The sequence below is a fragment of the Primulina tabacum genome, chromosome 12 (assembly GCF_025594145.1).
Source record: "Primulina tabacum isolate GXHZ01 chromosome 12, ASM2559414v2, whole genome shotgun sequence".
NCBI classification, from domain to species: Eukaryota; Viridiplantae; Streptophyta; class Magnoliopsida; order Lamiales; family Gesneriaceae; genus Primulina; species Primulina tabacum.
The window spans coordinates 2,925,372-2,997,460 of NC_134561.1; the positions used below are offsets into that span (position 1 = coordinate 2,925,372).

Genomic DNA, 72,089 nt, shown 5'->3' on the forward strand with positions numbered 1-72,089 from the left:
GGTGAAACTAAAAGAGCAAGCTAAAGAAGGAAAATCACCAGATTTCGAGACGGATAACAAAGGAATCTTGTGGATGAAATGAAGATTATGCGTACCAGAAATCGATAACCTTCGACAAGAAATAATGTCTGAGGCACATAAGTCGAAATTTTCAATCCATCCTGGCAGTACCAAGATGTACAGAGATTTGAAGAAAAATTTCCGGTGGAGTGGAATGAAGAAGGACGTGGCAATGTTTGTTTCTAAATGTCACGTACGCCAACAAGTCAAAGCAGAGCACCAGAGACCTGATGGACTTTTTCAACCATTATAAATCCCGGAATGGAAATGAGAACATATTTCCATGGATTTTTTAGTTGATTTACCCAAGTCGAGACAAGCTCATGATGGAATATGGGTAATCGTAAATAGACTCACAAAGTTGCACATTTCTTACATGTCCGCATGAACTATAATTTGGACAAGCTAGCCACATTGTACATGAATGAGATCGTACGATTACATGGAGTTCCAGCTAGCATACTATCCGACCGAGATCCTAGATTTACATCTCGATTTTGGAAGAGCTTTCAACAAGCTATAGGGACAAAAGTTACCCTTAGTACGGCATATCACCCTCAGACTGATGGCCAAACGGAGAGGACAATTCAGACTCTAGAAGATATGCTGAGAGCATGTACTCTAGACTTCAGTGGTAATTGGAGCGAACATCTGCCCTTAATCGAGTTTGCTTACAATAATAGTTACCACAGCAGTATTGGAATGGCACCATACGAAGCTCTGTATGGACGAAAGTGTCGATCACCACTGTATTGGGATGAAGGAGGGGAAAAAGCCATCGTTGGACCCAAACTAATCCAAGAAACAGTGGATAAATTTGCTGTGATTAAGGAGAGATTGAAAACTTCACAAGATCGACAGAAAAACTGGGCTGACTTGAAAAGAAGACCCGTGGAATTTGAAGTTGGAGAAAAGGCATATGTGAAAGTGTCACCCATGAAGGGTGTAATCCGATTCAATAAGGCTGGGAAACTGAATCTCAGATACGTCGGACCATTTGAAATTCTTGAGAAAGTGGGAACACTTGCTTATAGATTAGCTCTTCCACCCGACATGTCAAGAATTCACAATGTATTCCACATCTTGCAGCTGAGGAGATATATTTCTGATCCAAGTCACATTCTGGAAGCTGGACCACTTCTGGTCGAGGGAAATCTAAATGAAGAATTGAAGTATGAAGAAATTCCGATTCGAATTGTGGATAACAAAGACCAAGTACTGAAGGCGACGAACTATCCCATATGTCAAAGTACAATGATCCAACCACATCGAAAGAGAAGCTACTTGGGAGTTGGAAGAAAGGATGCGAGCACAATACCCTTATATCTTTGAGAACCATGTATAACCAAGTTTCGAGGACAAAACTTTTCATAAGGAGGGAGGGATGTGAGAACCTGAATTTTAGCAGATGCTAATATTTCAGAAGCTGATATTTTTCCAGCAGACATATATTTTTCCAGCAGACATGTATTTTTCAGCATACAGAATCCAGTAGCAGAAGAGTTCAGTAGCGAGATTCCAGCAGATAGCTACTGATTCTGCTTATGACTTGTAACTGAAGCATTTATCATGGATTAAAGGCTGTAATGACACATAATGACAGATTATGGCCATTTATTTGCGAGGCTAACAGTCATAAATTTACCTATAAATAACACCCTCAAATCTCTGAATTGGTGTTACATAAATCTTGATTATCACTTGAAAATTCGAGTTAAGAGAGCACCTTTGTTCAAGCAGAAAAATCCAGTAGCAAGAGCAACCAGATTTAAGACTTCCACCGAAATTCCTAGCAAATTACAGTAAGTGAGCTTATGTATAAATATCTTGAATCTATTTTGATGATTTATGTTTTAAAGCAAAGTTTATGTATGTTCGATTTCTGATATCTGATTTTTGAAGCACTGAAACTTAGTGAACTAATAGTAGGAATATATATTCTGAACATTACTGATTACTGATTATTGATTACTGGCCTCACCCCTTAGAGGAGAGAACATATAGGGGACTGATATCAATTTAGCCATGAAATTCACGAACGTGCTCAGTGCTTACTTTTTAAATTTCTGATTACTGAATACTGATTACTGATTTCGGAATACTGATTTCTATTATGAAAATAAGAATTTTTGTATATTATTCATATTACTATTTTTGTATGAAAATGATTTCGAAATCTGGGAGTTATTCCCGCCCCCGCTTACTGAGTGACAACCATATCACTCACCCACCAAATCCATCTCAGATAAGAGCCAGGAAGAATTGTTAGAAGAAGAAGAACAGCATCAGTTTTGGGGCTGGTGAAGAATACTGTTATTTTTTTCAGTTCTGATTTATGTAATTAGATTCCGCTGCATCTGTTAAGACAGTATTATGTTCGATTTTACATTTCCGTTGTAAAACATTTGAGTTTGTATCAGACATTGAGTTATTAAATATTATGAATAAAAGACTGGTTTTTGAATTTTGTACTTCTGAGGCTTGTTGTTTTGGAATGTAAATTTGAGAGCAACGCCGGTGTCAACCAATCCTTGTCCCAGGGCGTGACATCAGCAACGATTCAATGTCTTTATTTGTGAAGAAATTTTCCAGATTCATGAAGAAGAATCATCGAGCTTACCAGGGTCCTAACTTTAAGAAGGATTCACCACCTGGTGACATAGCGTGTTTCAATTGTGGAAAAGTTTTGCATTTCATTGCTGATTGCCCGAAGCCAAAGAAAGATGATAAGAAGAAAAAGGAATACAAGAGGAACGACAAGAAATCCAGAAGAGATCGAAAAGCGATGATTGCTGAGGAAAGCAAATCTAAATGGGCGGATTCTAGTTCTGAGTCTTCTAACTCAGAAAGTCATTCCAATGATAGTGATGCAGAAGAGATCAAATGTCTCATGGCAGACACTGATTCAACCTCGACATCTGGAGAGGTATTTGACTTTGACTCTAATGAATTTACACGAACTGATTTGGTTAAAGCACTGCATGACATGGTGGAAGAATACTCAAGACTTTCTCAGTCATGCAAGGAAGTCAAAACTGAAAATCAAAACTTAAAGGATCACATCATTAAGTTCACTTGCTTGCAAGAGAACAACTTGAGCGATCTTGAAGTTAAGATGAGTAAATTAAGAACTGAGAATGATATGATGAATGCAGATTACCAGACAATGAAGTCTGAGAATCAGAAGCTATCGGCTCTGGTAAATGCATGGAACAAGTCTTCTGTTTCACTACAGAAGATGCAAGAATTGCAGAAATCATCTGGAGACAGGAGTGGTCTCGGATTCAGTAATAATGAAAGCACTTCTGAAACAAGTAATAAGCCAGAACTGGATACAAGCAAAGGGAAATATATTCAATTTGTTAAATCCAGTGTGGTATATGAACCAGTAGTACCAACTGTTCGAGTTGAAAGGATTGTAGATCAAACAAACAGAAAGAAGCATTATGGTCTGGGTTATGTTGAACCTAAGAGAAGAGTCCACCAGAGTTCTGGATCCAGTAAAGGATTCAACTCAGGAGGACACCCTCTATAAAGGTTAGAAACTACCAGTACTATGATTCTAGACATGTTCAGAAGAGATACAGGCCAGACAACAAAAACAGAAGGGAAGAACAACATTCTAAGATGCATTCTGTTAGAAATAACAGACCTTCTGTTGCACACACATTTATGGATACCCGAAGTACAAGGTCACATAGAATTGTAAAAATGTGGGTTCCTAAAGTACTGATAAGGCTCAGACCCAAATAGATTGGGTACCAGTTACTAAAACTTGTGCTTGCAGGAACAGGAGAAGAAAACTAAGATAAGCAGCTCCACATGGTATCTGGACAGTGGATGTTCCAGACATATGACTGGACAAAAGAGTCTACTCTCAGAAATAATGAGTTGTACTGGACCAAAGATAACTTTTGGGAACAAGTCAAAAGGTAAAACCGTGGGTAAGGGTAAGATTAACCATGGTAACATTACTATAAATGACGTGCTCTTGGTTGAAAATCTTTGTTATAATTTAATCAGTATTAGTCAACTGTGTGATAATGGTTATTCAGTAGCTTTTCAGAAGCACACATGCACAGTTAAAGATGCCGATGAGTCTACTGTATTAACTGAAAAAAGAGAAGGCAACACTTAAAAGTATCATGGAACTTAGATCATGTTAATGTTTCTACATGTTTAGTTGCCTCCCTTAGTGATAAACATTGGCTATGGCACAAGAGATTGAATCACCTGAACTTCAAGTCAATCAATTATCTCAAGAAGCAGAATATAGTTGATGGTTTACCTGATATTAATTTCGTTAAGAATCATGTATGTTCTGCATGTCAACTTGGCAAACAAGTAAGATCTAGCTTCAAGAATAAAGGTAGTAAATCAACTTCAAGGTGTTTAGAATTATTGCATATGGATTTATTTTGGTCCAATCCCTATCATGAGCTTAGGGGGAATGAAGTATACACTTGTTGTTGTTGGTGACTTTTCTAGATTTATTTGGGTGATTTTTCTTATTGGAAAAGATCAAACAAGTAGCTTCCTGATCAAGCTTCTGAAAAAAATTCAAAATGAAAAATCAATTTATGTCATTAAAATCAGAAGTGATCGGGGCACTGAGTTTACTAACAAGAGTCTTGAGTTATATTTGGATGAACAGGGTATTCATCATGAATATTCAGCTGCCAGAACGCCTCAACAAAATGGAGTAGCTGAGAGGAGAAACAGAACTCTTAAAAGAAGCTGCTAGAACAATGCTAGCAGATGCAGACATATCTCAGCGCTTCTGGGCAGAAGCAATCAATACAGCGTGTTTCACACAGAATAGAACCATGATCAACAAGAGACACAATCAGACCCCATATGAGATATGGAAAGCGAGTAAGCCTAATGTATATTATTTTCATGTTTTTGGTTGCAAATGTTTTGTATACAATAAAGGTAAAAATCATTTGTCTACATTTGATTCAAAATCAGATGTTGGATTATATCTTGGATATTTAGCAGTAAGCAAAGCATTCTGAATTTTCAATAATAGAACTCTTAATGTTGAAGAATCTATTCATATTGTTTTTTACGAGGATAGCAGTGCTCCTGAAATTTCTAACGTGTCAAATCTAAGTAACATATTAGACATGATTCATTGGAACTAGATAGTGAAAATGATGCAAAACCAAGTGTCAAAGATGCTCAAAATCCAGAACCAGACATTCCTCTGGTAGAAGCAGTTGTTCAGACACAGGACATAAAAGAACCAGAAGTTGACATTCCAGAACCTGCTACTGCTTTAGCTGAGCATGATCCTAATCCATCAAACCAGGAAGAAATTTCTTTAAACCCTTTTGTTTGGATAAAATCTCACCCTCCATCTTTGGTTATTGGTAATCCACCAGCTCCATTAAGAACCAGAAGGCAAATGATTAATGAATATATGCATGCTGCTTTTATCTCTCAGGATGAAACAAAGAAAATTGAAGAAGCTCTTCTGGATCCCAGTTGGATTGAAGCTATGCAAGAAGAGCTGAATCAATTTAAAAGAAATGAAATTTGGTTTCTTGTACCTAGACCATCTCATCAGGTTGTTCTTGGAACCCGGTGGGTATTTAGAAACAAGCTAAACGAAGAAGATACTGTTGTCAGAAATAAAGCAAGACTGGTGGCTCAAGGTTTCAGACAAGAAGAAGGAATAGACTATGATGAGACCTATGCATCAGTAGCAAGGCTTGAAGCTATCAGAATATTCTTAGCCTTTGCTGCTTTCAAGAACTTAAAATTTTATCAGATGTACGTAAAAAGCGCCTTCTTAAATGGTCTACTGCAAGAAGAGGTCTATGCTGAACAATCTCCAGGTTTTATTGATCATTTCTTTCCGCATCATGTATTTAAATTACACAAAGCCCTGTATGGTTTAAAGCAGGCACCTCGAGCTTGGTATGACTCGCTCTCACAATTTCTTGTCAACCATGATTTTACAATCGGCACATTAGACAAGACTTTGTTCACTTTAGTTAAGAATAATTACATTTTGTTAGTACATATTTATGTTGATGACAATATCTTTGGGTCAAATAACCCCAAATTGTGTGCAAAGTTTTCTAAATTAATGCAGGAACAATTTGAAATGAGCATGATGGGAGAATTGACATTCTTCTTAGGACTGCAGATCAAGCAACTTGATACTGGAATCTTTATAAATCAGGCTAAGTACACTAAGAAACTACTGAAAAAGTTTGGTATGAAAACATGCTCTGCTGCTTCAACTCCAATGAGCTCATCTACTAAACTTGATAATAATGAAAATGAAATTTCAGTAGAGGTAACTCAGTATCGTGGTCTAATTGGTTTATTGTTATATCTTACTACCAGTAGACCTGATATTATGTTTGTTGTTTGTATTTGTGCAAGATTTCAATCTAACCCTAAGCAATCACATTATATTGCTGCTAAACGTATTCTGAAATACTTAAAGGGTACTCAAAATGTCGACCTATGGTATCCCGTTGATTCTTCTTTCAATCTTATTGGATATTCAGATACTGACTATGCAGGTTGCAAACTGGATAGAAAAAGCACAAGTGGTTTTTGTCAATTTCTTGGTGATAGGTTGATCTCCTGGTTCAGTAAAAAGCAGACTTCCATAGCTACGTCTACTGTAGAAGTAGAATACCTTGCTGGTGGAAGCTGCTGCTCTCAAATACTGTGGATGCAACAACAACTTAAAGACTATGGAGTTCAAACCTCTGAATCACCTATATTCTGTGACAATACCAGTGCTATATCAATTACGCACAATCCAGTACTTCATTCCAGAACAAAACACATTGACATCAGACATCATTTTATTATAGATCATGTGCAGAAGAAGAACATTCGTCTGGAATATGTCCCTACTGATCAACAAGCAGCAGATATCTTTACTAAGCCTTTGCATGAGAATAAGTTTTCTTATTTTCGTAATATAGTTGGTTTAATTGATTTAACTTGATTTTATCTTTTTTTATTGTCATCTTATTGCTTATCATTTATAACTGATCAATTGATTTTTTTCCTTTGAAATAACTGTTCAGTCAGACAGTTGTTAATATTTCAGTTCGCTGTTATTTGTTAGTGATTCTCGATTAACATTAGTTTGTTTGCAGAAAAGTAAAGAAACAACAATAAATCGAAACTGAAATTTATTGGTGAAAGAATCGAAGAGCGGTTAAACGATCCATAGGTTCTGCAGTGGCATCTTGCCACACAGTCAACCAATTATTCAGATCATGAATTCTAGTATTCCTGAAGGTTTCGGTATTAGAAATACTTTCAAGCAAGTGTCATTCCTTCCACAGCATTATATGGATCAGCACATCATCCTTGACAAGCTCGGATATATGATCGACTTAAGCAAGTCTCTTAAATTTCCTTGCAAGTGATCTCTGCTTACCAGAAGCAGGAAATTCACCAGTGTTGATCGATTGAAGGTCATGGCTGTAGTCCAAATGGACATAACCTCTAAAAATATGTATTCTTCAACAACTCTTTTAAATCTTTGAATGCGATGAGGCGTCCATGAAGGATGAGGGACGTGCGTACTACTTTCACAATCCATATCCATCGAAGTTCAAAGTTTTATTCTCAAATAACAACAGTCTCATTTATAGACAGCTATTGAAGAGACAGAAGGAAGACGAAGAGTCATAAGTTATCAAATAGCCTTAACTGATCCAGACTAAGTTTTTATTTCCCTTACTTTTATTTTCTTGCATTTATACAGGGGGGAATAATTTTATTGTGTCTGGTATTTTCGAGCCCTGCCATAAGCAGAAGGAGATTTGCCTTTTTCGATAAAACAATGTGTCTACTGTTTTTATCAAATTGCTGGAGATATTTTAGAACTTTATGACTTCCAGTAGATATTATCATAAGACGACAAATCCTCTTCTGATTTTCTTTAATAACCGCTTGGACAGCCCGCCTTTTTAGTATATTTTAAAATTTTGGCGTACCTGGCACTCATCTTTTAACTTTTCATAAACTCAATCGCAAACATATTGACATGTATTCTTATGTTTTCACTGACGGCTGTACATTTTATTAACTGCATTTTCTCTCTCATTTCAACATTTACGATTCCATAATATTGCATACTAGCTAGTGCATTCTCTCGCATTCATCTCTACTACAAAATCTACTTCAAACTCATTTTATTTGCAGAAATGGCTGGAGCTTATACACTCAATGCTTATCAAGTCAACTTTGCATCAGTTCTGACCATCAAGGATGTGAACCTTGTTAAGATGTTCAAGGCCATCGAAAAATCTGGTCTCAGGAGATTTCTGGAGGCTCCAGAAATCATATAGCAGACTACCCTCCTGGACTTCTATGCGAAAGCGACCATTGAGGATGGGAAAATCATTTACTCCCAGGGAGATGAATTCATCTCCATCAATGCTGCACTGCTGGATCGACTTTCTTTCTTCCATTCTCAGGTACTTTAGATTTCTCAATTATTTCTAAGGAGGAGATGTCCACTGCCCTTACCTCCTTTTCAGCTTCTGGAGAAGAACTTTCTCCTTCTTGCTTCAAGAAGCTTCTGAAAATGGAATACAAAGTGCTTGCCGATATTGTGGCAAAGGCGCTTTTGGTCAAAGCTGGTACGTTTGATAAGCTGACCAAAGAAAATGTTCAAGTGATGGTAGCTATCACTTCTGATATTAAAGTGGACTGGAGTCGATTTTTGTTCAGAATAATGAAGGACATGATTGTAAGGAAGGGTACTGGTTTTTCTTTTCAGATCAGCATGATGTTGAAGGATGCTGGTTTTCCTCTTACTTCTGAACAGGATGGTACATCTGTTACTATGGCCGATGCTGATAATGTACTTGCTTTAAGGCCTAGGCCAACTGTGGCTGAATTTTTTGCCTTGAAAAAGGAGATCGGAGACACCCAGACTGAGGCTCAAGGACCTCAAAAGAAAATTAAGAGAAAAAGAGTGGTTGTTTATACTAATTCAGATAAAATAGTATCTGAGGAATCTGCTGTTCCAACCAAAGCCTCATTCCCAGCCACCCCAAACAAGAAGAAAGCCCGCACAACTCTCCGCCTCAAGAAAACAGCAGCTGTTGCTGATTTAAACAATGTCTCTTTGAGACAAGTGTTTCCAGAAGCCACCTCATCCAAACCAGAATCTATCCCCGTCTCCAAACCAGCAGGCATCTCTACTGAAACCACCTCAACTTCTGTTCCAACTTTCAGACCCACGTCTGGAGTCGTTATTAGATAATCTACTGCAGGGTCTTTTGCCTTTAAACCCGTGCTGCCTGCCTCTTTTTCAGATAAAGGCAAGGGAAAACTTGTTGCGGAATCGCAAACTCATGATGCCAAGTCATCCGTTATCACCGCTATTAAACTTCACATGGAGGTGATTGAAAAATCTGCCAGTGAAGACATGACTTTTTTTTTATGATTGGCTGAAAGTCAGAATTTTCTACCCAATCATTTATTTGAAAACATCAGGTGTTTATGCAAAAAAGGTGAAGAGTGAAAAGAAGGTCTTTGATTCTGCTAAGACCGTTAATGTGATTGAGGCTATGAACAGAAAAAGCTACATTCTCGAGCAGCTGAAGTGCCAGAAGCTGGAATCTGTATTAAAGACTCTTAAGTCTAATTTTGACTCTATGATTCTCACTGCTGCTCAGGATCAGAATGTGATTCAACTTTTGACTTACCAACTGCGATTGATGAATGAGCAACTTCTTGCTCAAGAACACGCCTTTGGAGAGCCTGTGCAGTATCAAGTAGGCTACATCCAAGACTTTCTTCAGAATAATCCAGTTGAGAAAAGGACCACAGCTCCATCAGAAGCTAAGGTCTCCAGTACTCCTGCATCCCTGACGATTCCTACTCAGTCATCATCTCTGATTTCTGTTTGTGAATTGGCTTCAGTTGATGAATTCATTCAATCTATTGTTCTTGCTGCTTCTACTGCACCAGAAATAGCTCAGGCTGATGATGTGGTCCAACCAGAAGCTCAACCAGCAGACCAACCAATGGCAGAATCAGATGTTGCTCCATCTCAATCACTACCAAATCTGGAGATATTTTCTGCTGAACATCAAGCGAAAATGGAAGCTATTTTGAATATTCTATCTGAATCCATTCCAGCCGCCGAGCAACTGGAAACCACTGAAGCTGCCCAACCAGAAGAGAGTGCAGCTCCAGAACAAAATACTGCTGTTTGAAGAACTTCTGCAGAACAGACTACTATTCTATCTATTGCTCCACCAGAAGATGCCTCTACTGCTTTGATTGTTCCTCTTGCTGATTTTCCTGCTCACATCGATCGTCTCTCAGAGATCAGACAGCGTATGCTCGAAAGAACACCGTCCCCAGCAGAAGCAACGTTTGATCTTGAATTCGAGATAGATTTTATGAGAAGAAATCTTGATAATCTGTCAGAGATTGTTAAACAATTGTCATTTGAACATGCTGGTGAAGTTAGTGTCACCAGATACTTCCGTGACCGCATCTCAAAAGAAGTCATTCGCACGGCAGAATTATTGGCCAAACTGCATGTCGAAACCAGCCTTTCCAGACAAAATATTTTCTCAAGTCAGGCCAACATCTTACTTGGTCAAGCTGACATCATTAAAACTGTCTCTGATCATGATTCACCTACTCACTCAGTCTCCACCAAAGTTGAAGCTATGGACTCGAAACTTGAAACTATTGATGCCAAGATTGAGTCCCAATCTCAATCTCTTCATGATCTAAATGAACGAGTTTCGAATCAAGCACCATTTCTGGAGATGCTGAATAATGGCATTCTTACTCTTACTGGCCGAGTGGATGACTTACTCAATCGAGTTCAAGCCAATGATGCCAAAAAGGGGGAAGCAGAAGGCAGGTTAGAAGAAGACAGAACTGGAGGACATCATGCAGAATCTTCCTACAGGAATCAAGATCCTCAGGATGAAGAAACAATGTTCAGAGACATCGGGACTGATGATTAAACTCTTTTTTACTGACTATTTACTTCATCGATGCCTATTGTTATAATTGCTGTTTACTAACTTCTAGATTTTGGCATCACCACAAAGGAAAAAATTGTTAGAGTTAATTCAATTGTGGTGATGAGAGTCAAAACCAGTAGGTCGCGATAGCTATAATCAGAAGACAGTATAAAAGCAGAAGCTCTCGTATCGCATTAATAAAAGCAGTACTCTTCGACTGCTTAAACGACTTAGAAAACCAGAAGCAGAACATAGCTTTAAAAGCAGAACTTAGCTTAAGCAGAAGTTAACTTAACTTATTTCGTTTGAATCGTTACAGTCTTAAAAGTTACTGTTACTTTACCTAGTACTAATATTAATCGCACCATTAATGCTGCACAAAGACATTTAACGCTCCTTACTAGGTTTGTTATGTAACAAGATCGATTACTCTGAAGTTTTCTGCATGACCTTTTTTTAAGTATTAAAGCTGATTTTACTCAGGAGCCTCAGAAGTTGTTTTTGATTATAGACGTTGGACTCAACATACAGAAAAACAGCACAAGTTTTATTATCTATATCCGATCTTCTGAGATCATATTGTGCAACTGTTTCGTAAATCTCTTAAAGCTAAACACTTTACTATATCTTATTGAAGAAGAGTTTGTCATCTAGGAAATAGTCTTCTCTAGAACTTTGTTGTATTCGTTTTACTAAGTTGTGTAACTAAGAGTTTCAGTAGGCTAAGGGTAAGCCCTACTGAAGTAGGTGTGTACAAGTGTTGTACTGTAATATCCAAAGTCTTTTAGTGATACCTTCTGACAACAGAAGAAGTGGAGACGTAGAAGATTTTATCTTTGAACTTCCAGAAACAACAACCGTTCAACTGTCTACTGTTTTATTGTTTCTCACCGTACTTCATCGGATCGTTTTCGCATTTATTATTGTGATCTGCTGGATTTACATTCGAACAAGATTAGTTATAATCTCTAACAGGATTTTAGCATCCTTTGCAAAATCGTCCAACAAATGATAGAGTTTATCCACCCCCCTAAACTCTTTATCGATCCCCAACAAAGGCTTTGCACAAATATTTTCTAACCATGTTGATGTGAATAAAAAAAATATGGAAGTACACATTCTTATTTTTCTAATTAATAATAAAAAATATATATTGCTCAATACATGAACAAAAAATATTGAGTAATATATCATGTCATTGTGAATAAATAAAATGAGCTCTAGGTTGAATAAATATATGTTATTTAAAAAAAAAAACCTTTTTATCATATAATATTTCAAAGTAAAATAAACTCCATAAATATAAATCACATTCTTTTATATTTCTATTTTTACTTCAAAACAAATTATGCTCATCGGATTTAAAATCTCTTTTTACGTTTCTGATTATGATTACTACTCCGATTAAAAAAGAGAAAATTGTCAAAAATTGATATTAAAATTTATTTTCGACAACATAAAGTATCAAAATTATAGAAAAATACAAACAAACACGAATGACGAAATTTACGTTTTTGTCGTAAAATGGATTTGACTTCAATCCAATAATTTTAACCACCGAATAATCGTGTTGCATACATTGTTAATTTGCCAAATGATTATTTGAACAGCTATATATACAAAATTTTAAAATTTTAATTATCCGTTGACATATATACATACATATATATATATATATATATATATATATATATATATATATTCATTCAAAGATTGAGATCACACGGTGCTTCACCAATTTAAATTCACGATAATATATAAAATTATTTCACCAAACTATTTATTTATTTATAATCCAATTATTGCCACCCCCTATTGGTGGAGTACGGAAAGGACAAAATTACAAAATATCGTACTAAATTTACCAAGGTTTTGATGAAAATTCATATAATTAAAATATATTTTGCTCGTTATTTAATTTTATTTTATTTTATAAATATAAATATTTCTATTTCAATGTATGCTACAAATCATACTACAACGTATAGTCACTTAACAAAATTAATATTTCGGTTCTTTATTTAATTATATATCATCTATAAAAAAAATTAAATTAAATTTTATAAATAAACATACTGTGATAAAGGGAAAGATTTGCTATTAGCTGTAAGAAAACCATTTTAAAGTGAGTAGGTATCTTGTGAGACGATCTCACGAATCTTTATCTGTGAGACGCTTCAACTCTACCGATATTCACAGTAAAAAATAATACTCTTAGCATAAAAAGTAACACTCTTTCATCAATTACCCAAATACTCTTAGTTTATATATATATATATATATATATATATATATATATATATATTATATATATATATATTTAATGACTAATAAGATATGGTTGACTTTTACAACAATAATTCAAAATATTTTTTATAAAACTCAATTTTTTCTGAAAGTACAATGCTTGTTTGATATAAAATTAAGAGCGGTGAAAACATATAAGCATAATATTGGAATTTTTTTAAAATTCCATTAAAAAAGGTCAAAATTTGATATGCCCAACAATTTTTCTCTATATTTTAATAGCATAAGAATATTCCATGGCCTTAATTTTGGATTTGGTATATATAAATCACATGGCATAAGAATATAAAAATAAGAAAAAACTTGTTTAGCCATCCTTAATAATTCAATTTCTCTCTTCCAACATTCTTTCCTCTTAATTAAAAAATACGGAACAAAAAGAGGGATTTATTCCAAAGTTTTATCCTATCATATCAATGATTTCAGGAGGCTTATGCATAGCGCTAGCCGTTTTATCGAAATTTATAATTGATGATAATAGTGCAACATTAATCTTCCAAAATGTAGATCGGGACAAACAAACGGTTTCATATTCCCTCTTTCCTAGCGAGGATAATTATTGCATCTCCATATCTTATAACTCCAAGTAAACATTAGGCCACACCACAGTTAAAAGATCAAGGTTCCGATTTCAGTTTTTAGCGATTCCGGTTCCGGTTCTGGTTTGGATCGAATTGGACTAAAATATAATATTTCAAATTTAGAGACAAAATGAAAAATAAAGAATATCTGATAGAGTAAAACTGATTTGTTCCTACAATCATGGTCATTAATTGGCTGCTTGTCATCCTTACCCCAGAGAGATACTGCCTTCAAGCCTTACTGTTATCTTCCAAAAAATACCTCAATATCCGAAACTTTGTTCCAAACTTAGGACCTTGGTTGTAAGGCTCATTTCTTGTCATGAATAAAATATTGCTTAAACATGGTTAAATTATCATTAATTGAGGAAATTCGAGTTATTAAGCATCGGCCCGTTCGGAACCATCGAATGTCAGTTCGGACCTTCTGAACTCATTCGTCTAGAAATGCATCATCGCGTTTGAAGACTCTCGAACTCCGGCTATAAATAGTTCATTCGAAATTCATTTCATTTGCACAGTTTGTATGTTCCCTCTATTGATTCTAGCAGTATTTCAGGCATTTCTAGTCCATTTCTATAAGCCAGTAAAGTGGTGAAACGCTACCAGAGTAGGCAATGTCTCGAGGGACAGTCAGCGAACGAAAAGACTAAGATAAATTTGTAATTCATAAGTTTTTGTGATAATAAATAATCGAGTGGTTTCAATGTTCAACTGCTATTTTATTGTATTTACGATTTTCGAGCTGGTTGTCATGAACTCAAGCTGGATTGCTTATTTCTCAAAATCCTAACTGGGTTCACATATTCCAAGACAGATCCTACCTACAACCCAGAAATTTGTCATATGATAGCATGTTTTATTGTGTTGTGTTGAGTTTGCTATCCTTGAAGATAAGCCGGGATTGGAAGGCAGCTCAACCCATTTTTCTTCGACGGCACGGGTCTCAGGAACCGTCAACTACTCGAAAGACCATCATGCTACGGTGACACAGGATATTGTAGGTACATATCCTAGTTGAGTGTAGGAGTCACCCACTGACTCAACGGACCAACGTGTTATAGACTCAAGCACCTTCGATTGAGCAAGATATTGAGTATTGATCCTCGACATAAAGTACATGTTCATGTATTTTGCGTATAGATTGCAGCTCTTATTTATGTATAAGGCGATTAGGTAGCTCTTGGGGGGTGGCCTTCCCACATAATGTACCTCCAATCAAATATTGATTAACTTCTAAACTTTGTATTGTTGACTTCTAGCAAAACGTTATGAAATAAGATAGTAAAAGAATAAACATATTTGATCATGACCAAATATGTTGATAATCGGATTTCTTTCAAGATATGTTCAGCCCAAGGCTAACAATTCTGATTGAGATTATACAACTGTTACGATCAATCACTTATCACTAAACTAAAAGATATAAATGTTAGCAGACACACGACTATACTTCATTATATATATTGTGCCAGTGCAGAGCGCCCATATTGAGTGACAACTTATGTTGTCGTAACACATAGTCCCATACTGAACTGACGTCGGGTAGACATGAAGAAGTGCACGATGTGGGCGCCAATGGTCCAGAAACCATTTGACAAAATCACAAGCTAGAAATATATGCAAGATCACCTATCTTTCGCCTACATGTTCAAGAAACCAATTGTCAAAATCACAAATACAAAAATCACAAGATTTTCTTTGGTAGTCACGTTAGGCATAAATAATGAACCTCTTGCAATGTAATTATGTACGTCACACATGATAATAATGGAGATATGTCAAATGTTAGCACATGCAAAACTCACATCAAGGGAATTAATAATACTTTTTTCCCAATATTCCTAAAATGAGAGATATAATTTAATTTAATTTTCTTTCATACAAGTTACAATCATAATTCCCTTTAAAATATATGAATTAATAAATCAATTAATAATGCAATAGTATATATTCAAATGGAGATCCATGTGGGGTTGAAATGATTGGAGAAAAGAGTATGAAATTATTAAATATTGGATTAAATTCAGGATTCTCTGAGATAATATTTCAATTTAAATTTTGTTTTTTTTTCTATTTTTTTATTCAACTCTAGCTAGGGATCTATCCTCTATAAATGAAGAACAAAATCTTTTTTCTATTACCAACTTTTCGTTTTCCTCCTACATTGATAGGCATTAGGAAAAAAACTTTTAAAAAATAAACTAAAAAAAAGGAGGAAAATGGCAAAAAGTGCCTTTCTAGGAGTAGCTCTTACGGTTCAGTTGTGTTATTTAACAGTGTATACAAATGCCCTAACAGAAGATTCCGGATGGACTCAAGCTCATGCGACTTTCTATGGTGGCAGCGACGCCTCTGGAACGATGGGTACATTTCTTTCGTTTATGTTTAGGAAAAATTATAATTTTTTTGATTTTTTTGTGATTTTGATCATCTATATTATCAAATCTTAGTTTTAATATCTTGTTTTTTGTTTTTCTCTCTCGGTATGAAATTTTTCTTGGCACAGAGTTGATGTGACATGTTTTTATGTCCTCGATTTATTTATTTTTTTGAGCTGGGGAGGGTTTTGTAAAAAATTACAACTGAGTAACAAAACCAAGACTTCGTTCCAAACTTGAAATCTTGGTGTTAAATAAACTACAAGTCATCGATTTTTTTTTCTAATATATTTATATATTATTGCCTTTTTCTCTAATATATATATGCTATATGTTGTTTTGGATGATAGGGGGTGCTTGTGGATATGGTAACTTGTATTCAGATGGCTATGGGACTAACACTGCAGCATTGAGCACTGCACTGTTTAATGACGGTGCATCTTGTGGGCAGTGCTACCGAGTCGCTTGCGATATAAAAAACGAGCCTCGGTGGTGCATCAAGGGGGCATCTGTGACCATTACGGCCACTAACTTCTGCCCTCCGAATAACAATCTTCCCAGTGACAACGGGGGGTGGTGCAACCCGCCCCGCCAACACTTTGACATGGCTCAGCCGGCTTTCGAACAAATCGGTATCTCTAAACGTGGCATTGTTCCTATACTCTACAAAAGGTATGTTATTTTCATTGTAGGGAAAATATTTATTTTGTCCACCAATCTAATTTGTCCAATTTTGAGTTTTGATCCATTAAGTTTAAGAGTTTGGTTTCCGTACACTAACTTTTAATTTTCGATTATTTTGGACAAGTTAGCAATTTCTGATGTTACATCAACATTTTTCAATGTCAAATAATACCATTAACGGAGAAAATGTCTCATTTCGATTTAAAATATAAAAATTTTATGTATGACTTCTAAAAAAACAATGTTATGTTTGATCCCTCTCTAAAATCATATAGGAAAAATATTTTTTTGGTCTATTAACTTGTCTAATTTTTTTGTTTTGGTCCACTATTTACAAATTTTTGTTTTGGTACACGAACTTTTAAATTTAAGATATTTTAGTCCAATTTTGGACTTGACATCGGGCACGCAATAAATTTCCGATGACATGCACATGAGATTTTTTCAATGTTACATCATCATTTTTAGGTGTCACGTTAATATTTTTCCGTGTATCACGTCAATTATTGAACCAAAATATGTGAAAATTAAAAGTTAGTCTACAAAACCAAAATTTGAAAATTTAATGGTCCAAAACAATTATTTTCCCAAAAAAGATATATATAAAATAGAGTTTACATCGGAACCCTAGAATATGACCTTAAAAGCCATTTTCTATCCGTTTAATTGAAAGAAACTGTTTTCTCAGAGTTCTTTCAAAGAATTTCTTTTATGTCAAATGCATAAAAAATATAAAAGTAGACAGTTTTTGGCACTAGTCAGATCATAAACTCACATCATGTGTCTTGACTCGATTAGCCATAGGACTACTCGAGTTTGGCTTAAATTCGATCATCGAGAGAGGTGCACACAACTCGATTGAGCTCGAATCAAGCTTCAACCGAGTCATCGATCTCACCATGATTCTCTATATTTGGATGCAGGGTCCGATGCATAAAGAGCGGGGGAGTTAGATTCACCATCAATGGGAGGGACTACTTTGAACTTGTGCTACTCACCAATATTGCCAATGCTGGATCCATTAAATCTATGCAAATAATGGGCTCAAAATCAAAGACTTGGATGTCTATGTCAAGAAATTGGGGGGCTAATTGGCAATCCAATGCATATCTCAATGGACAAACCCTATCTTTTAGGGTTACAACCACTGATAACTTGGTCAGGACTTTCTTGAACATCGCCCCCTCGAACTGGGCCTTCGGCCAGACTTTTTCGAGCTCGATCAACTTCTAGGCCCGGGTCCGAGGTTGTTTTGGGCTTTTATAGTAACAGGTCGCGGTGTGCTTTGTTGTTTTTTTAAATCGAGAAAGCTTCCAGCTAGGCCTTCGGCTCAAACCGCAAAATAATAGCATACGTAATAATATGTGTGCTTTCTATTATTGTTTTTTTTTTTTACCATTATATATTTTTAAATTTTGTTTCATCATAAAAATAGACACACACACACCAAATTGTAACAAGAGACAGCCTCTAGCTTTTGGCTGAAGTTGCATGTCGTGTCTCAAATTCTACATTTGTAATAAGAAAACATGTCTATTTGTGAGTTCATATTGTGAATTTTTCATTTTATTTTAGCAATTTTTTGTAATTGTAAAATCATCGTGTGTTCAGATCAAATCGATCTATCAAAATTGATATATCTAGCTATATACATCTTGTAATTTGGCCACTTTGTAACTAATAATTATATATAAAATAGGCTTCAAGTTTAATAACCTAGCTAGAACTTATTATTTCAATTGAATGAGATAAAAATAAGATATATTTTCATATTTTAGAAAACAATTTCGGTGTTATTCCATTATCTTCGTTTTTTCTTTTTTTTTGGCAATTTTTGTTATTTTTCCAACATGGTGTTAATATGAACATTATGAGACGTAAGATTAATGTCACGTCAGTATTCCCAAAGACTGACATAATCTATGGGCAAGATTATATTTTCTAGAAGTGCATTAATTTGCATTCTTTGACATGTTGTTTCAAGGTTTGTATCATGTTAATGTGAAATGAAAGTATACATTCTCATTCCCAATATATATAAAAAAAATTTGCTCAATAAATGAAAAATGTATTGGGTAATGTATCATGTCAATGTGAAGTAAGTAAAATCATCTCTAGGTTGAATTTTATATTAATTTTTCATAAAAGGAAAAAAAAATATCATAGAATATTTCAAAGTAAAGTAATATATTATGAAAGTTTGACTCAAAATTTTATGATATTTGTTATTACAGTTACATATTTAAAAAAGAATTTGTATTTTAAATTGATTGAGATCATCTAATTTATATATTGTATATCTCCCATCATTTTGTATACTAAGTGAATGAATTTATGCAAAATTTTAGAATAAGTCGCTACAAGAACGACACTCATAATAAATTGGAATGTCGTCTCCAGAAAACATAAGTAAACATTGTTGGATCTGGAAAGAGCGGCCAAAATTCTAGGGTTTATTTTATGCGGATAGCGTGCCGTCATAGAGGGGGTTTGATGTTATTATGGCGCAATAATTTTGATATCGATATTCAGTCTTATTCTGTGAGACATATTGATTGCATAGTGAAGCAAGATCAAAACCAATGGAGGTTTACTGCGTTTTATGGTAATCCGAAGGTCCATTGTTGTGACCTTAAATTAATCACACAAGCCAAGCCTTTAAACCATATTCAAGTCATGAATTCAAGGAGGAATTTGAAGAGCCATAACAACATGTTAATGGTGTTTAAGGCCATCAAGAAGGCCATAAACATGGATGTAATGGCCTTGAATGAGAGCCTTTTCACCTCCCCTCCATGAACCTATAAATACCCCCAAGAGCTAAAGGAAACCACACCAAAAACAAGACACAAGTTGTCCATATTTTCGAGCTCCATAGCGGTTATTCTCAAGCCTCGGTTTACCTCCGTCCTACCCACATTTTGTCCCAAGTTTTGAGCTAAGGTTGCTGCTCAAGTGCTGCCACTATTCAGAAGAGTTCGAGTGGAATTCCTCCCACAAGTTCTTCACATTTTATTCCGAAGATAATAATCAAGTAAGTGGATTTTTGCTATACTCTTATGTACACTTGCATTTCATAAGTGTACTACTTGATATATATATATCGACATGCTTGTTCTTTGTAAGTATGTCCACATTTGCTTAAAAATACGTTATGTATATTTCTTGAAATTCGATCGGCATGATATATTCGTTCCTATTTGTTATGAACATTCTTAAACAATTTGTTGTTGGATATTAATTATAATATTTGAAAGCATGTTTGAAATATTTGAAATGCACTGTAATGATTCGAATTAGAAATGACAAGGAAATTCCGATATTTGATATATTTTGTTTAAGGCCATGATACGGTGGGATATAATAATCGTTCTTTTGACCTCGCCCCTTAGAGGAGTAACATATAGGGGACTGATCAGTAAACCATGAAAAATGAGATGATTTTCAGTGCTATGTTTGTACTTGTTTATATTAGACTCAACATGCTTACTATTGAAATTATGATAATATATTTGTATAATTATCACCTTGATATTTGTTATGTCCGATCGGCCCCCATTTACTGAGTATTTCCCAAATACTCACCCCTTACATTCCCATCCCAGATAAGAACGATAAACAAATCGAAGATAAAGAACCAGAATACTTTTGGAGATGGTGATCCGATTCAAGACCAGTCTCGTTATTCTATCTTTTAGTAGATTATCGTATTTTACGCTTCCGCATTTCGTTTCAATCGCATTGTAAAGATGATTATTGAGTTATGTAATAGACTGACTTTTGGTTATTTGATGTACTACATGGCTTGTTATATGATTTTAAATTGTTAAACAACGCCGATGACACGTCTCGGTTTCGAGGCGTTACATTTAAGAGGTATCAGAGCCGCTAGGTTCATAATCCGGCTGGGAGTTTGATAGACAAAATTTGGCGAAGCCAAATTTTGGCAAAAGCCCAGGCCTTCCCATCCAAATCATTCTGATACATCACACTCATATCCATTTGTTTAAATCCTCAAATTCAAGCTATCGCCATAGTTGGATAACTTATTATTTCGCATACAATCTCGAAACTCAATGTCGTCAATTGCTTTCAATCTGTGCGAAATTACCCTTTCTTTCCACTTGTGAAAAATCCAACGAAAGATTTTGTTCGATCCAATTATTTTACTTGTCCGACGCGGTAATTTTGATTTTTGCCATTACTTTGATTTCTCTATGAAATGACTGCCTCTCGCACTCGTGATCAAGCCACTCTTCGCATGCGTCAACTTACCATCGACAACCAAACTCGTGAGATTGATACTCTAAAGGCTCAACTAGCTAGGGAGAAACAAGAACTCATGGAAGAAGAAAAAAACCTTACTTCAAACTGATATAGAGCGTTTCACCCATCACCTTGATCGAGCAGAGAGCCAGCTCGCCCTAACCCTATGTAATCCATCTCACGTGGTACGAATAGTTTCCCCTAACCGAAATTTGATAGCAAGGATTGAAACTGAGAAAGATCTTGCTAACCGCCTTCATCATCAACATGAAGACCTTGTTAGCAAGCAAGAACATTATATCGCCAAGTTTCATGGCGCTATGGATAGATTGAAAGAACAAAATAACCATATGCATCTTGTCATGAAAAACGTGAAAGAAGAAGAAAAAGTACCTATGGATGTAGTGGAAAAAGAGCAGTGATGATGAAGAGATGATAAGATAGGCTAGACTGATAATATGGTTATATGATACGAAAAGAAAGAAGTGTAACATTTTTTTGGAAATGTACAAAGATAAGTTGAATTATACTGGGAATGTACCTATCAGATATAAGTTGACTCATATTTTGGGTAATACACCTATCTGATATAAGTTGACTTACATTTTTGGGAATTTACCTATCGAAGAAAAGCTTCTGACTTAAGATGAAATGTTTGACTCGGAGATAATAAATTATTCATGAAAATATGAAATAAGAATTATATAAGCTTTGATATTCAGATGTAGAAGTTAATTTTTGTATCAATAATTAACGGTATGTACATTAAATTTGGGATGCTAAGTGCTAAATTTAAATATGTAGGATTTTTTAATATCTTATGAAGGTAAGAATAATATCTATTAAGAAATTTATTTTATTTTTAGGACATTTCCTTATGAAAATAAAATAAGATATTGATTGGCATCGAGGAAGTGTAGCATACATAATAAGTTCTGACTCTTCTTATAGTACAAAAAAAAAGGAGATTTGAGGAGAAAGACATCCAACGAAACTTGTTTGTGTTAAAGCATGCTAGGTCATAGTCTTGATTAAGGAAAGATTTAGTAAAAGAAGAATTATTTGAGGAATTATTTTTTCCGTACAAGGTTGAAAGAAATTTTAACTAGGTTATAATTATTTGGACTTTAGTCAATAAGCTGATAAGGAGTTATGTTCTAAGATTCTATAGTAATCGTGATAAATTTAAGATAGACTAAAATAAGTGTGGATACGCATATATTCAGTGCCGATTTTATTCAGTGTACTATGGGAATTGATTCATTGGAAAAGAATCATGCAATTGTAGATTGTTGGGGGTAAGAATGCCAAACACCAATCCAAGATTAAATCGTATTTTATGTCAAGGATAAGGAACAAAAATCCTTCCTTTCTGCTTCTCAGACCTAGAAAGCCATGGAGTATGGCGAAGAAGTCTAACTAGCAATGATCAGCGAGGTAAATGACAAAGTTACTCTGAAGATAGAGGATATTCCAGTTATTCAGGAATTTTCGGACGTCTTCCCTGAAGAATTGCTTGGCACGATTCCTGACCGTGAATTGAAGTTTTAGATCAACTTGATCCCTGGGGATACACTAATCTCAAAAGCCCCATACAGAATGGCCCCAGCATAGTTAAAGGAACTAAAGGATCAACTCCAAGAGTTGTTGGATAAAAAGCATATCCGACCCAGTGCATCTTCGTGGGGAGCCCCTGTACTATTTGTGAAAAAGAAAGATGAGAGTATGAGATTATGTATCGATTATAGAGAGTGGAACAAGATTACAAATAAAAATAAATACTTTCTCCCGAGGACAGATAACCTTTTCGACCAATTGAAAGGAGCCAAGGTCTTTTCAAAACTCGATCTGAGGTCAAGATACCATCAACTGAAGGTCAAAGCAGAAGATATTCTTAAAACAGCCTCCAGGACAAGATACAACCATTACGAGTTTACAGTAATGCCATTTGGACTGACCAATGCTCCAGCAGCATTCATGGACCTCATGAATAGAGTCTTCAAACCATAACTCGATAAGTTCATGGTCGTATTCATAGACAACATCCTGGTGTACTCATCAAGTAAGGAGGATCATGATAAACATCTTCGTCTCACCTTACAAATACTCAAAGAAAAAGAACCGTATGCAAAATTTAAGAAATATGAATTTTGACTAACAAGTTCGCCTTCTTGGGACACATAATCTCTGAAATAGGTGTCTCAGTGGACCCTAAGAAAGTAGAGGTAATTGTGGACTGGCCTCGACCAAAATCAGTAAATAAGATTCGAAGCTTTTTGGGTTTAGCTGGATATTATAGGAAATTCGTTGAAGGATTTTCTTCAATAGCCATACCCCTCACCAAAATCACACGGAAAAACTCTAGATTCATTTGGAACGAAGAATGCGAGAAGAGTTTTCAGATTCTTAAAAGAAAACTTGCATCTACACCAGTGCTAGTACTTCCCAAAGATGGCAAGAACTTCACCATATATAGTGATGCATCAAAGGGAGGATTAGGATGTGTACCTATGCAGGAAGGTCAGGTAATTGCCTACGCATCAAGGCAATTAAAACCTTATGAGCAAAATTACCCAACTCATGATCTTGAGTTAGCATCAATATTATTTGCACTAAAAATATGGAGACATTATCTATATGGTGCTAAATACGAGATATTCATCGATCATCAAAACCTTAAATACTTATTCACTCAAAAGGAATTAAACATGAGGCAGAGACGGTGGATTGAACTCTTGAAGTATTATGACTTAACAATCAACTACCATCAAGGTAAAGCCAACAAGGTAGCAGATGCCTTGAGCCGAAGAGACATAGGAAGAGAAAATTTATCAGCTCTTTCAGCTCAACCATGCCTTCAGGAAACCATCAAGCTGAAACGAAATTCCGATCCTTTCATAACAAAGATTAAGGAACAACTTCAAGAAGGAAAAAGCCAAGAATTCCAAACTGATAAGAAAAACGTCCTGTGGATGAAAGGACGTTTGTGTGTACCAGACCTCGATGAGATAAGACGAGAATTAATGTCTGAGGCACACAAGTCAAAGTTCTCAATGCACCCTAGGAGCACCAAAATGTATCGAGACTTGAAACAGAATTACTGGTGGAATGGAATGAAGAAGGACGTAGCTAACTTTGTCGCTAAATGCCAAATTTGTCAACAGGTCAAAGCCGAACATCAACGACCCGGAGGACTCCTACAACTGCTAGAGATCCCAACATGGAAGTGAGAGCACATTTCCATGGACTTTGTGGTAGGAATACCAAAGTCAAGACCAAACCATGATGGGATCTGGGTTATCATCGATCGACTGACCTAAATCGGCTCATTTTTTACCGGTGCGAATGAATTACAACCTAGATAAATTAACCACCTTGTACATGGACAACATAGTAAGATTACACGGAGTTCCAGCAAGTCTACTATCTGATAGGGATCCAAGGTTTGTGTCCCGATTCTGGAAAAGTTTCCAAGAAGCCATGAGAACCAAAGTCACTCTCAACACGGCCTATCACCCGCAAACAGATGGCCAAACCAAAAGAACAATTCAAACCTTAGAGGGCATGTTGAGGGCGTGTGCTCTATATTTCAAAGAAATTGGAGTGAGCATCTACCTCTAATAGAATCTGTATACAATAACAGCTACCACAGTAGCATATAGATGGCCCTTAGGAAGCGCTCTATGGAAGAAAATGTAGATCTCCTCTGTATTGGGACAAAATAGGGGAGAAAGTCATCACCGGCTAACTAGTGCATATCACGATTGAGAAGGTAGCTATCATTAGGGAGAAACTCAAAGCGGCTCAAGATCGACAGAAAAGCTGGGCTGACCTGAAAAGAAGACCCGTGGAATTTGAAGTGGGCGAAAAAACATATGTGAAAGTGTCACCCATGAAGGGTGTGATGCGGTTAATAAAACTGGGAAATTGAATCCTAGATATGTCGGACCTTTTGAAATCCTAGAGAAAGTGGGAACATTTGCTTATAGAATAGCACTTCCACCTGATATGTCAAGAATTCACAATGTTTTCCACGTTTCACAGCTAAGGAAATATATTTCCGGTCCAAGTCATATTCTGGAGGCTAGACCACTTCTGGTTGAGGGCAATCTAAATGAAGAACTGAAATACGAGGAAGTTCCAATCCGAATTGTGGATAACAAAGATCAAGCACTGAGGCGATGATCTATTCCATATGTCAAAGTATAATGGTCCAATCACACCGAAAAAGAAGCTACTTGGGTGTTGGAAGAAAAGATGCGAGAACAATACCCTTATCTCTTTGAGGATCGAGTATAGCCAAGTTTCGAGTACGAAACTTCTCATAAGGTGGGAAGGATGTTGTGACCTGAAATTAACCACACAAGCCAAGCCTTTAAACCACATTCAAGTCATGAATTCAAGGAGGAATTTGAAGAGCCATAACAACATGACATTCAAGCCATAAATTCAAGGAGGAATTTGAAGATCCATAACAACATGTTAATGGTGTTTAAGGCCATTAAGAAGGCCATAAACATGATGTAATGGCCTTGAATGAGAGCCTTTTCACCTCCCCTCCATGAACCTATAAATACCCCCAAGAGCTAAAGGAAACCACACCAAAAACAAGACACAAGTTGTCCATATTTTTGAGCTCCATAGCGGTTATTCTCAAGCCTCGGTTTACCTCCGTCCTACCCACATTTTGTCCCAAGTTTTGAGCTAAGGTTGCTGCTCAAGTGCTGCCACTATTCAGAAGAGTTCGAGTGGAATTCCTCCCACAAGTTCTTCACGTTTAATTCCGAAGATAATAATCAATTAAGTGGTTTTTTGCTATACTCTTATGTACACTTGCATTTCATAAGTGTACTACTTGATATATATATCGACATGCTTGTTCTTTGTAAGTATGTCCACATTTGCTTAAAAATACGTTATGTATATTTCTTGAAATTCGATCGGCATGATATATTCGTTCCTATTTGTTATGAACATTCTTGAACAATTTGTTGTTAAATATTAGTTATAATATTTGAAAGCATGTTTGAAATATTTGAAATGCACTGTAATGATTCGAATTAGAAATGGCAAGGAAATTCCGATATTTGATATGTTTTGTTTAAGGCCCTGATTCGGTGGGATATAATAACCGTTCTTTTGGCCTCGCCCCTTAGAGGAGTAACATATAAGAGACTGATCAGTAAACCATGAAAAATGAGATGATTTTCAGTGCTATGTTTGTACTTGTTTATATTCGACTCAACATGCTTACTATTGAAATTATGATTCCATTGAAATTATGATAATATATTTGTATAATTATCACCTTGATATTTTTTATGTCCGATCAGCCCCCATTTACTGAGTATTTCCCAAATACTCACCACTTACATTCCCATCCCAGATAAGAACGAGGAACAAATCGAAGATAAAGAACAAGAATACTTTTGGGGATGGTGATCCGATTCAAGACCAGTCTCGTTATTCTATCTTTTAGTTAGATTATCGTATTTTATGCTTCCGCATTTCGTTTCAATCGCATTGTAAAGATGATTATTGAGTTATGTAATAGACTGACTTTTGGTTATTTGATGTACTACATGGCTTGTTGTTATACGATTTTAAATTGTTAAACAACGCCGATGACCCGTCTCGGTTTCGGGGCGTGACATCCATAATCGTGAGGCTTCTCGGCAGTTACTTCGTCGATTAGCAGGCATTCATGAACTTCAAAAATCTTCTGGGGTTGGTTGGGGAAGACTTAAACGAAATTTTTTTTGAGTCGTAGCGAAGGATTAACACATTCAATGTCTCAGAGTAATGCTCGTCTCAAGAGCCCGGAGTTCTTCGTCGGCTCCTGAGCGCAGAGTGCTGCTCGTGGAAGAGAACAAAAAAACTCCCGGAATCTCAGAGTGAGAAGGGCTGGAAGCCCGAGCCTTATAGACATGAGGCCCCGACACCTTGTTGCAATCCCGGGAGGCATGAGGTCCCGACACCTTATCTTAAACCCGGGAGGCATGAGGTCCCGACATCTTATCCTAAGTCCGGGAGACATGAGGCCCCGACAACTTGTTATAAGCCCAGGAGGCGTGAGGCCCCGGTACCTTATCTTAAGTACGGGAGACATGAGGCCCCGGCACCTTCTTAATCCAGGATGCACGAGGTCTCGACACTTTTGTAGCAAGAATTAATTATATTTCCGTTGGAGTCCAAGCATAACTAATCGGGACAGCGAGTATAACTCTAGCCCCAATATTTAGAGAGGGAGTGTTGATTCCCCCGAGGAGGCCCGGGTCATGGGTATAAGATGATCCCGAGCATGGATCAGGTTATGAGAAGCTTTGGGCCAATCCGACAAACAGCCGAGAAAATATATGCCCGAGACATCATCTCCTCCAGGCTACCAACAGCCGGGCAAATATATTCTCGAGACAACATCTCTCCGGGCTACCACAAGCCCGAGCTTCCAGACAAGTTCCCTGAGTGATGGTTTTCTACCCGGGTTACCTCGATAGTAGCACCGCACTCGAGCACAAATATGTGATACTTTACCTTGGTAATCATTACTGTCAGAATCGCATGGATTTTGCGTGTCAGAGAAATTGTCAGAAAGCACGGTATGGGCAACCATCTTTCCATAATTAGTAAGTGGACGCTGAAATCAAGGTCATCGTTGACTTTCTTACTATAATTATCAGGTTTACTCAAATTTGAAACATTCATTCACACATATATATCTTGCCCACATCATTTTACTCTAAAAAATATACACCGTTTCTACAGAATTTCTCTTTGCTACATGATTTTTGCCTCACTCACCTGCTGTCTTTAGCATTTGAGTAGCCACGTTGAACATCCCTCCGGCACCCATTCACGTGGTTATCTTCGTGTTTACAGGTCACCACTGGTCTTTCTCGGAAAAAGAAGCATCTGGTTTGGACACATCTCATTAGGCTCTCATTCCTCATCATTTTCACAACCTGACCCGATGAAATAGCCCACGCATCTCGCATCCATTTTTACCTGGTCGCATCACTACCAAAAGTAAGTTCTTTTCATTTAACTTTGGTCTTTAATTTCTAGGGAAAATAATTCTTTTGTCCACAAATTTAATTTGTCCAATTTTGTGTTTTGGTCTTTAAAGTTTCAAAGTTCGAATTTGGTAGACTAACTTTTAATGTTCGGCTCTATTGGTCCAATTACTTACATGACATTAGAGAAATCAGTAATTTTCGATGTCACATCAATATTTTTCGATGTCATATAATATTTTATGGCATTAAGAAAGTTAGCATGAAATGCGGGTAATACTCTCATTTCGATTTAAAAGATAAAAACTTTATGTAGGACTTTTTTTAAAAAAAATTGTTATGTTTGATCCCTCTCTAAAATTAAATATATAATATAGCAGTTTTCATCGGAAGCCTTGAATTTGAATTAAAAGCCATTTTCGATCCGTTTAATTGAAATAAACTACTTTCTTGAAGTTTTTCCAAGGGGTTTCTTTTATGTCAAATACATAAAAATATATAGAAAATAGTTTTTGACACTCATCTGATCATAGACTCACATATATCTTGACTCGATTAGCCATATGACAACTCGAGTTTGGCTTAAATTCGATCACAGAGAGAAGCGCACACAACTCGATTGAGCTTGAATCCAGCTTCGACCGAGCCATCGACAGTATATTTAAAGTTTGAAGTCTCACGTCTAACGCAGGTGTTCCTCACTAGTATATTTAAAAAGTTACAGAATATCGCAAAAAATTTTGTGAGACGGTCTCATGAAGTCAATTTGGTGAGACGACTCACCTATTTGGGTCACTCATGAAAAATATTACTTTTTATGTCAAAAATGTTACTTATTTTTGTAAATATAGACATGACTGATCTGTCTCAAGAATAAATATTTGTGATGTCGTCTAACAAAAGACCTATTAATATAATATAACCTCATGTTGAATAAAAAACCAAATAATTTTATTCTAAGCATAACCCGGCCCGGTAGGTTAGGTGAACCTGGTAATTTTACATCAAAATTCTCCTGCATTGCGGGCAAATATTTGAGCATCGATATGAAATGTTTATCACAAATTCATGGTTAGCATTTGATGATTTTTAGGGGTTTTGTAATTTTTCCTGATTCCATGGTTGTCTGGTGATGGGCTTCATCCACGGAGTGGGATTAAATCGACTGGAAAACTCGAGCAGGTGCGGTTCATTTTTACCGTTTTTCTCAAGATTTGAGTGAAGTTTTAACTGGATTTTTGAGCTGCGGCTTGTGGGAAAACCATTTTAGACTCTCTTTTTTTTTACATTAAATTGACGATTGGTCAGAAAACAGATTATTTGTGTGATAGTAAATAGTCGATTTAGGGAGGAGTGCTGGTTCATTATGGATTTGTGGCAAGTTATGAAAAAACCATCTAACTATATTCATAACTTCTTTTCTTGATTTAATAATAAAGAAAATAGAATGTATGAGACTCTTTAAGTAATCGCATGTGAATCATATGGTGATAATATATTTTTTATTTGGTGTCTGGAAAAACCAGATAGTATGATCTTGCATCTATAATGATAATTTAATTTGAGAATGATTCAAGCGCTTTGCTACATTAACTGAATCAAGAATCAGAAATAGATACATGACGAATACATAGGAAGAAAATTATGGCATTCTGAAACAAACATTTGAATTAGTAGAGATAAAGTTATGAAATGCACTGGGTTCAGCTCCCGCTCTTAGTCATTCCCGCATAACTTGGCTTGTTGATCTAGTGATGTCAAGAATACTCAAGTATGTGTGCTTCTCTATCTCTTCCAAATGTTCCAAAAAGCAAGACTCTTGCATCTGGATTTCTTTGATGACTTCCTTAAACACCTCATTCCTTCCTTTTCGAACACTTATTTCAGCCAGCATCTTCATATGTTCCATTTCGTAATCACATGTCATCGCGAGCTGACGTAGTGTATCAAAATCATTGATCAATGCATACACCCCTTTTGAAGCAACATCTAGTTGTGTGTGTAGCCTTTCAAGCTGAGTTTTGTTCAATCTGCTTTTCATTTTCTTTATAATTAATACGCATAGGAAGCAAGCAATTATTGCCATCGAGCCTGTCATGCTGTGTGTTGCGAGCGCTATCAAAGCAATGGCAAATGCACCACATCCCACCAGTTTAAATGTTGCCTTAACTAGTTTGATGCACCGAGTTTGCTTATTTCTCCTCTTGGTCTTGTTGCATTGTGATCGTAATTCTTGATACAAAAGTTTGTGACAACTGTTTAACTCATGGAATTCCTCATGCTTCACCATTGAGAAGGGGTTCATTTGCAAAGCAAATGAAGTAAGAAATTCGTGTACCTTGAAGTATTCATTGTCGGTCCAACTTGAACCATTTGGTACACCTCTGATTTGCTTCAGCGTGCTTTTTATTTCATGATAATTGATGCGAACCTGGTGGATATTTTTTAGGAGAAATTCACAGAATTTGCAGTGCTTTTAGGCTAATCTCAAAGTAATCGGAGAAAATATGGGGATTCATGCTCTCTTGTATGGAGGTTGGGATTTTGTGGCCGAGAAAATAGTCGGAGAGTTTAACATGGCGTACAAGAGAAGGAGACAGGTTTGTTGATAAAAATTGTTGTTCATCAAGAACGGGTTTTATTTCCAGTTGGCATTGAATGTTGTCGCGTGTTTGTCCACCAGACTTTGTCCTGAAAGCTTCTTTATATTCTTCATGCACGCTTGGTTTGCTCACTAAGTTTTTGACATCTTGTTTTCTACTCCTTCCTGAGATCAATTAATGAAACGTCACAAATTAGTATCAAATAAAACTATTACTCGTTCAAACAAGGAATATGCTTAAATCTTGTCAAATGAATTTATGATGAACACAAGCCGAAATCTATTAAAATTATATCTACGGTAGATTCTTGATTTTTCAGTAAGAGAACTAAATTTATCGGGATCATGGATCGAGATTATAATCTAAAAGAAGATTTGTTGAACTGTGGTGGATCAATATGGAAGAAAGATAAGGAAAATTGACAAAAGGGATTAATTGAGTAGAGAATGCACCTTCCTTCCGAAATGGAAATTTGAACTTGGAGAATGATAATTTTCCTATCAAAAACATATTGAACATTACAAGTGAATGAAAAGATATCTAATCACCCAAGAACACCCCTATATATAACATCTGATATATGACGCGTGAATTCAAGCTGGAAAAGTTAAATTAGTAGACGCAAGTAAGAAAGTAGTTGGAAGCATTTATTAGCACCATCGTGGTTCACTTTGCATTGATTTATCTTCAACACTAGCTTTCCTTGGAAGTTAAATTTTATACGTGTAATTATGCAGACCACAGTTGTTGCATGGAATGGCGGTAATAATGAAGAAGATAGGTTTTTTAGCCAAAATAAAGGAGCTTGTACTAAATTCTATCATCATGTTTTATCTATTTCTACAATGTTTCTTGGAGTCTACGCTTGTTTATCTAGATTTTATTTCTTTTGCCGTGTGTTATATCATGCTTGTGGTATTGATTTTAATGCACCGTTAGATGGTTATGTTTCTTGTAACCCTTACTAATTAAAAAAGTGCGAGTTTTTAATGGTTTGCTCTGTTGTTGTTTGCCTGTATACAACCTATGGTGAGAAAAAAGTTGTATGAAATTTGATGTGAAGAGCAGATGGAAATTATGCCATTTCTAGAACAAAAAACTGAAAATGTGGTGAAGCTCTAAATCTTTAGCTTATATATTAACTAGAAGAAGAAAGAAAGCATTACAACAAGAGTTTTTGTTATATTTCCTTTTGATTTTTCTAATCGTAAAGTTCTAGTTGTTTTTTTTTTGTGTGCAACTAATTTTTGGCACAAAAGAAATGGTTCACGAGAAAGAAGATTTAAAATTTATATATTTCAGGTTCTGTTAAAAATTGATGATTAATTACAAGCTTCTGAATACGTATATGTATGTTTGTGTGTGCGTGGATGAACCCTAATATTTAATTATTAAGAAATTTGGTAATTGAGAGGGTTTATGAAAGTAAAGTTACGGGAGGTTAGGAAAAGTGAGTAAAATTAGTGGAGGTTATGGAAAAGTGGTAGTGAAGTTATGGGAGGTTAAAGTTTGAAAATATAGCATTAAGAATATAACCTTTTCTCTTTTTTATTTTGAGGGTTGATTTTAATGTTCACTTAAAACATAGCAAATGTATTTATTCTAATGTCATCTTTTTTTATTTTATACTAGTGTCCCTTGGCACGTTATGCATGCTTATATATTAAAAATTAGTGATATTAAATTATGTGTATAAAATCTAGAGATTATATTGAAATTAAAAACTTTAGAAATTATTTTTTATGAGATTTTTTGAAAATCAGCTAGAATAATTATTGAAATATGATAATTTTGTCATTTTAAAATTCTTAAATTCATGGTTAGGAGTACCATCATCATTTAAAAATTCAAAAGTCTAGATGAAGATAAATTAATATTTTTATTGATTCTAAAAGTTTCGGAAAGTAGACGAGACATTGTAATTGTAGAAGACTACAAATTACCAAAATAGATTTTTATAATAATTTTTAGTAAACAAAAATGGAATATTTTCTAATTTTTGAGGGGGGTATTTTTGTGATTTTAAAAATCATGTCATGACTCCAAAGTAGTTAGTTAAGCTCTTTATGCTTTATAGTAGTGTGTCTATATACGCGCGCGCGTACATATGTTTGTATGGATATAGTTTGTCGTAATTATAACTGAGGCAATGAAATATATTCAAATAAAATTTGTATAATGTATTAGAAATTATTTAATCATGCATACTAGACACTTGATAATGTGCCAATGTTCCATAAATACATCCCTTGCTCTTGTTCCTGCCTCTTTGTCAAGCATTGTGGGATCCGATATTCTTTTATCTGGCCAGGTCTTTGGAGATTGAGATTCAAATCAAAAGGTGCTCGACTGTGAGAAATGGTTGAGGTGGAATGATCTCTGTGATCATGTTGTGGTACGGTCATTACGTGGCTGTGGAATAGCTGAAAATTAAAAATGTAGACGTGTATGTTCCTAAAGCTGGCATGTATGGAGTTTGGTTGTGTGGACTTGGTAGCATAGGAACGTAGAACTATGTATTATGGTCCAAATGTTCAGTTTTAGGAAGTGCAGCTGTTAACAAACCTGCCATATCTTTTCTAGATGATAGAGAAGTCGTGATTTTTCTGATCCTTCAACCAAAGCATTGTCGTCCCCTTGCACTTAGCCTCCGATGAGGCACTGAACCATGCGCTATGTCAGCATCTCTATTCTGCTCTCATGCTGTTGAGACCATAAAAAAACTATATATACATTGAATTAAAAGCTTGCAATCAATCATCAACCTTTAATAGAATTTGGAATTTGTTATTCATGTCTTGTCCAACATTTACTTTTATCCTGAAATTGAATGTGTATAAACCAAAGAAATGGCCCTTTTTTTCTTAGAAACTCAAAGATTTGTCACAAATAGCCTCTCCTCTTGTTTTATTGTATCACCCAGAATAGTATGAAAACCCTAAGGACAAAATGATCTGTCTGGGTTCAAGAACCTTCATGTATGCGAACAGCATTTAGTTTCTCGATTCTGGCATTTGCGAGTCTTCAGATCTTATTATTTTACTATCTGTTATTGTAAGTTTGCTTGATTAAATTTCTTTCATATTACTGAAACATCTAGATGTAGTTTTAGTAAACATTAAATTCCAGACCTTGGATCGACATTGATATTTAATCTGAATTGACAGTATCACATGGTATATCATAAAAATACAATTGTGTTGATTGTCTTACGCAGAATGCTCAACGTTGTGAATCCAAATACTGCATGTTGTAAAATGCCCCGTCGTGTTACTTTTTCCTCAGGGACAATGAAATTTAACATCAAACTGGAAGCATGCATTGGGATCAACCTTAGTTTGTAACATTGTTTTGTGCTGCATTGTGATTTTGAAGCACTACGAAACAGGACTGAAGAAATCCACACCTCTAGCTCTATAAATTCGGTGGAGAAATCATCTGTAGACGGGCGGAAGAAATGATGGGATGAAGTAATGAAATGGAACAAGAAGATGGACTTGGATGGTTCAATTGACTCAGACTATGTTAGATGCTATGCGAATCTATGGAAATTTCAGGTCAAGATTTAGAAGAAATAGAGGATTTGATTACTTTTCTGGGACTGCCTAGTAGTCGATTATTGGGGACAATCACTTGGAGTTTTTTGGGAAGATCGAAAGAAACTCAAAAGAGCACTTACTTACTAAAAGTCAAGCCAAATAGCAAGGTAGAGTGATTTTAAAACTTTAATTTTTAATTCTGTTGTAATTTTCTTTGGATTTGGAATGTCTGTGTTGTCCTATGTTATGTTGGCTAAGTTTATTTGCAATAAACTTGTGGTATCAGGCTTTGGCTGTGAATTGATGTCGAGACCGAAAACGACCAAGTTTCACAAGTCCATGAATCGAAACAAAAGGGATCTTTGTTTTGGCCCTAAACAATAAGGATCGATTGTAATTACCCAAATAAATTATTTGATATCATTGTAGACCGATATAGAAAGTATGGAATTGCAATTGTCTTGCACAAACCTTCATGTTGACTTAATGCAGATGCTTCTTGGATTGAATCAAAGCCACTATTGGATGGTGTATATCTGTACTTGTGTTCAATGAGGCTTGAGGCGAAAAATGAAGAATGAGTTCATCTAAAATTCAATTCATTAATAAAAAATGCACTAAACGATGCATAAATATGCCAAAACAATATGTTACATCAATTACAAGTCAAAAAATATTTGAAATAATTGCATAAATGTTATTTGTTTAGCTGTTTTAGAAATAAAAATATGTAACGAACCAATATAATCCAATTGTAGGACCATTTATTTCTCAGTCGACAACATTGAAGATAATTCTTGATTAATTTTAATTTCGATAAATTTATTTCCACTAATGAAAATGTTATTGATTGATAAATATTTTCTTAAAAAAATTTATTGGGCCCTTTACTACATCGGACTCTGAGGTGATGACCTCTTTGGCCTCATAGGAAGTCCGGCTTTGACTACGCTTATGAGAAATAATGCATGCAGGAAGTTCATTATCCAAACCACCGCTGTTGGACAACACAAACAGTGCTTATTGGAAAGCATACATGTTGGCATTTATCAAAACCATTGATGAAAAATCTTGGCGTTCGATTTTGACTGGTTAGACAAATCCTACACAGATGAGTGATGAATGTTTCAATATTCCCAAGGTCGAAGAAAATTGGACCACTGATGAAGGTCGTTCAAACAATTTGAAGGTCTTGTTTTGGAGCCAAAACAAGAAACATCACAAAAACACCTTAGGCGTAGGTCTTAAAAAGTTAAATTTTTTAGTAATATTTGGTTTCATAAATGAGAATGAAATAATTTTGTTTAACATAATAGTAGGGATTGTGCGTATCAGATATAAGTGTTGTCTCGAATATTGTAAAACATTATGATAACATACAGCAGAATAATATAACACTCAGATAATTAACTTAATTAAAAATAACACAAATATATTTATGCATAAGTGTTTTGTGAACACACTTGTGCGATATCTCAGGGAAAAATAATCGCTAGAAAAAGTTTGTCAGATGGTGTTGACACACCGGGCTGAACATCTATTATCTCAGTCATTTCACTTCGAATATAACGAGGGTCAAAACCATTTTCTGCCATTGTTGAAAGTTTTAAAAGACTAACATCGGGGAAGATAACATAAAAAATCGAACGAAAATAGGAAAACAATTCGAAGAGCAGATAAGCTCAAAGATAATCGAATCAAGGAAAGATATAGGGTAAACAAGATATCCTTTGAAACAGTAAGAAATTGATGCATAACAACCCTTCATCTTCTAACTGATCTCTAAGAAATTACCAACGATAACAAAAATTAAGAGGTATATTTTTGAATTTTTAGGAAAAATATCGTCATAATTAAAGAAATAATCTAGAGTAATTGATTTTTAAATAATTTCAAGACTTAAACTCCACCTCGGCTTAACTTCAATAAACCATCAGAAATCATAAATATTTATTTTTAGCAAATAGGGTTTTGCACCATATGTTGACTTTTGAACACTTATAACCTCCTGAGCAGAAAAATATTCAAAAATTATGTATATGTATGACCTAATTATGTCTAACAACATCATGGAACATAATAAAAATATGATAAAGTTCATGTGATGTGTTCACTTGTGAGGTGATTCCACCGATGTTGATCAATAATACTGCTTACAGTGGACGTTAGGCTGAACCTCCTAAAAATCTTTTATTCTTTATCCAATTTTTTTTTAGCCTAGTCTTTTGTTCTTTGATAGGTTCAATTGTTAATCGAGTTCTTGGTTGTTCATTACTGGTTCATATGAGATTGTCTTTTAAGGCCATCTTCAAAGATGTACCATCATTTTGGTGCAGCTTCAATTCTTCCAATGGGGCTGCGCTATTTTGCCCTCCTATTTTGCCAAAATAGCACAAAAGCAAAATAGCGCAGTCCCTTCCTCCTGCGCCAAACTTTTAAAAAATAAAAAAAAATAATTTTTTTATTTATATTTATTATAAATATTCGTATTTAAAATTATAAATATTATTTAAATAATAGTATAATATTTATTTTATTATTTTAATAATTAGATATTTAATCATAAAATTATAAAATAAATAATAGTTGATTTTTAAAATATTTATTTATTTCTTTAATTATTAATATTTAAAAACTAATTTGTTTTCACTAATATGTATTGTGTTTGAATTTGTATTCATATTTTTCAATATAAATAATTTTCGTATATTAATTCATATTATATATTAATTATTTTATGTTATATAATTAAATTATAAACTTAAATATTATTATTTAAATTTATTAATAATAAAATATTAATCATAATCTAAAATTTATTAAATAAAATATAATAATTAATATATGTAAAATAAAAGGAATATTTCGAGAATATTTTTTTTGGTGTAAGATTTGAAGTAAATGGGTTGGAGATTAATATTGTATTTAGTACAGAAATCGCATTATTTTAGTGTAAAATTTGCACCAAAATAGATTTTGTGGTTAGAGATGGCCTAAGAAGTTGAATTCCTACAAAATAAACAGTGTTAGTTTCCGCATTTAACAAATACAAGAATTAGCATAAACTATAAAAGGAATAATTTCAATTTTAGTCTTGTAAGCTTGCATGTTTTGAATTTTTTTTTGGATTTTGGTCTTTTGTTAGAAACTGAAAATATTTTGATTTTGATGAAAACAAGACTTGTTATTATTTTACTGACATATTATTTTACTGACATATTTACTGACAAATTTTTTTATTATTTTTATAATATATTTACTCAAGTGTGATGTTGCTAACTCAAGATGGAAACTGAAACTCGAATGTAGTCAAACTGAAAATCTGATCAGCTGTTATGTTTTGATGATATCTCACCGCTCAATTATGAAAATGACCAACCTCTAAAACAAGTGAACAGAAAACTCTATTTCGGACAAGTCGTATTTCATGTCAGTTTGGCTAAATCGAATTTTTATCTAGGCAAAAAGATAGTTGCAAAACCAAACTAATTGCAATGAAAACAACAATTAATTGGGTATGAGAAGTTATGGTATTTTGGTCATTTTGATCCACTCGGTTATCCAAATGTAACGATTCAATATGAGTTACGAAGCTAATATGATGATCTGTAAATCATATTCACAAGTCAAAGTCTGAATCATAATTTAAGATGCCAATAAATGACGATGAAACTACTAGTTGTGCATGCTGATTTCAGCAAAACTCATTACTTTGGTTCAGTCTAGCTGACGAACCTAACTGAATGATCGGTCAAACTGACAGCAGGCCATAAAATCATTCGAGCTCAAGAAAAGCTTCCAGCAAAGCGGAAATGTCCATTTTAATGCCAGAAACTGTCCATAATCTTCCGAAACGGTCATATTTGTGAAGACCATGCACTATGGAAGTGCACCAATTGTAGAGGAACTCATACAGCCAAAATCACTCCATTTCAGCATAAATCTCGAATGAGCACCTTGAACCAAAAAGTGGCCACATTCATCCGGGAGAGGTTAGTGCAATCACCAATTGATTAAGCCATGAGCGTCATTCGTGGAGCCATCAACGCAGCGTCATTCGTGGAGCGACTTCAGAGCTTACCTTGTAGCAGATTATTCGTGCCTATAAAAAGGAAGGCTCCTCATTCGAAACTTGCACATCCAAATTCTCGAAATCCTCTCTAGCAGCACCGTATTCTCGAAGCTCTTCGCCCTCTAGTAACAAAGCTCTGCCGCAATCTCACCGTTCACGTTTACGTTTCCTTGAGCAGTCAGAATACGGTAAGTGGGCTTTCGCTATATATCTTTCTTTGTAAGTGGGTTCTTGATACTATTTTATTTGGCACACTTATTTTTTTTTAAGTGGGCATAATATGTTTCGAAAATAAATTAAACATGACTTTGAAAATTCGGTCGGCGTGATATATTCATTTCTATTTGGTATTGAAATCCCTTGAATTGTTCTTTGTTCGATATCAGTTAAATATGTGAAAGCATGTTTGAATTTTTTTGAAATGCACTGTAATGACTCGATTTAGAAATGGTAAAGGAAATTCCGAACTTTGATATACTTTGTTTAGGCCCTGATGCAGTGGGTTATAATAACCGTTCCTTTGGCCTCGCCCCTTAGAGGAGTAACATATAGGGGACTGATCAGTAAAAACCATAGAAAATGAGATGATTTTCAGTGCTATATTCGTATTTGTGTTAGTATTTGATTCAACATGCTTAATATTGAAATTTTGATAATTTATTCATATGTATATCCTCGATAATGGTCATGCGCGATCGGCCCCCATTTACTGAGTATTTCTCCAAAATACTCACCCCTTACTTTTCCACCCAGATAAGAATGAGAATCAAATTGAGGATGAGGAGCAAGACTACTTTTGGGGATGGTGATGAAGCAGTCTAATTCGGGACCCGTCGATTATTCTGTCTTATGATTTCAGTATCGTGTATTTACGCTTCCGCATGTTTCTATTTCTTTTGAGTTGTAAAGACAGTGAACTTTTGGGAAATTTATGATAATAAACTGGTTTCGGTTTATGATGTACTACGAGGCTAGTTGTTTTTCGATCGTGTGGTTGTTAAACAACGCCGGTGTCATAACCCGATCTCGGGGCGTGACATTTAAGTGGTATCAGAGCCGCCAGGTTCATAATCCGGTTGGGGAAGGAAATTGTCAAAAAAAAAAAAAAAATTCGGCGGAATCTTATAAATCGGCCAATGCTATCCCCTCCGAAACGGCCCAACGATCAAGACTCCCGACCTCTAATAGGGAGCTACAGCGCGAAATCGCGAAATTCCTTCGTTTAGGCCTCCGAAACCTCGATTTTGCCGTTTTAGGAAAGTTTTGTAACTCCTATAACTTTTCGTAGGAAACTCCGAATTCGATTCCGTCAACTGTTCTGGAATCCTCTCGACAATGTGCTTCGAATCCATATGTCTATCCCGAAACTTTCCATTTTTGGAAATTTTCGAAAAGTTTTATTTATTTTCCTTTATTTGACTCTATATGACTCTGATATTGTATTCTGGCCTATTTTTGATATTCTGAGCATTTCTCTTTTTCCAGAAAATGGCTCGCATACGTTTAACTGCCCGTAAGAGTGTAGCTTCGATTACTCATAGAGAGACGTTCCAGCTAGACAGTCCCCGACCTCGCCCGCGCGCTCAGTCTCCTATACGTTTAGATGATTTGGCTCTAGCACGCCACGATAGGACGGTTAGGAGGCTGAGAGCTAGCAATCTGGAGAGGAGGAAGCAAGTGGAGGATCTGACTACCAAGCTATTGGCAGCAGAAAAGAGGATCGATCAGGTATATGAGATGTTCCAACTCGTTAATGAAGATAACGGCGAACTGCGAGAGTCATTACAACTGACGAGGGGCCAAACCAAACAAGCTATGGATGAATTGGACCGACGTACCATAGAATTGGCTGAAGCTCGTCACGCACGGGTAAGAGATAAGGAGAGAATGGAAGAGTCCTGGAAGGTGGTCATGCAATTGTCAGAAAATAACCAAAGGCTATCAAAGGAGATAGACGAAAGGAAGGCAAGAGAAAAGGCACTCATCCAGAAGGATCAAGCAAACTGCGCGCGTGCAAAGAATGAGTTGGACAACCGATAGGGAAGATTCTGACTCATAGGGAACAGATTGCTGAATTAGAATCGGAGAATCAAGACCTGCAGATGTAGCTGGCAGAGTTTTTAGACCCGGATGTGCCGGAGGAGGATTCGAGGAGGAAGAAGCCCCACCTGACGTAGCCGTGGGGAATGGAGAGATAGCAGATTAGAATATTTTAGTGAACCATTTTTAGTTTATTTCCGTTGTTGCTATTCCAGTAAATCCCCATTCAGTTGTTTATGTTTATTTGAGAAATCAATAAAAGTTGTTATTTCGATTACTTGTTGGCGTCAATTTATTTTCGCACAAATTATTCAATGAATTCTATCAGTTTGTGCAACAAATATCTTAGAAACTTGTACGCTTGTAGGAGATGGCCGGAAGACCTCCCCGAAACAATCGCAACCCGCGATACGCAAACGTTAACAACCGCAACAACAATGAGGAAGATCCGAATGCTGACGGCAATCCACCTCCCAGAGTGGGCCTGAGCCAAGTAGATTTAATGGCTATAGCCACCATAATGGCAACAACTATCCAGGGTTTGGGAAACCCCAATGGTAACTGTAATCAGCAGCCACAACCACCACCGGCACAGAATGGGATCAAGTATCATTATGAGTCCCTTCGTAAGAACCGTTGCCCAGTGTTCAAGGGAGACGCCGACCCTGAGAGTAGCCAGAGTTGGTTGAAAAGCGTGGAAACCCAACTGCGACTGCTAGAGATACCTGAGGCACTTAAGGTAGAGGTGATAGTGCCATTCGTGGAGAATAAGGCAAGCAAGTGGTGGGAAACCGTCTCACCTACCCTGACAGCCGCCGGAGCAATCACTTGGCAACAATTCAGAGATGTCTTTCTCAAACAGTATTTCTCAGCAGAAGTCAGACTTCAGAAACTGAGCGAGTTTGAGAACTTCTCGCAAACTCTAGACATGTCAGTGGTAGATTACACCTCCCAATTCAATGACCTTGGAACTTATGCCCCGACAATCATGGCAGATGAAGTTCTAAAGATGCACAGATACAAGAAGGGTTTGATCAGCCGTATCCAGTCATCCTTAGCAGTTTACCAACCTACAAGCTTTGCTGATTTAATGGGAGCAGTGATAAGAGCTGAGACGGATATCAAGCGTCGGGAGAACGAGAACAAGAATAAGCGACCTCTTACTGGACAGTCATCTCAAGGGAAGCCACCATTCAAGAGACCGAATCAGTCCAGTGGACCCTTCAAAGGTGCTTCGTCCCACCCAACTTACCAAGAACCAAAGATGTGCCCCAAATGTAATAATCGTCATTCTGGAGAATGCCACCGACAGACGGGAGCATGTTTCAATTGTGGGAAATTAGGGCATCGAATTGCTAACTGCCCCGAGCCATTGAAGAGAAGTACCAAGCCTAATGCTGATGCTAACCTCAACAAGCCAAGGGAGAATAAGCCCAACGCTCGTGTGTTTGCAATAACCCAAGAAGAAGCAGATGATGCAAACGATGTCGTGGCAGGTACCATTTTTGTCAATGAAATGCCAACTTATGTGTTATTTGATAGTGATGCTACTCATTCATTTATATCTAAGAGGTTCACTAAGAAACTAGGGCTTACGCCTGAATTACTAGTTGAACCATTTAGAGTAGCGACTCCTACTAGTAAGACAGTCGAAACACATAGAGTGCACCGAAAGTGTAAAATCTGTATCAATGAGCACCTATTACAAGCAGAATTGATACAACTGAACATGGTGGAGTTCGATATCATCTTAGGAATGGATTGGTTAGCAAGAAACAATGCGATGGTAGATTGCAAGGGAAAGAGTGTTAGGCTCCGAACCCCGAACCAAAAAGAGGTCGTGTATCATGGCAAATCCAAGGAACGGAAGTCACTTCTTTCCGCATCCCAAGCATGGAAAGCCATGAAATCTGGAGCAGATATCTATCTAGCAACGGTCAACGCAGTAAAGGAAGAAATTGAACTTAAACCGGGGGACGTCCCTATCGTGCGAGATTTCCCAGACGTCTTTCCAGAGGAACTACCAGGGACAGTCCCGGATCGAGAAATTGAGTTCGAAATCAATTTAGTGCCCAAAGCGGCACCCATCTCCAAGGCACCGTACAGAATGGCACCAGCTGAACTTAAGGAGCTAAAGGAACAACTTCAAGAATTGCTAGACAAAAAGCAGATTCGACCAAGTGCGTCTCCATGGGGAGCTCCAGTACTTTTTGTCAAGAAGAAAGATGGGAGCATGAGACTGTGCATTAACTATAGGGAATTGAATAAGATCACTATCAAGAACAAGTACCCTCTTCCGAGAATAGATGACCTGTTCGATCAGCTTAAGGGAGCCACAATATTTTCCAAATTGGATTTGAGAACGGGCTACCACCAATTGAAGGTCAGGGCTGAAGACATCCCAAAGACGGCCTTTCGGACAAGGTATGGACACTACGAATTCACGGTGATGCCTTTTGGTCTGACAAACGCACCAGCAGCCTTTATGGACCTAATGAACAGAGTATTCAAGCCTTTCCTGGATCGGTTCATAGTGGTATTCATTGATGACATCCTTGTCTACTCTCCTAGCAAAGAAGATCACGAAGAGCATCTCCGCCTCACTCTACAAACCTTAAGGGAGAAAGAACTCTATGCCAAGTTCAAGAAATGCGAATTCTGGCTAAATAGTGTATCCTTTTTAGGGCATGTGATATCGGAAGCAGGAGTATCAGTGGATCCAAAGAAATTGGAGTCAATTCTAGATTGGTCGAAACCGAGAAACGCCACAGACATTAGAAGCTTTCTTGGATTGGCAGGCTATTACAGGAAATTCGTTGAAGGATTCTCTTCCATAGCCGTACCATTAACAAGGCTTACTCAAAAGAATTCTAAATTCATTTGGGATGACAACTGCGAGAAAAGTTTTCAGACATTGAAAGAAAAGCTCGCGTCTACACCAGTGTTAGTCTTGCCCACTGAAGATAAGGATTTCACCATCTACAGTGACGCATCGAAGGAAGGGTTGGGATGTGTACTCATGCAAGAAGGAAGAGTGATTGCCTATGCATCAAGGCAGTTGAAGCCGCATGAACAAAATTATCCCACTCACGACCTCGAACTGGCAGCAGTCGTCTTTGCTTTGAAGATATGGAGACATTATCTCTATGGCTCCAAGTGCGAAATCTTCACGGACCACCAGAGCCTCAAATACTTGTTCACCCAAAAGGAATTAAATATGAGACAAAGGCGATGGATTGAGCTGTTGAAGGATTATGACTTGACCATAAGCTACCATCCAGGTAAGGCAAACAAAGTAGCTGATGCTTTGAGTCGGAGGAATATGAGTAAGGTTACCTTAGCTGCACTCTCCGCTCAACCATGTCTGCGAGAAATCGTCAAGTTGAACCAGGATCGAGACCCAGTTCTAGTAAAACTTAAGGAACAAGCTAAGGAAGCAAAGTCTCAAGATACTCAGATCGACGACAAAGGAGTCCTTTGGATGAAAGGACGATTGTGTGTACCAGACATAGATAACCTTCGACAAGAAGTAATGTCAGAAGCACATAAGTCGAAATTTTCAGTCCATCCTGGCAGTACCAAGATGTACAGAGACTTAAAGAAGAGTTTCTGGTGGAGTGGAATGAAAAAGGATGTTGCGATATTTGTTTCCAAATGTCTTGTATGCCAACAGGTCAAAGCAGAGCACCAAAGACCTGGATGACTTCTTCAACCTCTAGAAATTCCAGAATGGAAATGGGAACATATCTCCATGGACTTTGTGGTTGGGTTACCAAAGTCTAGACAAAGCCATGATGGCATCTGGGTAATCGTAGATAGACTCACAAAATCTGCGCATTTCTTACTAGTCCGCATGAACTATAATTTGGACAAGCTAGCCACATTGTACATGAATAACATCGTACGATTACATGGGGTTCCAGCCAGCATCTTGTCAGACAGAGACCCGAGGTTTGTATCTCGTTTTTGGAAGAGTTTTCAACAAGCCATGGGAACTAAGGTCACCCTCAGTACGGCCTACCACCCTCAGACCGATGATCAAACAGAGAGGACAATTCAAACTTTAGAAGACATGCTGAGAGCGTGTGCCCTAGACTTTAGCGGTAATTGGAGTGAACATTTGCCTTTGATTGAGTTTGCTTACAATAACAGTTTTCACAGCAGCATCGGAATGGCGCCGTATGAAGCTCTGTATGGGCGAAAATGTCGGTCACCACTATATTGGGATGAAGTAGGAGAAAAGGCCATCACTGGACCCGAATTGATCCAAGAAACAGTGGATAAAATCACTATAATCAAGGAGAGACTTAAAGTGGCACAAGACCGACAGAAAAGTTGGGCTAATTTGAAAAGAAGACCAGTGGAATTCATAGCGGGAGATAAAGCATACTTGAAAGTATCACCAATGAAAGGTGTGGTTCGATTCAACAAACCCGGGAAACTGAACCCTAGATATGTTGGACCTTTTGAAATTCTAGGGAAAGTGGGTACACTTGCATACAGATTGGCACTCCCACCGAGTATGTCTAGAATCCATTATGTTTTCCATGTGTCACAACTAAGAAGATATGTTTCGGATCCAAGCCACATCCTCGAAGCTGAACCACTCCTAATCGAGGGAGACTTGAATGAAGGCCTTACTTATAAGGAAGTCCCGATCAGAATTGTGGATGCCAAAGACCAAGTGCTAAGACGACGAACGATTCCATACGTCAAAGTACAATGGTCCAATCACACCGAAAGAGAAGCCACTTGGGAACTCGAAGAGAAAATGCGAAACCATTACCCTTACCTTTTCGAAGGACAAGATAATCCAAGTTTCGAGGACGAAACTTACATTAAGGAGGGGAGAATGTGAAGACCATGCACTATGAAAGTGCACCAATTGTAGAGGAACTCATACAGCCAAAATCACTCCATTTCAGCATAAATCTCGAGTGAGCACCTTGATTCAAAAAGTGGCCACATTCATCCGGGAGAGGTTAGTGCAATCACCCATTGATTAAGCCATCAGCGTCATTCGTGGAGCCATCAACGCAGCGTCATTCGTGGAGCGACTTCAGAGCTTACCTTGTAGCAGATTATTCGTGCCTATAAAAAGGAAGGCTCCTCATTCGAAACTTGCACATCCAAATTCTCGAAATCCTCTATAGCAGCACCGTATTCTCGAAGCTCTTCGCCCTCTAGTAACAAAGCTCTGCCGCAATCTCACCGTTCACGTTTACGTTTCCTTGAGCAGTCAGAATACGGTAGGTGGGCTTTTGCTATATATCTTTCTTTGTAAGTGGGTTCTTGATACTATTTTATTTGGCACACTTATTTCTTTTTAAGTGGGCATAATATGTTTCGAAAATAAATTAAACATGACTTTGAAAATTCGGTCGGCGTGATATATTCATTTCCATTTGGTATTGAAATTCCTTGAATTGTTCTTTGTTCGATATCAGTTAAATATGTGAAAGCATGTTTGAATTTTTTTGAAATGCACTGTAATGACTCGATTTAGAAATGGTAAAGGAAATTCCGAACTTTGATATACTTTGTTTAGGCCCTGATGCGATGGGTTATAATAACCGTTCCTTTGGCCTCGCCCCTTAGAGGAGTAACATATAGGGGACTGATCAGTAAAAACCATAGAAAATGAGATGATTTTCAGTGCTATATTCGTATTTGTGTTAGTATTTGATTCAACATGCTTAATATTGAAATTTTGATAATTTATTCATATGTATATCCTCGATAATGGTCATGCGCGATCGGCCCCCATTTACTGAGTATTTCTCCAAAATACTCACCCCTTACTTTCCCACCCAGATAAGCATGAGAATCAAATTGAGAATGAGGAGCAAGACTACTTTTGGGGATGGTGATGAAGCAGTCTAATTCGGGACCCGTCGATTATTCTGTCTTATGATTTCAGTATCGTGTATTTACGCTTCCGCATGTTTCTATTTCTTTTGAGTTGTAAAGACAGTGAACTTTTGGGAAATTTATGATAATAAACTGGTTTCGGTTTATGATGTACTACGATGCTAGTTGTTTTTCGATCGTGTGGTTGTTAAACAACGCCGGTGTCATAACCCGGTCCCGGGACGTGACAATATTCCTATGTCTAACATATACATCATTCTTGGGACCTATAAATACAATATCTTGAAAATCAAATACAAGCTTTGGAAGGGGATTCAAAGCATGAGCATTCTATATAAATAAATTAATTAGAATGAGAGCAAGCTCAAGTGTAATGATACATTTGATATGTACATACACTATAAAAATCCTCACTTGCAATCATTCACACACATACATGAGAGTTAAGCTACTTAGTTGAGTGAATCTTCGCACAAAGACGTTAAATATTGTGTTTATAATCTTGGCATTATACATTATTGAAGCATTTTATGTGTTTTTCAATTATTGCATATCAAGTGTTTGATAAAATAATTCAACTAAACCGTTTTTACACATTCAACTTACATATCTTTTAAATGATTTACCAACACGTTTAATCGATTTCTACGAAGCTTGGTTTGAAAATAAAATTCGATTTAATTAATCATTGTTCAATATTTCAAGAAGTAAGCTATTATAGCTCAATAATTATCTCACAATCGATCTACCCATTTTGTGTGTGTGTGTGTGAAGCACTTATTGTTTATGCGACAGAATATGAAGTAGGGACCGAAAGTGAAAATTCAAGGGGTTGTTTACTTTTATTTTTCCTTGTTTTTGTAATATATTTCGATAAAGGTATAATGTATGTCTGGTATTGTTTGTGGGAGATAAGATCGCCCGTGGTCCAATTGAAGATGTACTTCTCGTGTCCATAGGTCATATGAATTGAGATTCCACATTAACTTTATGTAGGATACACATATTTAAATTGGGTTAGTTACTCTTTTCATCGATTTTGTATGTATTGCGTGCTTGTACAGTCCGTTATTTTGTTAATATATAGCTTTAATATGTTGTCTATCTATTACGTCTACTTATGAAATGACACTCATCTATTGGATATATAATTTGGATACACATCATCAAATCTAATAGATAAATGTTACTTCAATGGTATGCACAACGGATGGACAACGTATCAAGACCCATTTTGGAGGATAATGGCTTGTTTTATTGGAAAGCAAGGAGCATTTGACTGGCATTTATGGAAGTTTGGCCATTTACTTTACATTATAAACACAAACAAACAACAAGAAGGAGAGAGTAAAGATTCTTGTCTTCGTAAAACTCAAATATAGCTCGTCTATAAATTCGAGTATTGCATCTAGCAGTGACAAATCTACACGGTCCGTCGAATGACCATCTATCACGACTCCATGCGCAGCGATCTTGGAGGGGTGGTCACGGTCTTTAGCGGACCTGTTGACAAAGGATTGTATCACAATTATTTTCTTTTAAATGAAAGAGCCATTGAAAAACTTGAAGCCATAAACATATAGTCTGGGCGCTAATCGCAGTTAAATCAAGTGAGATAATCAGTGACACAGGCATGATCATGTGGTGATAAGCGCCCTGAAATTTTATCTCATGATTCAATCATATTAAGGGTTAATGATATTAATTACCATAAGCTCCACGTATCTCGACTTCCCTCCATTCTTGGACTAGTGCACAGCAACAGCACATAAAATGTGACAGGAAATCATCAAAGAATCCGCCCTGATAAGGGGAAAATTAGTTCAGCTTCAAATGTGTTGTACGAGTTGATGTTCTAAAATCGTCTCGACCCATCAAAATCGGAGTTAGCTTTAGTTAAAGAGTTTGAAATGGCCTGTATATTTATGTCACTGTCGATAAATGAGACGTAAGAAAACTTTAGATGAATAGTGTAGTTTGGGTTGAAGCAACACGGACGGATTAAGTGCAGGAGGAAGGCAAATTACTACAATGTACTTGGTGTTTGAGTTGCGTGCAAATTTATGCCTCTTCAATTAAATCATATTCTCTGGAAAATGGCATTTGCGAGTGCTATTTCAATAGAGAAATCTGAATAAGAAAAGCAATATCAAGATACCTCGATGTTGAGTCTTCGACGAAGCTTTCTTCTGATACAGCAAGTATAGCAACAACAAGCCAGTACTAATGAATGGGCCATTATTTCATTACAAGCCTCTGCTGAAGCTGTGATGACAAGCAGAAAGAAAATATATTAGTTCATATGTTTTTCCGATCCAATCGAAATACAATTGGCGCGAGAATACTAGTGGCACTTACACATTTCCTTGCCAGTAGCTACTGATGCAACCTTTGAAAGCGTATCACATGGACAAAGGAACGTCTTTACACCTGCCAATACAATTTTCGAATTGAACACGCATCCATAATAACTAAACCAGATGCAGGAGAAATGATGAGATTGTGCAATAAAATTTCTGTCCGCGAATCGATTAGGATACTGTTTTATTAAAAGAGAACATACACAAGTACGGCTCAGAACAACAGCCAAGTAAATCCGTATGCCATTTCTCTTGCCAATTTTTTTCCCTGGATGATACCACATCATATTCTGGGGAAACTGCTCTTTGACTATGTCCAGAAACCGTGCACACACAAGAATCTAAATTTAGTTATTCAGCACATGGATCTTGGTTTGAAACAATCATTCTTTCGTAATGCAAATTAGTAATCTGGAATGTAAGTGAAAAAAACGAAAGAGACCTTGATCCCGTTATCTCGTCAACTTTTCTTGGACTTTCGTGACAGGGAAAATGCCTATTGTCCTGCTCCAATTTTTGGGTAGTTTTTTGTGGTATATCTTTTTGTGGGGCACAATTTTTGGCATTTTCTGCTACATCAATGAGACGTTCAATTACTTCGCATTGGCCAACATCCATGTTAGCTTGTGATTGTTGAAGCTCAGCCTTAAGCTTTTCGTGTTCTTTTTGCATAGCCTTATCAAAGGGTAAATTTGGGTACGAAAAGGAAATACTTTTCTTCAAAGCTATAGTGTCATTTGCAGAAATTGCGACTTGCACTTTCCTGTCATCTTCATCCAAGGTGTACTCACGATGATCCATCTGAATCTCTTCTAACCTCTCCTGGATATTTACACAAACCGGTGCACGAATTATAACTACAAGAAAATGCATCTTTTGTCCCCAAACAATGCTCGCTGACATAAAACACTCCTTGCCCTTCCAAATTAGGACAAAACCACCCAAGACAATGCAGATAGCTACTTTTGAATTCCTAATTAAAGAATTTCTTACAAATGAATAAGTTATAATGTATGAGAATTCCAATAAATGTATCGATTCATATTGCAGAAAGAATTTATAAACATTTTGTGACACCAAATTTATTTGTAAACCATTATAACCACCCAAGAACAATCACAAACTCATACATCAATAACTCCTCCTAACTGACACAACGGACCAAACAAAATCTGGAAAGTTGCCGGCCGCTCAAAATTTATGTCCGAAAAGAAACCATTTATATTGAAAGATATTTAAATGGAGGGCAACAGAGAAATGATGCCTCTTTCAACATTATGCTGCCTTTAAACTGAAGATCAAGACGATATTTCTCTGTTTATTTTTTATATCCTTTTTGTATGGTGGGTGAATATTCCATTAAAATACAACAGAAAACAATGAAAACGAAAGCAAACAATCTACAAAGAACTCACAGTCGAGATTCCCACTTCCCATTCAACATTATTCACTTCAAAAATCAAAACCAACGTCAAGTGGAAACAAAATCCAACAGAAGACAAAACTTTGAAAATACCTTGAACCTAGCATTATCAAGAAGAGCAATCAGAGGAACAATCCTCAAATACCGATCGATTTCTTGCTGGGCCATCCTGAACTGATAAACAATGTTCCACCCCATAGCCATCAAGTACAAATAACTCTTTTCTTGGCAACTATTCACAAGAAGATAAGCCCTCCTTAATGCATCCTCGAGCTGCTCCAATGGCTCCCTCGTTTCCGGGTACTCTTTTCAGCTCCGAAATCTTGAGCTGCTCCAGCAGATTCCCTATCAATTTCACGTGCTGCGCGAACTGCCGGCAGTTCTTCTTGTGCATCCGCGCCGTGTTTGCCGCCTTCACGATCAAACCTATCAGCGCCACCGCGTTTAGGCCCGTTAACTGTACCACATTCGCTATCTCCCCGAAATGCTCCCAAGTTGCCATCTTTTCCAAAATTTTAAAGAACTTTGAAGTCTTGAATCTTGATCAGATTAGTTGACCAGGAAATGGGTTTCAAGAATGGATGAAATTGGTGGGGAGAATGGAGCAGATTATGGGAAGTGCCGTCGGCACAAGGACACTGTTCTTCATTTTTCTTGCTAATTTCAACTGGAAAATGATGATACCCCAGTTGGTGAAAGGGAAAGGAGAATTCTATGTTTGATTGAACGGATTTGTTTGTATTGCTTTAGGAGAATTTACTTTGCGAAATGTGAATAATTTTTGTTCAGGTTTGGTGAATCTTACACAAAAAATACGCACTATATTACCATGATTATGTTTCTTGATTGTGGAGTGGGGAAATGTTCAACAGGACAGCTTGGAGTTCATGTACACTCAAGAGGGATGAATTATAAATATAACAAAAATTTGTGTGAAATGATCTTATATATCGTATTTTATGAGATAAATTTTTTATTTGGACCATCGTTTGAGGTGTTTTATGGTTCAAAAAATTGAAATTCCATTATTACTACTTATTATAGTTTTAATGATATGGTTAAGATATTAGAAATCTAAAAAAATCAATTAATAAAAAATATAAATTATAAAGAAATTGAAATTTTTTAAATTAAATTTTTTTAAAAAATATTGTAGATTATTCCGAATGAATTTAAAGATTTTAACTAGTGAATTTTTCTTTAAAATTGAGTCAAATTTATTGAAAATAAAAACCCCGTTGTGAATCCTAGAGAATTTTTCATTTTAAATTCACGTATTATATATTTATTGGACTGAAAATATTACAAATATCACATTAGTGGATTAATTTATTCAAAATAATTTATCTACTAACAAATATAATGTTTAAAGGAGAATGAGCTTACAACATCAAACAAACAAGTTGTGAGTCAAAATTGTGTATAATTTTAAAGCTGACGGGAATATCATTGGCATACAGCAATTTGATGTGCATATTGAGTATTGTCTTTGAGTAGTATCATGTGATTTCAAGAACTCAAATTCTTCGGTTTCGAATTTCATCGTCATTAAAAAAAATGATATTCTCATGATGATAGAATGATTTTGAAATCTATAGGATCGAGTGTATGTCGCTTTACCTAAAGCTATAGCTGGTGGTAATGGTGCAACTTCAATCTTTTAAACTGCACAGCAGCTCAACCACCACGATTTAATCGCTCTACCAAGCATGGATAATTATTGCACCCGACAAAATCAATTTTCGTAATTCGTTCGTGAAAAATGTGATTATAAATTTATATTTTTAAAAATAAAATAAAAAACCAAACAAATAAATCTAAGTAATTCAATGGTTGCATAATGTGCAAGAATGGGCCATCCCTAACCTAAGCGTCTATCTACATGGAAAGCCATTGACAATATTTTGGCCACCCTACTTCCACTTTGTGGAGGTCAATCTTTAGGTGTGGATACATATTTTGGCAATGCATTTTAAGTTATTTACTTTATATGAAAGGTGGGGGATATGTTTTTGAACTCGGATTTTGATCATCTTTAACTATTTTCGTTTTTTTACGTGTAATTTCGAATAAGATACTCGAAATAAAAGTTATTCCCCAAAAATTAATTGAATTATTCACTTCGTAGTGAAACACTTCCATATTTTTTATACATATCAAACTTTAAAATTTGTTATATCATAAATTAATAATTTTTTAAGAAACCACAAAAGAATTTTGTAATCAACTTCCACACGAATTCCAATCAGAATTTTAAAATTTTGATTATGTGTGTGTCTTTTTGCGATTTCAATCATTGACATATTTCAACTTTAGTCCTATATTTAGTTTGGGCATTTTTATTCTTTTTTCCACAACAATGCTGAAAGTATTCTGTTTAACATAACATTAAGAATGGTGTGTATCAACAAGTGTTGTGTTGGATGTTGTAACAATTTATGACTTGCAGCAGAATAATATAACAAAAAAATAATTAAAATGATACAAATATATTTATGCATAAGTCAACACACTAGTTCAATGTTTCAAGAGGAGTGTGCATCTCCCGTGCATAACAATTTCCATGGACGATGTATGGGTCTCCCATTCCGATGTTGTCACACTGGGGCAACATCCTCTTTGTAACCCAATTCACTTCGTATATTGCGGGATTCAAACTCTTTCATGACATTGTTGAATTTGGAAAAAAATGAGAATAATCAAGAGAAATTGCACATAGAGTTAGTCAAAATGAGAGAAAAATTTGGGCGAATAATACAGAGAAGAATATGGATCAGTGAAATTTAATATGCAAGGGATAAACAATAGTCCTTTCAACGGTAACAAAAATTCGCGCAAGAGTAGCCCTTCATCTCCTAACAGATTTCGCAGAACTCACCAACAGTAACAAAAAGTTAATTGGTGAAATTTTAAAATTTTAGGAAAATATCGGTACATTTAAAGAAATAATCCAACGTAATTGATTTCAAATAATTTTCAGATTTTAATTCCATGTCGGCTTAACTTTACTAAACCATCGGAAATCGTAAATATTTGATTTTTAGCAAATAATAATTTTCACCAAATGTTCCATGTTGTAAACTTGTAACTTTTTGAGCAGAAAATATTTACAAACATATGACCTAATTATGCCTAAAAACATCATGGAACATAATAGAAATATGATAAAGTGCAAGTCATGTGATCAGTAACGAAGTGTTTTCAATGATGTTGGCAATATTTCTTGAAAGCACTTTCAATGTCAAAAAGAATTTTGATTTTTCTGCATATGCAGAGCTCATCCACACTTTATTTTTATCTAAAGTGGTAGCTCTCACACTAGAAGTACAGTCTTTATTGAACCCCTCTAGATAGCTTTTGTCATTTTCTTCTGTTATATTTTTGTTTTTTATTCAAAAGAAGTAGCTCCGACACTAAATGAACAGTTTTCATTTGGACTCTCTTAGATAGATTTTTCCATTATTTTTCTTTTGATACAAAACTAAATCCATTTTTTAAATTGTTCAATCTTCTCAAGCCACTTTTGATGTGGGAGCAGACCATGGAGTACACGAACATCTCTTGACAATTTTGTGACTTAGGCAGAGCAAGTCTCATGGCCAAATGTGTTGATTGAAATTGAACTGAGAAATTGAAAGTACATCAGGAAATTAGCCATCATAGTATAAACATTACCCAAAACAAAATGAATGAAAAATACATAATTTTTAATGTACTAAAAAAGCACATGCATGTTAGATTTTGTGTTTCATCCACATAAACTTGACATATAAGTATATCATCCTTCAACCTTTGAATGAAATGAATTTTTCCAGCCTCAACTCATTTGAATCCAATCTCAAGTAGATATTTAGTCAACCTACCATACCAAGCTCGTGGAGCCTGTTTCAATCCATGCAATATCTTCTTCAGCTTGTAAACATGGTCCAAGTGATGTAGATCCTCAAATCCTTTTGATTGACTCAAATATACTTCATCATTCAAAATGTCATTCAAAAAAACAATTTTCACATCCATTTGATAAAGTTTAATCTCAATATGACATACAATGACAAGCAATTTTCATTTTCGTGCTTATCTTGAATTCTCATTCCTTATTTTGTGCTTATTTGATTTAATTTTATCTTATTTTTATATTTGAACAAAAGAGTGAGGATGGAACATAACTTCACGTGAATAGAGGAGAACAAGGAGAGGAGGCAGAAGACTTTATTCAGAATCTATAGCAACAGAGAGGAAGAAAAAGGACAGAACGTACAGCAACAGAGAGGAAAAGAGAAACTTGGAGGAAAAAAGAAGCTGCTAGGGTTTGAGAGAGAGGAGGAAGACAATTTCGAAGGGAGAATCACGCCAATTACACTGAAATATTCTTATTCTTTCCTAGATCTTATTCTTATGAATTCAAAAATATTTTTTTTGCTCTATTTTCATTTTATGGAATAAATTTATTTACACTAAGACAATGATATAGTCAAACAATATTTTATCTGATATTCGGTTTATTTTAAATATATTATTTTTCTTGATTTTAATTATTTCTTGATGTCGGTTTAATATTTCTTGTTAACAATCTGATCACCTACTTTCATATATGTTGACTAATCACGAATCATAAGATGATTGGTTAAATATAGCAACAAAGACGTCGATCAACACATGGTTAAAATGACTAGAAATAATATACGGTTTCAGTGTACGGTTTTAGATGAAAACTGAAATTCCACAAAAATGTAATATATTTAGATCTAATTAAATTCAATTAGAAATGATTGGATAATTAGATTTAAATAGATTTATTAACTCGAGGAATCTTTTAATAAATAAATCGGGGATTTCATCTTGATTGTCAAGAATTTAGTAATTAATTTAATTTTAACATGCGTCCACATAGTAGAATACTACTATTGTGTGTCTTAGTTTTTCATTTGAATTCGAATCCTTTCTTAATCTTTGAATCCGTCTTTTTTAATTGTAATTATTTTATTTAATAGTTTTGAATAATAATTCATATATCACCTTGTTATTTATTTTCTCTAGCTTATATTAAGTGATTAAAAAAATCTAGTAATTAAATATTAGTATTTGTGGGATCGATATTTGGACCATCATCTATTTATTATAACTTGACCTAATTCGTTTGCTATATTTATTCCTAAATAAATTGTCAGTCAACAACCAACTTAGCTTTATTTCTGAAAATATACCATTTTTTTCTTAAAAATCCATTTTGTTTCAATCAAATTAGCATTTCAGGCCTTGGAACTAAATCTCATATATCGTTAGTGACAAACTAGTTAAGTTTCTCATGTATTGTATTAACCCAAAATTAATCTTTTAAGGCTTCATTAATGTTCTTTTGTTCATTGTGTGACACAAAGCAGGAGTTTCTTACTTGGCAGTATACGGAACTCATGCATACTAGTCTAATCATCTTCCGGTAGTTAACTTTTTCTTTCTATTGAGTTTGCATGTCTCTGTATACAGCTCTTATGATTTGAGATGAGAGATGGTTCTTTTGTATTTTGCCGTGAATATTTGTTCCTTCATTTTCATACCATCATCACTTTGTGGTTCTTTTTCGGATTTTGTCGATCTCTAAGGTCTTGTTTTGCTAGGTGTTACAACATCTGGCACAACACCTACTAGTGGCATTGTCACTTTCATCATATCCTCAATCATTTTTCTTTTGAGATCTACAAAATCGTCAAATTCAACATTAATGGATTTCATAATCGTCATAGTTCTTAAATTTAACATTCGATAGATACAAATATTTGTAGAGTATCCAAGAAACAAACACGTATCGTTATTTAATAAAACTTGGACAATTAATGTCTCTCATTTAAAACATAACATATGCATCCAAAGACATGAAAATATTTAAGATTTGATCTCTTTCCCATGATTATCTCAAAGGATGTCATAGTAGAACCATTTCTCAAATATAAGTGATTAGAAATATGACATGTCGTGTTTAGAGCCTCAGCCCAAAACTGTTTTGAGATATTCTTTGAACTCAACATCACTCTAGCCATTTCTTGCAAGGTACGAATCTTCCGTTCAGCAATACCATTTTGTTGGGAAGTCTTTAGGGCAGAGAACTCTTGAGTTATATCATTTTTATCACACAAAGATGAAAACATAGAGTTTTCGAACTCCTTATCATGGTCAGTACTGATTTTGCTTACCTTCAAGTTATGTGAATTAGTATTCTTTGCAAATAAACTTTTAAAAACAATAAAAATGTCTGATTTTTCTCTAAAGAAATTTACTCATGCAAACCGTGAAAAATCATCGACGCACGCATAAGAATACTTTTTACCTCCATAGCTTTTCACTTCTATTAGACCCATAAGATCATATGTAATAACTCAAGAAAACGTGTAGTACCGAATTGTTGCAATATGGGGTGTGACACTCAAGTTTGTTTACCATTTTGACAAGTTCCGCAAACATATAGTACCCCAAAAGATAAATTGGGCATACTTCATATAGCATCATATTTAATAAGATTATTCAATTTCTTGAAGTTCGCATGCCCCAACTTTTGATGTCATAGATCAAGTTCACTCACTTTTATATGTTCGCAAGTAAGTTCTTCTAATAATTAATAGCAATTATATGCAAATATTATACTTGTCATAACGTAATTGTTAGTCTTATAAAAAACTTCACAAGTATTTTATCAAACAACATGCAAGTCATCATCACACAATTGACTAATGTTTATTTAGTTTGAATTAAGTCCCTCGACATGAAGCATATTGTGAAGCTTGGGAAGTCCTACATTCAATGTTTATTTTCAAATTATCCTTACTTTTGCACCACCTCCATGTGTCCATCTTCCACTCTTTTGTTCAACATAGTATGTGAAATATTCTCTTGAACCTCTCATACGGCCTAAACTTTCACTATCAAAATACCAAAGAAGTGAAATGTTAGTTCTCAAGGAAGTATAAATAACATGACAATTAATTTTAGCCTTAGATGCCCAAACTTTCTTTACTGAAATTCTTTTGTTGGAAGTGTTGCGGTAGGTGTTGTGTGACACTTTGGACAACATCCGATTAGCTTCCCAGTACATTTAGCCTTGTCTTAGCTTAAATCGATATGATTTGATGTGACCATGTTTGAGAGAATAATGACATATCAAGTGGAGTTTCCATTACTTCAGCTTCTGAGAGGAGACTTGCTTCTTTGGTGGTAAAACTTTGGCAGTACGAGTGATTGTAGGTGTACTTGATGTATTACTACTTTTTCATACAAATACAATTGGTTTTGATGATTTTAGCTTCAAACACACTGCTGTTGACAGCTAGGTCAGTCTTACAATCTTTTTACATCATCAGTGTAGAGTCAAGCTTAGTTGTTCTTATGTTACACTTAGCAAGAGTTTGAGTTGTTTTTTCAAGTTCGCCCTTGATCTTGCACAATTCCAAATCCTTCTTGTTTAGGATTAATTCAAATTTGGCCACAACACCTTTTAGCTGTTATTTTCCTTTGAGAGAGTTGTATTCAATTTATTTCTCATGATCTAGTCATCATACAACTCCTCATACAATTTTTCTACTTTTTCCATGGTGATTTCTTTGCCATCAACTTCCAAATCTTTCTGATCACTTGAATTTATAGAAGTTGTAGCATTGATACATACTGGTTTTGAGTTATGTTCCGGCCAAGTGTTGCAACACCATAGACAACGCCTAGTGGATTGACTTGCAACCACCATCTTTCTTCCAAAAGTACGGTTAGTTAAGTGTGACTTTCTTGTTGATTAGATTCTTGCTCATCATCAGATTCATCATCACTTAAAGAAACATCCATTCATTTATTTTTGTGAATCCTATTCGGACATTCATTCGCATAATGGCCAAAATTATTGTACTCTCTACATTGCACGGAATCAAACCTTTTAGATCATATTGATTCTTACTTTCATTACTTTGCCGAAATTGTCCTTGAGTGGATGATAACCATTAACCTTTGAGTTTTTTCAGGAGCAATTAGACTTGGAAACTTAGATTGTTGTCCAGCTTTCTTTTTGTCTCTGATCTTTTTAAAATAATCTTCAAGCTTCTTCGTGATTAAAGAAATAGAGTCTTCAGAACTTCTTATGATAATTGAAGAAGATCATTATAGGAATTGTTAGAAACTTGGAAAGCAATAATCTTATCATTGTCCTTCTTTTGTAAGTCCATGTTCACCTCGAAAGTACGAAGAGAACCGATCAAGTCATCTAGTGTGAGCTGATTTGTATCTAGTGCTTCATCAATTGCATAGATCTTGATATTGAAACGCTCTGGAATCGTAATACTTTACTGACCAATCTTTCATTTGAAATTGGATCACCAAGACCGAAAGTTTCATTGGCTATCTCTCTCAAGCGGCGATCATACTCGATGATTTTCTCAGTTTCTTCCATCCTCAAACTTTTAAATTTAGAAGTTAGCATCCTTAACTCGTTCTGCGTATACTTTCATATCCTTCACATTTTTTTTTTTGAATGATTTCTCATGCATCGTTAGCAGAAACATAGTTGGTGATTAGGTTAAACATGTTTATATCAACTGATGCAAAGATGACATTCAATGCCTTTGAATTGTAGTTCGAAATTTGGACTTCATCAGTTGTCCAATTATTTTCTAGTTTGATTAGATTGTCATCATCTTCATCAACATTTTTTGGTAGAGTCCAACCATTTGCACTTGTTAAAAAAAATAACCATAATCACACTTAGTAACGTCAATAGTTTGCTCGGATACCAAGTGAAAATATTATGTTTAATAAATGGTAAGGATAATGTGTATCAGATAAGTGTTAGTCTCGAATATTGTAACAACTTGTGACAACATCTAACTGAATAATATAACACAAAAATAATTAAAACAACACAGAGATATTTATTCACAAGTGAACACACTTGTGCGATTTCTTAGGGTAAAATAATTACTAGAAAAGAAATTGAGTTTACAAAGTAGTGGTAATGAATAAATGAAAAATTATCTTCCTTAACAAGTCAATGAAGTAAATTGGATCCGAATATATCAGTAACAAAAATAACCAAAACACAAAAATGCAAATCGGTGTAGCCAAAATTTAGAGCAGCAAACTAATTCTCCAATCAATACTTTGCATGAGTGTTGTCTTCAAATGATTTCAACACGTAACGACAACACAATAAAATAATGATGTTTGTTTTTGCGAGTTATCCAGAAAATTCTCTCGTGTAATTCTTGTCTCATCTCACTAGCACCTTTGATTGCATTGTGTAGTAGTTATTCTTCAATATATATAGACTTATGTTGATCTTGATAGGCTTGCATAGATTCCTACAAAATAAAAAAAAGTATTCATTTGTTAGAAAACAAATTCTTTCAAATAATAAAAATCAAATTTAGAGTTTAAGAACCTCAATATTCTAGAAAAGACAAAAATCTTAAACAATATATTATTAAAAAATGAATTTAGGAGATAAATTTGTTTATTGTAAGGAAATACACATTTTCTTTGAAGTGCAAATGTGGCTTTACACATATCAACGTAGTGTTAGTATTATGTCAGTGTCAAATGGACACCACATCAAAATCAAGTAAAAAAATGACTAAAATTGTAAAAAAAATATTAATAATAATAAAAACATACTAAAAATCAAATTTGATTACTAAAAATCAAATTTGATAACACATGATCATAATTGCAAAAAACAATTATATATAATAGAATCAAACTTGTGGATTTCCTAAAACATTTGGATTTCCTAAAACATTTGGTAAATAATCCTTAACTAAATACTTATTAACAAACGTTAATTTAAGTAACAAGCTTTTGCATGTATTCATTTATAAATAATAAATGCAATCATTGTACTCCTCACTACAACAACGGATCCGCTTTAATAAACGTAACATTATGGTATGATGATGGTACATGATCGAATATATTAACTTTAAAATAAGATTTAATCGGATTATCGGACCGAAATGCTGATATATTATATAAAATAATAACACAATATAATAAATAATATATTCAAATCCTGAATATTTTAAATTTGTATGTAAATAATAAAAATATATATTTACCAAAATTTAAAATATAAACAACATACGTAATTACATATATATTTTAAACAAAAATTATAAATAAAATAAGCTTTAATACTATTAAAATAATATTTTTAACAAAATTCAAAATTGAAATAATATATATATATATATAACCAAAAATAAAATGCAAGACCCCCGCGACCTGACCGGGCAGGTCGATCAACGTAATTTTCGCAGCGGCAAACATATTTCGTTATCGACAAACCAAATAAATTTTTCTCCTCCCCAACTCTGTTCCTCTGCTAGGCGATGCCTTAGCAGGTGTAAGGCCCGAGATTTTATCATTTTAATCCGAGATTATTTAATTTATGAATTTTGGAATAGTTGAGTCATATCCCATGGTTTTTATGATTCTTTAGGATTGAAATTGAATTAAAAAGAGTTTCGAGGGCCGAATTGCAAATAGTGAAGATTTCAGGGGCTAAAGTGCAAATAATGAAATTTGAGTGGGACACTTGTCTTTGCTATGCATTTGGACGTGTAATTTCCTCATTCAATTCAGAATTTTCAGCCAAGAAACCGAGACCCTCCATGGCTAACATCCTCAAGCTTCCTTGTATCTTAGAAAATTAGTTGTGCAAGATCCGGCCATCCGATTTTTAATCCGAGCATAGTTTTGAGATCCCCTCGTCAAGAGCTACACAAGGACGTAAGTTTTATTAAGTTTTATCTTGATTCAAAAATATGATGTTGGAGAAATTGTGATTTGATTATTATTATGTGTTCTGGGAATATTGGTAATCGTAGAAACGAAATCGGATCGAAAAACAGACTGTTTATGCGATTGTTATCATTTTTCAGATTATATTTGAATGAAATGATACAGATTTGAGATTGTGGCATTATGATTGTATTGGTTGAGATTGTGAGTTGCTAAGATTGGTTATTGATATTGAGTTGCCGAGGGTATACCGAATTTATACCGTTATGCCGTCGACATGTACTGAAATTGAGTATTGATCAGATTGAGTTTTGAATTGAAGGAAATGTTGATATTGTTCTTCTCGATAATGTCATTTCAGATTTATATTGACAGCTTCGGATTCAAGACTTCAACTTCGTCAGACCGAGACTACGAACGAAAGGTATAAGTCAATGTGGTACCGGGAGAACGACTCGAGTATGATATACTTGAGTTTCCATAAATCACATACTTATTGTTATTATTTACATCGATTTGAATTGATATGCTTGTTCTATTGATTTATAGAAGCATGTATTAGATGAGTATTAGACGAGTGATCTTGTGACATAAGTGCCGATAGTGATGGAATCGTCACTGGCACATTGCACATTGTCACAAGATAGTGAATTGGCGATAGTGCCACAGTCTGTGACGGATAGGTCAAGACACCGGATGTTTGGTTATATATATCGATTGAATAGAATTGGAGTTTCTTCTATTACTGAATTCGATATAGGAATACCAACATCTGGAAATCGGGATCCCTAGACTAGGATTGAGTCTAGTCTGAGACGTAGAGTCACGAGTTTGATTAATGATTTTATATTGATTATGTTTCAGATTCTGATACATGTTAGTGATATTTGTTACATGCTTTTACATTGTTTAAATGATTGCATGTTTCGTTGATTTATACTGGGATGTATTTCTCACCGGAGTTATCCAGCTGTTGTCGTGTTTGTATGTGTGCATGACAACATGTGGGACAGGATCAGGGTCGATGAGATAACGAGAGATCATGATTAGAGTGGAGACCACGGACTTTGACGTTGCTGTAGATAGGATTCAGCACTGGACAATTAGTTGTTAAACCTTAGTTTGAGTTGATGTTTATAGTACAAAACTTGTACTTTTATACTGATATGTATATTAGATTGAATTCCATTACGTTCCGCAATTTAAAAAAAAATTTAGACCCAGATTATTTAATTGATCCATTTATCCCAATGACGATTAAAAAGATGATTAGCGTCCGGGTCCCCACAACAGGTGGTATCAGAGCAATAGATCCTTTAGATTGGGACAGAAGCTAGTGAGCGGGGTAGATTGAGTTTTCTTTCCTGCTTGCGATTGCTAGCATGTATTACTGCTTTAATATATGTTTACCTGAATTATCTGATTTGATTGGTAATGTGTATTAATTGAGAATGAATCAGAACCAATTTTGATCAGCAGTAAGATGATCAGAGGAGGACTGAAACAAGTTTGTTGCATTTGGTTGCTAACCATTTTGATAATCAGATATGCCTCCCCGACGAATCCCAGAACAGGGCAGTACTTCGAATCCTCCAATGGATGTGACAGCAACACCAATGGAAACATTGCTGAAGAGATTTCAGTCGTTCCATCCACCAACTCTGAAGGGTACTGAGACTTCAGTTGATTGCGAGAGTTGGCTAGATGACATTGAGATACTGTTTGACTCATTGGATTATACAGATGAGCGGAGAGTGAAACTGATTGGGCACCAGTTGCATGACGTTGCAAAGAACTGGTGGATTACGACAAAGAGGGCTTTGGAGCATCGAGGTACGACTATTACCTGGAATTTCTTTAAAACTGAGTTTTATCAAAGATTCTTCCCAGTATCGTACAGAAAAGACAAGGGGCAGAATTTGCAAATCTGAGACAAGGGCAGTTGAACATTGAGGAATATGTGTCTAAATTCTCCACACTACTGAGATTTGCTCCACATGTGGCCGAGAATGAAGAAGCGGTGGCTGATCAGTTCATCAATGGCTTGAATCCAGAGATATTTACATTGGTGAACATTGGGCGACCAAACAACTTTGCTGACGCCCTGAACAGAGCAAAGGGAGCAGAAGTTGGCCTGATGAGACAGAGAGGAGCTTCATATGTTGCCCCAGCACCGATACCACAGCAACCCCCTCCCAGATTCGAGAGTGGTAGTATCTGTTTCTTCTCCTTTGGGAAAATGTCTTGTATCAGTGACTTCTGTTAGATCTTGTATACTACGATATGACGGGCATGAGATTGAGTTAGATTGTATTGTGCTTGGGTTGTCTGATTTTGACTGTATTATCGGAATTGATATGTTGACCAAGTACAGAGTTACAGTTGATTGTTTCCACAAGATTGTGAGATTCAGACCTGAGATGACTGAGGAGTGGAAATTTTACGGTAAGGGTTCTTGAGCCAGAATTCCTTTGATATCCGTATTATCTATGACTCGATTATTGCAGAAAGGAGCGGAAGGATTCCTTGTCTATTCAGTTGATTTACTGAAGTCGAGTCCATCATTGGCGGACTTGCCAGTGGTGTGTGAGTTTGCTGATGTCTTCCCAGACGAGATTCCTGGATTGCCTCTGATTCGAGAGATAGACTTCAGCATTGAGTTGATGCCAGGTACATTTCCGATTTCTAGAGTTCCGTACAGAATGGCAGCGATTGAACTGAAAGAGTTGAAGGATCAGTTGGAGGATTTATTGGCCAAGGGATACATCCGACCGAGTGTATCTCCTTGGGGTGCTCCCGTGTTGTTTGTGAGGAAGAAAGACAGTTCAATGAGACTCTGCATTGATTACCGGCAACTGAACAAAGCAACGGTAAAGAATAAATATCCATTGCCCCGTATAGATGATTTGTTTGACCAGTTGCAGGGTTCTTCTATTTATTCCAAGATCGATCTGAGATCTGGATATCATCAGCTGAGAGTCAGAGATTCTGATATCTCGAAGACAGCGTTCAGAACCAGGTATGGACACTATGAGTTTATTGTTATACCGTTTGGTCTTACGAATGCTACATCTTTTTTTATGGGTCTGATGAACCGTGTGTTTCATAAATACCTTGATGAGTTTGTGATTATATTCATTGATGATATTTTGATTTATTCAAAGAATATGATTGAGCATTCTGAACATTTGAGCACTGTATTGAGGATTCTGAGGACTGAGAAACTATATGCAAAACTGTCGAAATGTGAATTCTGGTTGAGACAGGTTATATTTCTGGGTCACATCATATCTGGTGATGGGATTTCTGTTGATCCTAACAAAGTCGAGGCCGTGATCAGTTGGCCTAGACCGACATCTGTGCCCGAGATACGCAGCTTTATGGGTTTAGCAGGCTATTATCGACGATTCATTAAAGATTTTTCCAGCATTGCTAGACCTATTCGCAGTTGACTCAGAAGAATGCTCCATTTGTTTGGTCAGAAGCTTGTGAGTCAAGTTTTCTGGAATTGAAGAAGAGATTGACCAGTGCGCCTATATTGACGATCCTTTCAGGTACTGGTAATTTTGTAGTTTATTGTGATGCTTCTCACAGAGGTTTGGGTTGTGTGTTGATGCAGCGAGGACACGTCATTGCTTATGCCTCGAGACAGCTGAAGCCACATGAGTCTCGTTACCCAATTCATGATCTTGAATTGGCGGCCATTGTCTTTGCATTGAAGATATGGCGACATTACCTCTACGGTGAGAAATTTGAAATTTATTCTGATCACAAAAGCTTGAAGTATCTGTTTTCGCAATCAGAATTGAACATGAGACAACTTAGATGGCTTGATTTGCTGAAAGATTTTGATTGTGAAATCAAATACTATCCGGGGAAATTCAATGCAGCAGCGGATGCACGGAGTCGAAATGTATGTTCTTTATCCTTATCGACGATAGGTGTTTCGAATTTGATAGAGAATTGCTGTTTGTCTGGATTAGCATTTGAGACAGATTGCCAACCGTTGAGATTATATGCTATTCAAGCTGAACCAGAGCTAATTTTGAGAATTAAAGCGGCTCAGGAAGTTGATCAGAACGTACAACATTCGATATCAATGGTCAGAGTGGGTCATCAGTCAGAGTATCAGGTACGTGATGATGTACTGTATGTGAATAATCGTATTGTTGTGCCGAATGTTTCAGAGTTGGGACAGCAGATATTGACAGAAGCGCACAGCAGTCGTTTTAGCATTCATCCTGGTGGCAGAAAGATGTACAATGATTTGAAGACACAGTATTGGTGGAAACAGATGAAATCTGATGTTACTGAATTTGTGTCAAAGTGTCTGAATTGCCAACAGGTAAAGGCTGAAAGAAAGAAACCAGGAGGTCTACTGCATAGTTTATCGATTCCTGAATGGAAATGAGATCACATTTCCATGGATTTTGTGACGTAGTTACCGAGATCCTCCCGAGGTGGTGATGCGATTTGGGTCGTGATTGACAGATTGACCAAATCAGCATGTTTTATTCCGTACCAGATGACATACAGGTATGACCAGATGGCTGAGATTTATGTTAGAGAGGTGGTCAGATTGCACGGAGTGCCGAAGTCGATTGTATCAGACCGTGATCCTCGGTTCACTTCGCACTTCTGGCAGAGTTTACAACAGGCTCTAGGTACGAAGTTGCATCTGAGTACCGCATATCATCCACAGACTGACAGACAATCAGAGCGGACGATCCAGACATTGGAGGATATGCTGAGAGCTGTAGTGCTTGATTTTAGCACTGGATGGCAAGATGCATTGCCACTTTGTGAATTTTCGTACAACAACAGCTATCAGACGAGTATTGAGATGGCTCCATTTGAAGCGTTGTACGGAAAGAAGTGTAGATCCCCTCTGTATTGGGACGATATCTCTGAGGTACCTGAGATTGGACCTGATATGATCAGAGATATGATTGAGAAAGTGAAGCTGATTCAGAAGAGCATGAAGTCAGCTCAGGATAGACAGGCCAAATATGCCGATGTTCGACGCAGACGGTTGGTATTTGAGGCAGGAGACCGAGTATTCCTGAAGATTTCACCTTTCAGAGGAGTTGTCAGATTTGGCAAGAAAGGGAAGCTGTCTCCACGTTATATTGGGCCATATGACATTCTCGAGAAGATAGGAGATCGTGCCTATCGACTCGCATTACCGCCTTCTTTATCTGGAATACATGATGTCTTTCATGTATCTATGTTACGGAAGTATCTCCTTGATGATTCTCATATTATTCAGCCAGACGAGGCCGAAGTTGATGAAAGTTTGAGTTATGTTGAGAAACCGATGCAGATTCTCGATCGTAAAGAAAAGCAACTCAGAACGAAGACTATTCCACTTGTGAAAATTCAGTGGAGTCGTCACGGCATTGAAGAAGCTACTTGGGAGACTGAATCAAATATGAGACAGGAATTCCCAGAGTTATTCCACTGATGTGAGTTTCCTATTTCAGTTTCTGTTATTTCTGATTTGATTGCCTGTGATATGATTGCTTGAGATTTCGAGGACGAAATCATGTCTCAGAGGGGGAGAATTGTAAGGCCCGAGATTTTATCATTTTAATTCGAGATTATTTAATTTATGAATTTTGGAATAATGAGTCATATCCCATGGTTTTTATGATTCTTTAGGATTGAAATTGAATTAAAAAGAGTTTCGAGGGCCGAATTGCAAATAGTGAAGATTTCAGGGGTTAAAGTGCAAATAATGAAATTTGAGTGGGACACTTGTCTTTGCTATGCATTTGGACGTGTAATTCCTCATTCAATTCAGAATTTTCAGCCAAGAAACCGAGACCCTCCATGGCTAACATCCTCAAGCTTCCTTGTATCTTAGAAAATTGGTTGTGCAAGATCCGGCCATCCGATTTTTAATCCGAGCACAGTTTTGAGATCCCCTCGTCAAGAGCTACACAAGGACGTAAGTTTTATTAAGTTTTATCTTGATTCAAAAATATGATGTTGGAGAAATTGTGATTTGATTATTATTATGTGTTCTGGGAATACTGGTAATCGTAGAAACGAAATCGGATCGAAAAACAGACTGTTTATGCGATTGTTATCATTTTTCAGATTATATTTGAATGAAATGATACAGATTTGAGATTGTGGCATTATGATGGTATTGGTTGAGATTGTGAGTTGCTAAGATTGGTTATTGATATTGAGTTGCCGAGGGTATACCGAATTTATACCGTTATGCCGTCGACATGTACTGAAATCGAGTATTGATCAGATTGAGTTTTGAATTGAAGGAAATGTTGATATTGTTCTTCTCGATAATGTCATTTCAGATTTATATTGACAGCTTCGGATTCAAGACTTCAACTTCGTCAGACCGAGACTACGAACGAAAGGTATAAGTCAATGTGGTACCGGGAGAACGACTCGAGTATGATATACTTGAGTTTCCATAAATCACATACTTATTGTTATTATTTACATCGATTTGAATTGATATGCTTGTTCTATTGATTTATAGAAGCATGTATTAAATGAGTATTAGACGAGTGATCTTGTGACATAAGTGCCGATAGTGATGGAATCGTCACTGGCACATTGCACATTGTCACAAGATAGTGAATTGGCGATAGTGCCACAGTCTGTGACGGATAGGTCAAGACACCGGATGTTTGGTTATATATATCGATTGAATAGAATTGGAGTTTTTTCTATTACTGAATTCGATATAGGAATACCAACGTCTGGAAACCGGGATCCCTAGACTAGGATTGAGTCTAGTCTGAGACGTGGAGTCACGAGTTTGATTAATGATTTTATATTGATTATGTTTCAGATTCTGATACATGTTAGTGATATTTGTTACATGCTTTTACATTGTTTAAATGATTGCATGTTTCGTTGATTTATACTGGGATGTATTTCTCACCGGAGTTATCCAGCTGTTGTCGTGTTTGTATGTGTGCATGACAACAGGTGAGACAGGATCAGGGTCGATGAGATGACGAGAGATCATGATTAGAGTGGAGACCACGAACTTTGACGTTGCTGTAGATAGGATTCAGCACTGGAAAATTAGTTGTTAAACCTTAGTTTGAGTTGATGTTTATAGTACAAAACTTGTACTTTTATACTGATATGTATATTAAATTGAATTCCATTACGTTCCGCAATTTAAAAAAAAAATTAGACCAGATTAATTAATTGATCCATTTATCCCAATGACGATTAAAAAGATTATTAGCGTCCGGGTACCCACAGCAGGAAAATAAAATTTTTCTCCACATTCACCCTCTAAATCCTCTGCTAGGCGGCGACTTAGCATGAAAATAAAATTTCTTCACCCTCACCCTCTAACTCTTTTGTTAGGCGATGTCATATCAGGAAAATAACATTTTTCTCCTCCCAAACTCTGCACCTCTGCTAGGCGGTGCCTTAGCAGAAAAATAAAAATTCTCCACTCTCACACTCTAACTCCCCTGCTAGGCGATGTCTTAGCAGGAAAATAAAATTTTTCTCCACATTCCCGCTCTAAAAATTCTGCTAGGCGACGCCATAGCAGGAAAATAACATTTTTCTCCTCCCAAACTCTGCTCATCTACTAGGCGATGCCTTAGCAGGAAAATAAAATTTTCCTCCTCCTCAACTCTGCTCCTCTGCTAGGCGATGCCTTAACAGGAAAATAAAATTTTTCTCCTCCCCACCTCTGCTCCTCTGGTAGGCGGTGCCTTAGCAGGAAAATAAAATTTTCCTCCACCTTCACCCTCTAAATCCTCTGCTAGGCGATGCAATAGCAGGAAAATAACATTTTTCTCCTCTCAAACTCTGTTCCTCTTCTATGCGATGCCTTAGCAGGAAAATAAAATTTTTCCTCCTCCTCAACTCTGCTCCTCTGCTAGGCGATGTCTTAACAGAAAAATAAATTTTTTCTCTTCTCCACCTCTGCTCCTCTGCTAGGCGATGCCTTAGCAGGAAAATAAAATTTTTCTCCTCCCAAACTCTGCTCCTCTGCTAGGCGGTGCCTTAGCAGGAAAATAAAATTTTCCTCCACCTTCACCCTCTAAATCCTATGTTAGGCGACGTCATAGCAGGAAAATAACATTTTTCTCCTCCCAAACTATGCTCCTCTACTAGGAGATGTCTTAGCAGAAAAATAAAATTTTTCTCATCCTCAACTCTGCTCCTCTGTTAGGCAATGCCTTAGCAGGAAAATAAAATTTTTCTCCTCTCCACCTTTGCTCCTCTGCTAGGCGGTGCCTTAGCATGAAAATAAAATTTTTTTCCTCCCTAATTCTGCTCCTCTGCTAGGCTACACCTTAGCAGGAAAATAAAGATTCTCCATCATCACCCTCTAACTCCTCTGCTAGATGACGCCTTAGCAGGAAAACAAATATTTCACCTTGTCACTCTCTGACTCCTCTACTAGACGATGCCTTAGCAGGAAAATAAAATTTTCTCACTTTCATAATACAACAACATTAATGAACTGAAAAGAACAACTTGATTTTATTAAATTTCAACCGATTACGTAGGACAAATTCAGAAACGAAATACATCAACAATAAATTCAAGAGTAATATTTTCTGAGGTGGTAAGCATTTCAGGGTCTTTTTGAAGCCTTGCCCTGCGCATTCTCCAACTTTCCTCTCTGCTCCTCTTACACCTCCCCAGGGCAAAGTCACCTACTTCTTCCTTTCCTAATCATGTTAACCTCCACACACGTTCTTTTTTCCTCCTCCCTCACTACCCCTTCATAACACCGACACGCGACTTTTTGGTCCCTGCACAAGACTCCAACTCCTTTTCCCACATGAAACTTAAGCTTCTGATGACAAGTGGAAGCTACGGCTCTAAAATCCTTCAGGGCTGGCCGTCCTAGAATTCCATTATACGCTGACGGAATATCCATCACGGTGAAGGCTATCATTTTTGTTACTCGCTGAGGATCAGTCCCCAAGGATAGAGGAAGAACAATCTGACCCAAAGGCGGGATGGCGTGTCCTGCAAACCCATACAGCAGGGTGGAGACCGGCTCAAACTAGAATCCTTCCACCTTCATTTGATCCAACGTGCTATTGAACAAGACGTTTACGGAGCTTCTATTATCAATAAATATCCTCGCCACATCATAATTGGCAATGGTGGCCGTCACCACCAAGGCATCGTTATGTGGAGTCACAATGCTCGGAGGTCTTCCGGTCCAAAGATGATGACGGGATCTTGTGGTAAGTCTGCACCCCTAGATATCTCAAAGTTTTCCAACCTTCTCCCATGTGCCTTCCGAGCTCGCCCAAAGTCTCCATCAGTAGCACCTCCCGAGATCATATGAATCATTCCTCTCGTAGGGTGGTTATCCTCGTTCATTACCCTTCTCGGCCCGACGGGCTCCTGAGGGACATCTTGATCTCGACCTTCCCTTCCCTGCTCCTCGATCCTCTGATTTATCCATGGAGGGCCTTGACCACGCTTAGGGGACGAGCGAGACCTCTGTCGACTCCTGGATGAGGATCCTTCTCGTCTATCCCGCGAAGACAATCTAGCACTGCACTCAACCCTTTGAGACTTCTCCCACCTCCCCTCGGGCTCCCTCACTTCCTATCACCTTGTCACGACTCCCATCTAGAAGAACATGGGATGAGAATTGTCCTCTGCCCCTAGCCTTATCATCCTCCCTCTCGCCCGCGTCTCTCTTCCTAACTCCACTTTCTGCTCCCTCAACTCTACTTCCCCCAGGCCGCTGCTCCATCCTCTTATGCCGCAAGACATCTTCAAGATTTACATATTTTTCTGCCCGAGATAACAGATCATCATAACTTGATAGAGGTTTCTTCACTAATGATTTAAAGAACTCTCTTCCTCTAAGTCCCTGGGTAAAAGCACTTATCATGATGTCAGGAGTGGCCGCCAGTATCTCCAGCGCTGCGTTGTTGAAACGCTGGACAAAATCTCGCAAAGTTTCAGCTTCTTGTTGTTTCATCACGAACAGGCTCAAATAGTTTTTTGGTGTTTTTTTCTGCTAGCGAATCTGTGCAAGAAAGCAGCGGAAAAATCCTCGAAAGATCGTATGGAGTTGGGCTGCAAGGTGTTAAACCATTGCTGGGCTGACCTCATCAACGTGCCCAAAAACACCCTGCACCTGACCCCTATCTGAATATTGATGTAACATGGCTGCATTCTCAAATCTCCCCAAGTGTTCCTCAGGGTCAGTATGTCCATCGTGCTCTCCCACATTCGACTGTCGAAAATTTGGAGGAAGTCCTTCTTCTAAAATGGCTAGAGAAAAAGGACTTCCTCTCTTGGGTGCAGGCGCTCTGCTTCCCAACTGCTGCCTCAACATCTATATTTCCTTCCACATTTCTCTCATCTCACTAATCTCCCCACTTTGGTGAGACTGTGTCTCTTCAACCCTGCTCTGGTGGCCCTCAGCATTTTCCTCTCGCTCCTGGCGAGTGGCCTGCTCTTCAGCAAACATAGATTCTTGGTTCCTCTTCATAGCCTCATCCACTGTCCGAGTGATAAATTCGCCCAACTGCTCCAGGGCCAAGTTACCCACATTCTCATTGGGACGAGGTTGCTTGACCCTTGTCTCGTGAAGGGGCTGCTCGGCTCTTGTCTCTTGACGAGGTTGTTCCTGTCTCGTCTCAAGATGGGGTTGTCCCTGTCTTGTCTCAACATGAAATTGTTTGGGTACCCTCTGAGGATGCGATGATGCTAAGGTAGCTCTTCTACTCCATCTCTTGCCTACCATCTCTACGTCTCAACTCAAAGTTTTCCACAGACGGCGCCAAGTGATACTCACGGGAAATTAAGGTCCGATTCCAGCAAGTGTCACTAGTTCAGACGCAAATTTCAAAATTATCCTGAGCCTGAAATCACGAATAAGACCGTTAGAAGGGGACCAGAAGGGTGTCCTGGAGTAGCAGCTAAGGGTGCTCAAGTCAGAGACTGAGGATACGTGTGGAGAGCAGCTAAGGGTGCTACTGAAAAATAATATATTGAATGAATAAATTAACACTCAAACCTGGTATTTATAAGAGAATACATGGGCCCTTGATGGACTTGTCTTCCATTTGGGCTAGGGATGGGCCAGGGGTAATGGGCCCATCCATGGGGTATCATATATATTGTGGGTGCTGTCTATAAA

At 36.4% G+C, this 72,089-nt stretch overlaps 1 protein-coding gene and 2 pseudogenes across 1 annotated transcript; 1 reads left to right on the plus strand and 2 right to left on the minus strand.

The window, feature by feature from the left end:
- Positions 1-16,074: 16,074 nt before the first annotated feature.
- Positions 16,075-18,633, plus strand: LOC142520674 (expansin-A23-like). Its single transcript, XM_075623761.1, has 3 exons — positions 16,075-16,303; positions 16,668-16,989; positions 17,925-18,633. Exons 1-3 carry the CDS (start codon positions 16,159-16,161, stop codon positions 18,232-18,234), a joined length of 777 nt encoding a protein of 258 aa, XP_075479876.1. The 5' UTR covers positions 16,075-16,158; the 3' UTR covers positions 18,235-18,633.
- Positions 18,634-29,472: 10,839 nt separating this feature from the next.
- On the minus strand, positions 29,473-34,103 carry LOC142520544 (UPF0496 protein At1g20180-like; annotated as a pseudogene).
- Positions 34,104-47,645: 13,542 nt separating this feature from the next.
- LOC142521050 (protein MID1-COMPLEMENTING ACTIVITY 1-like) lies at positions 47,646-51,065 on the minus strand (annotated as a pseudogene).
- Positions 51,066-72,089: the final 21,024 nt, after the last annotated feature.

Bases quoted from the DNA above. Each gene is read 5' to 3' on its own strand.
- LOC142520674 (XM_075623761.1), top strand. From the start codon at position 16,159: ATGGCAAAAAGTGCCTTTCTAGGAGTAGCTCTTACGGTTCAGTTGTGT. The intron at 16,304-16,667 runs GTACATTTCTTT...TTTGGATGATAG, and splicing joins CGACGCCTCTGGAACGATGG to GGGGTGCTTGTGGATATGGT. The intron at 16,990-17,924 runs GTATGTTATTTT...ATTTGGATGCAG, and splicing joins GTTCCTATACTCTACAAAAG to GGTCCGATGCATAAAGAGCG.